This window comes from Phragmites australis, chromosome 6, assembly GCF_958298935.1.
Source record: "Phragmites australis chromosome 6, lpPhrAust1.1, whole genome shotgun sequence".
NCBI lineage: Eukaryota > Viridiplantae > Streptophyta > Magnoliopsida > Poales > Poaceae > Phragmites > Phragmites australis.
The window spans coordinates 39,898,377-39,969,011 of record NC_084926.1 but is presented as its reverse complement, the minus strand read 5'-3'; the positions used below and the strand labels follow the sequence as shown (position 1 = coordinate 39,969,011).

Here is a 70,635-nt window from a genome sequence, read left to right as displayed (position 1 = left end):
TGGGTGGGGATGGGAGGACACTAGTCATTGTCTAGCATGGCACATGTGCTGCTCAGCATACTAGCTACAACAATAACAAGACCAATATGTGAAGTCATGTAGCTATGACTTGAACATATGATGTGGCCTCAAAGAAAAAAAGAGGAAGAATTGAACAGATTACAAAGACCCTGTTTGTTCAGCTGGGGATTCTGAAAAGCAGCTTGTAGCTTGTGGATTCTGAAAAGCTGGATTGTAAAAAGTTGAAGGTCCAAAAGCTGATAGTTGTTTGGCAAGCTGATGGGTTGGGTTGCTGCTTTTGGATGTGAAAAGTTTGTAATGTCCTCATTGTTTTGTGTGCTTTGTTTATCCTTTTGTGACACGTTTTGCATTGGATTGGACTTGTAATATAGGGGAGAGAATATGGAAGATGAAGTTGGCTTCTTTGGATCAGCATCCAATGGATGACAATGCCAACCAAGTCATAATAAAAATCTGTGTCAACTGAAAAATGTTACAGAGCGACTATTGCTTCACAGTTCAACGATGACAAGAGGCAAGCACAAGAGATAAATCTCCCATGGAAGTACTAATGGTAAAATTATTCAAACATAGTACTGCATTCAGAATTTCCACAAGCATCTGAAATTGCATCTCCCTTACCTGCGCACTCAATCTTCACATTTGGGCAATATTTATCTATAATTCTATGAACAGCTCAATGCTTCTTCAGATTAGCACTCTTGCCACAATCTCCAAGCTCCAACCTTGAACAGGAAAGGTCACCGCCTCTGGTGACACCGTAGCAAATATCTCTGGGACGTGACGGCAGCCAGTTCACCAGCAGTGCCGTATCGGATTCTTGGTCCCGTTCCTCCACCCGCACTGCCTACAATATCTGGACGGGTCGGTGGAGCAGAACGTCCCAAAGCTACGTCATGTACCACCACTCCATCGTCCAATCTATGTCGTATAGATGGTCCCCATCTGCCCTGGCTCCCGTGTGCCGCCCCGTTGGGCCCGTTGACGACGACCACATCCCACCGCACGTCGAGCACCTCTCGTGGACACCCGGTGGGCACCCGGACTTGCGCACCATCTCCGTCAGTAGCTGACACGTGGGGCTCGCCCGGTGGAGGGCCACCGCGCTGGCTCCCGCACTCCGCCCGGACAGGAGCATGCGTTGCGCGCTGTCCGCATCCTCGGCGCTGTCGGTGACTGCCGCCTGGGCGCTGCACCTGCGAGGGTAGCAACGCCGAATCCACGCCGGGGAGGAAGGGGATGGCCGTCGGAGGCTGGTCTTAGGCAATGGTGGTGGCTAGGGTTAGCACACATGAGAGATGGGAGAGAGCGCAGGGCCGAATGAGGGGTGTCGGGGGTAAGGCAGGGGCAGGGGCGGGTAATTTCCTATGAAAGTCGATGGGTAATTTGGTCTTTTCGCACTTCACAATTTGTAGTAAGCTGGTGGAAGATGGATTGTTGGATTGCTACAATCTGGAGGACAGATTGATACAATTAGATTACAAAAGCTGCCAGTTTGTTTGAGCTAGAGATTGTAAAAGCTACAATCCACAATTTCTAGCTGAAACAAACAGGGTCAAAGTCATGTTAGATTTTGTAATATGACTTGAACAAACAATAACGTCCTGTTAAAACAGACCCGATAGAACTATCTGGTACAGTAATATTGGGCACACATGTAGCAGTTGCCAAATAAACTCTGCTTTCTAATTTACAATCTTAGAAACCTAACATGTTAATGTATGTATCATCTAATCTGATACATCGCGGTATCATCTGGCAGCAAACATCTGATGAGCAACATGTCAGCTAGTCTAGAGTGCATAACCGATATCAAGTTTTCAGAAGCATCACAATAACATATTTTTACCATGCCACTCACCAAGGATCTAAAACTTCATCAACTTAAATGGCATCTAAACCGTATATGTAAAAGATGTGTCAAAACATCGAAACAACAGAAGAATTGGCGAAGCTATTTTCTTGCATTTTCCATGCTCCTATAATAACAATAGAACCTTACTTAAAAAATAATAACAATAGAAACTTATTTTTTTAAAAATAACAATAGAACAAGCAAATAGAACATGGCAGCAATGTAACTTGTATGGCATAGCAAAGAAGTCAGTGCGAATTAAATAGCCAGAAGAAAAAGTTACCCACATCGCCTTACAAGCTCCGGGAACATGATACTTGAAATGCATCTTGCCCAACCAATACCTCGCATGAGTATTATTGTTGTCGATCTCCAGAGCCAGCTCAAAGTTCTCCTTAGCACCCTTTTTATATGAAGAAAGTTTTGAACCATAAAACTTTAAACCATTGGATGCAAAACTTGGCGATGGAATGTGCAGTTTGTAAAGATAAACAAGCAAAAGAAGCTCATGATGATTTAATCCAATATCTTCTGAAGTCAGAACTCCATTGACGGTGGTCAGAACCAGTTGGTCCATTCCAGTACCCCAGGTGCTTCGCCAATGCCACAGGCGATACCACAAGTTTCACCTACCAGGGCAACTATCTAATGAATCTACTGCCGATTAGGCGCTCCCTCATCTTATTGTGGAGAAATGGGGGCAGAGAAGAAAGGAAGATAAACCCTTGAGCCGTACGCACCCTGAGAAGCGGGATGAGGCGCTTGTCGTTGCGGTCGGCGTAGTCGATGACGCGATCCACCTCCTGGAGCGCGCTCCACCCCTTGGCCACCAGCTCCATCGCCTTCTTGTTCCGGTCGTGAATCCACCTCTGCAAGCAACCACGCGCCCCAAAAAACAAAAAAATGCAGCATTTTTCTCACCACGAGCGCCTCAAGCACGAAACGAAAAGACTGCGAGGTGAGATCCACCCATGCGTGCCTCACCTGCGGGTTCAGCGCGGCGGCGAGCTGGCTGGCGCGCATGGAAGAAGAGAAGGAGGACGAGGCTGCGGCGGACAGCCGCCGCGCCGACGCGACGAGCATAGCCGCGCGTTTCCCACCCAGCCCCGATAGGGAGGAGAGCGGCGCGACGGACGAGCAGCTGCTAGGGTTTCTGCTTCGACGGCGACGCCACCTCGCGCCCTTGTCGTCCTCGTCTCTTCCTGCGGTTGCGGGCGAGGGGAGAGAGTGGAGGTGCCAGGTGTGGAGGCCGCTCGGGCCGTGGACAGTTGGAGACACTGGCGCGTGGGACCCGCGTGCCGGCGGGAGAGGCTGCCAAGCACAGACGAGCGCGCCGGATTTATGGTCTTGGGCTGGGCGTGCTCGAGGCCCAATTTTACTGTGGCACTTGGACAATTTTACGGGCCAATATGGCAAATTCGTCTCTTAAGATCATCACCATCTAGACATTAGATTTTCTTCGGGTAATGAACCTATGATTTCTAGAGATCCAAATAACATATAGTAGCTACTTGTGTACATAAACAGTGTCCTAAATGAAGTGACGAGCACCTTCAAATCTATAGAACCGTGAAACTGTACTGGGTATGAACACAATAACCAGATTCCTCTATCCTGGTTGCTAGGAGTATTCCATAAGCTAAAGCATAATAACCGATTGTGTATGTACACAGAATAGATCACGATGCAATAAGAAGGCCAGGATAACATCAGCATCTCTGTCAATAGCCAGTACTACTTCATCGTTGCCAAATGCCAGCAGTGTCAAGAAGCAGCAGGGTTAGCGGATCATGATGCTCTTTCCACTGCCCACAATCTCAACAGCTCAAAAGATACTTGTTCCTTATAAATTACGTTTCTTGAACAATCACCAAAAATTAGTGGTTGAAACACAGATGGTGATCACCGAATAAACAGCTTTGTAAATCTCCCTGGGTAGTTTGATGCAGCAGATGGCACAGTCAGAATTATGCCATTTGCTAAAACATCTTAACTGAATGATCCCTGAATCAAGAGAGAGAAAAAAGATAAACAATCGACAACTTAAACAACTTAAGTGCTGAATCGAGAGAGAGAGAGAGAGAGAGAGAGAGAGAGAGAGAGAGAGAGAAAGAGAGAGAGAGAGAGAGATAAACATCTACGACTTAAACAGCTTAAGTGCTTACTTACTGCATTCTATCAATTTAACAATTAGTAGCTGCGAGGGGCCAAAATGATTTTGTCTGCCAGTTATCAAGTGGAGTACTACCTCCAACACTAGAAAATCTGGCATACTACTACATTGATAGAAATAAGTTGATTACTTGATTGTGAGTACCTTTTTCCTGCAGTGCATCAGTTTTTCTCCTCCCCAAGAATGTTTTTTCATTATTTTGCATATCAGGGCCCTTCCCTGTACAGTAAATTTTCCATTGTCGTTGCACTATTGGCTATTGCAAAACTCAAGCGATTGACAAGTACCATTCCCATTCGAGTTTGTCTGACTTCGAAAATTTTCTATTTCCCAAGCTAACTTATCTACACCAACCTCCAAAAGCTGAAGCGCCTTTTCTGACATTGAACATCTTAGTGCAATTGAATGTATCTTTCGAGAGATATGTGCACAGCGTGACATTAAACTCTCATTGTCACTCTGCACATTTCTGCAGCAAAATAACTGAGATTTCGCATATTTTGTCCATCTTTTCAATATATAGTGAGATGGCAATGTAAATATATTTTTGTAGTTAAGGACTCGCAGTGCATGCTTGCATAGCATACCTGTGCACTCAAACATTTTGCAAGAACATGAGACTGTATTATCTACAGAATTGAAAACGACATATGCTGCTTCTTCTGAATCCAGAGGTATCAACTTATAAGTGCTGACTGTCCTGTCTTGTGACAGCAATGAACAAGAAAGTGTGAACAACTTTTTGAACTCTTCTTCAAAATCAACATATACATTTCTCGTATAGGATTCAGCAGCTATCTTCAACATAGGTAAATCAGGAACATAAGGAACTGGGTTGGTATGGCGTGACTTATAATCCGCTGCTAGTTCATTTTGGCGAAGACTAATTATGCACTGATCATAGACTTCTAAAAATTCTGGAAGACAAAGCTTCATCCGAAATTTCTTGAAAGCATTATTCATGATTCATTATTTTGAATTGATATCATGTCAGCGTAAAATGAATCATGACAATACACAGCAGCCCACTTTTCACGCAATGCAGATAAATTCTTCATCCATGTATTACCTTGAAGATTGTATGCACTTACCAATTCCTTCCACTTCAAATCAAAGCACACTATAGACCTTTTTTCATACACACACTTCTTAAAATCAGACAGAAATTGTGGATGGTTGCAAATTCCATTACTCAAATGCTTAACCACATTGTGACAGATATGCCGCAAACATAGACAATGACTTGAGTTAGAAAAGACCAACCCAATAGCCTTAGATATTTCAGATGATTGATCTGTAAAAATTGTAGCTGGTTGCTTCCCAGACATTGCGGTAAGAAAGGTCTGAAAGAGCCAAGGGAAAGACTCTGAAAATTCATCATATATCAATGCAGCTCCGAAAATGATGGTTTGCTTATGATGGTTGGTTCCCACAAATGGAGAAAATGGCATTTCAGACCTGTTTCTCTTAAATGTTGTGTCAAAAGAGACAACATCACCAAAACAAGCGTAATCTACAATAGCCTGACCATCTGTCCAGAAGAAGTTGGCTATTCGACCATCATCGTCTAGCTGAACCGCATAAAAGAATGACGGATTTTCAGATTGCTTGTTCTTCAAATACTCGAGCAATGCTTGAGCATAGCTTGGTTGGAGGTACTTTTTCTCAGAATCCTTCTTCAGAAGATGTACATTTTCAGCTCCCGCAGAACCTTGCTGCAAAACTCTCCGTATATCCGCAGTGGTAATCCCCTTTTTTCGCATTTGACTCATTATCTGTTGATCAGACTCTAATAAACGGCGCTGTGACCTCAACATATGGGCCTTGTCTGGACTTACCAGGAAGTGGTTGTGATCAAGTTCAACCTTTTGCACTGTCCATATACCTTCTCGACTAATGTTGAACTGAACACGGGCCTTGCAGTCGGACCTTGTCGAAGCGCGTTGCTTCGCCGCAGGCTGCCCTTCATTGCTGCAGACGAAATATTTGCAACAAAGAGTCCCATCGGCTCTCATTTTCGTGTGGCACTTCCGGATACTAAACCCAACACTTCTAGCATAGGAATTATGGAAGTCATAGGCTTCCTTTTCTGTGTCAAAGGTCATTCCCACCTTTGGTACATGACTAGGGGAAACACCTTGATCATTTACCTACAATAAAGAAATAGATAATATACGCAAAGATTGTGTCGTTAACGATGCTGATCTACTTAGTTGAGATAAACTTCTATGGATAACAGAAAAGAGAGAGAGAAAAGTGCAGAATCAAACTGTAATTACCGAAAGCAACAAGACTGCAATGGGGTGGGCAACTCATCTAGCCAGGTTACTCATACGAAAAACAACATTTCCATCGTCCTTCTGTTTATATCTCACCACCCCACTATCCCAGCGAAGAATATGCAACAGAAACAAACAACGGGTGACCGAAAGATAACAAGCCAAGAACACTACCCCACGTTGAGGAGTTGCGGCAGGCAGCAGTTCGCAGGCGGAGGAGGGCTAACGGACGGTGCCAGGCGCCGCCGCGGCTGTGGGCGGTGGCACGCTAACGGCGCCTAACACGGGAACAGGAAAGGCCGGCGGCTGGCGACCGGAGGGCTCACGCTCGGTGCCCGGCGCCGCGGGGCGGTGAGGCGGCGCAAGGGCGGGGCGGGGGCGGGCGGCAAGGTGAGACGGGATGGGCCGTGCCCGTGCCGGTCCGTCTAAACTGGGCCGTGTCGTGTCGGTCCACCGTGCTGATGTTGAAAATGCCGGCTCAAGAACACAAACATATGTGAGCATGAAACACAAGAATTATTTGTGCTGCCCTTGACTTGTCACAGCTTTTCTCCTATTATTTATAAGCCAAACAATAGGTCTTACAATACAAACGGCACACTACTATGTAGAAACGTTACTCAGGACACTAATACTACTAATGCCCACTAATTGACTATTAATGCAGACTTGAATGCTCGCTGAATGGAGCCCATGCAGAAATTAAGCACCTACTTAACTCATCCTAATGCAGAAAATGAAATGGCCATACAATACTAAATTCTATGCACATGCAGAAAGAAACGGAAATGCAACTAAGTCTGCTCAGGATTAAACGTGCAACAAACTCCCCCTAAACCTGATGTAGTTCTTTGATGTTGATGATGCCAATCTTCGTGCGGAGTTTTTAAACTTGACGCGACCAAGGGACTTAGTGAGAATATCACCAAGCTGTTCAGCTGTTCCAATGAACTCAACGTCGATCTGGCATTTTTCTGCACACTCCCGAATGAAATAAAACTTTGTGTCGATGTGCTTGCTCTGGTCGTGATGCACTGGGTTCTTGATTAACGAGATTGTGGACTTGTGAAAGTGCCTAGAGGGGGGGGGGGGTGAATAGGCTTTTCTGAAAATTAAAACTAAAAACAGCGGATTAAACTGCCGGATATTCCGGTGAAGTCCGGATACTCCGGTATGATCCGGAGTATCCGGTCTAGTCCGGAGTATCCGGTCTAGTCCGGAGTCTCCGGCCTGACAGGAATTTTCAGAATAAATTTGAACTAAAGGCCACAGCTAGATTCTAAGAGTTGCACTAGGTCAAGTAGATATTACTAAGCTAGAATAACAATTAAAACTAGCAAGATTGATACTATAGCAATTTAAATGACAAATTACCAAATGCACACGATAAAGTAAGTTTCGCAAGTAGGAACACGAGAATATATCCCGGAGTTCGTCCACCTCACAAAGAAGTGCCTACGTCTCCGTTGAGGAGCTCACAAAGAGCCGGGTCTTCTCCAACCCTATCCTCTTCTAGCGATCACAAAGATCAAGCTAGAAATTCTTACTCAATATGAAGATGCTTACAAACTTCCCGAGGCACACCACAAGTTTTGGGTGCTCTACGGGCGACTCCTTTCCTTCTAGAAACCCAAAGCTTCAAAGGAGATGATCGCAGAAAATGCTCGATGAAGAAATCAATGCTCAAGTGGCTTGAACCCTCTCCAAACACACACTCTCAAATTTGTGCAAATTTGGCTCTAGAGATGATTGGAGGGGCTTTGAATGCTCTTAAAGTGCTCAAGAGGTCTCAAGGAAACCAGCCACAGCAAGCACTAAATGCTATGGAGAGAGGGGACATTTATAGCCCTCTCTCACAGACTAGCCGTTACTGTTTTTGTCAGAGCTTACCGGAGTATCCGGTGTACACCGGAGTCTCCGGTCCTAATTCCAAAAACGGGGTCAGAACGGTCACGAACGTGTCAGAACTAGCCGTTACAGTTCTGTTTAATTACCGGAGTCTCCGGTGAACACCGGAGTCTCCGGTCCTGACAGATTTTCCAAAACAGACTAAGTCCGGAGACTAGCCGGATCCTCCGGCATCTCCAGGTACCGGAGTATCCGGTGAACACCGGAGACTCCGGTCTTTACTTCTTTTTATCAAAAAGATTAGAAGCTAACCGAGAGCCTCTGCCGGAGTCTACCTCGGAGACTCCGACTGCACACTAAACATTTTTCTTGAAAAGATTAAACCGTAACCGAGACTCTCTGCCGGAGGCTAACTCGGAGACTCCGGCTGAACGCTGAGTACCGGAGTATCCGGTGAACACCGGAGACTCCGGACTCTGAAGATTTTCAGAAAGAGTTTCGTGTCCGTGAGTGAATGTGTCTCTCAATTGGGTGATTCTAAAGGATCTCTTGAGCATTGAGACACTAATCAAGCAAATGAATCCATCCATCTAGGAGAAAATCTATCCTAGACTCAATTTCAAAAGGTAAAAAGAATTTAAGCCCTATCTTGTATCCTTCGTTGATTCTTCAATTGTTTCGACGGGCGTCAAACGTCATTTACCTTCACAACTAATGCTCATACCTGTTCAATACTCACAAAGCATGTTAGTTCTTTAATCGTTTTGTCATCAATAAGCCAAAACCCACTTAGGGGGCCTAGATGCACTTTCAACTTGTTGTCCACCTTCAGGACTAGCACGCTGGGCTCTGAGCTGAGCATGTCACTCAGAAGCCGTGCCAGCCAAACGCCCTGGCACGCCGCAGAGGCCGCGACGATACACAAGGATATATGAGAAAGGTTTTGAATTCTAGAAGATATGGTGAGCTCCCGCTAAATATGTGCATTGTTTTAAACGAAGTTAAACAACAATGCATTTATTTAGGAATTTGAATTCACAAGAACTCCCCCTATATCCTAGAATCCGTGGGATGCAAAAATTTATGATAAGACATAGAGCACACAAAACTAATGAAAGTACAACAATCATCATACTAACATAAAAGGTCTTATAAATTAAATAACATAAGGTTCATCACAAACAAGAATCCAATTGTCCAACGGCGAAAGAAATTAAAGGAGACCAAAGCTAAGGAAGAGACCAAAGCTAAGGAAACTAAGAGAAATGATAACTATCTCTCCCCCTTTGGCATCAAGCACAAAAAAGAGAGAGCCTACTCGCTGCTACCATCTTCCTCATCATCTTCTTCCTCGTCTTCACTTCCTTCGTTGCTGTCAGAGGAATTGTCTTGAGCTTGTTGTTGAGAACTCTCGGCAGCTGCTTGGGCTTCATCATACCATGCCCAAGGGTTTTCAACCTCAAAAGGTGCACTCTCCGCTTCATCTGACTCAATAGGAGAGCAAGGAGGTTGGAGATTCATGGATGTGTACATTTGTTTCTGACGATTCTCTATTTTCCTTAAGCGAGCACCTTGATCCTTGATTTGAGTGGCATTGTGAGTGCAAATCTTGAAAATTGCTTTGAGAGCACTCTTGATGAATGATGACCCTCTTGGAGGAGCGCGTCTCGAGGCAAACGATCTCGAGCTAGGAGGAGCACGAGGAGGAGATGGAGATGGGGAGGGAGCTCGAATGTTCAAAGGCCTCATTCTGTATGGTTCATGCTTAATCTCCTTTACAAAAGTCTTCTTGGATATCCTTTCAATGATAAACATGAGATAAGGGGCATATCCACAACTTTTTATGGGCGACTTGGATGTAAACACAATTTCCTCCCAAAGAAAGTGAGCCACACTGAAAGGAGCATGATCATTAGACATGGCTGCAAGGAGATTTCTGGAGATACTTTGAACTGTTGTTGCATCTCCGCTCTTGGGCGCCAAGGTGAGTCGGAATAGGGAGTTCAAACAACGATAGAAAGGCCTCATCCCTGTGAGCTTTCCGAACTCAACTCGTCCATGATTTAGATACATGAACCCAATTTCTTCCAATGTCAACTGATTCTCATTGTGAATTTGATCCTTGGAAGTATCTCTGGCATCTAGATGGAAGTAGTGAGCGAAGCCTCTGAAACTGATCCTGTATTTGACTCCCTCTGTCATCCAGTGCATAATGGGATTTTCACATCCCTCAAACCACACTGTGGCATAGAATTGTGCAATAACCTCCTCGCACCAATCATACCTGAAGGCCATAATATTTTTTTACCCTTTTGCTCTCACAGGCTGCAATCACTTCAGTGAACACCGGGTCGTTCTTCCTGGCCATATAATCCCAATCAATCCATTGCATGGGAGTAATAGGCTTCTTCTTGGCAAAAATTACTGTCTCATAGAAGTCTGCCTGAAAATCATTCCAGAAACGATAATCGGCAACATTCTTCTCAAAATCATATGGGTTGTTCAACCTTTCACTAACAACCCTTGATACATTCTTCATGTAGTTTACTGTCCTTTTTGGAGCATCAACAACAGAAGCAGTTCTCCGGGGTCTGTGAAGCTTTAAGGGTCCAATGACTTCATCAGCTTGTTCTTCTTCATTATCCTCGGATTCAGATGAGTTATCTTGTGCAACACCTTTGCCTCTTTCTTCAGTAGAGGGCATTCTTCCTCGACCTCTTCCTGCAGTCACTTTGGCTGGCCCCTTTCCCCTTGCAGACTCTCGGCCTCGCATAGCTTGAGATTTGGTTTGGCAGATGGTCACAAGGTCCCTGTCATAACTTCCAGCAACTCCGCCTTCCTCAATGTGAATACCACCACTTGCGGCTATTTTGCGGACTCTTTCACCGCTAGCATGGCCGCTTCCACTATCTTCCGATTGGGCAGGAGCACTTGATTCTTGAGCACGGGGGTCACTTCTTTGTTTCTTTTTTCTCTCGAAAGTGCGACCCTTCTCAAAACGGTCTCCAGCTATTGCAAGAACACCTAGAAGATATGGAATGAACAAAGAATTTGAGGAATAAAAGATTGGACAGGAAAAGCTGAAACTTTAGGTTGATACCGGAGTATCCGGTGTACACCGGATACTCCGGTCGGCCCCGACAGAAAACCTAACCAGCTAGGGTTTGGAAGATATGGCCGACTAGAGATGAAACAAGTTTGGGAATGGGTTCTAGAGGGTACTAGGAACTATTCTACCAAAGGAAAACAACTCTAGACAAGAGCATTGAGAGATCGGAGAGATTGTTGAAAACGGTACCTTTGAGCTCAAATCCTCCGGGGACTTTTTGAGAATAGGGATCTCTGGAGATTCCGGCCTTTAATCCAAGTGAGAAACGTAGCAAGACTTGAATATTCTTGGGTTCTTCTCAAAATCGCCGGAGAGAAGGTTGTTTGGAGAGAGGACAAGTGAATAGATGGGAAAAGATAACTGTTCGGGCTGGGGGAATATATAGAATTCTGGAGACACCAGAAACTCCGGTGTAGACCGGAGAGTCCGGTCCTGACACTTTTACCGGAGACTCCGGTGGAGACCGGAGACTCCGGTCCTGACACTTGTACCGGAGACTCCGGTGAATACCGGACTATCCGGTAATTGGAAACAGAACGGAATACAGCAGAGACTGTGAACAGTGTCAGGTCCGGATACTCCGGTGAACACCGGACATTCCGGGAACTGGAACTGTCACAGCAAGATTTAGAGCTGAAGAATTGGGAAAAGGATTTTCTGGAAGGAATATGTTGGACAAGAGGATTAATTTGTCAAATGTGATCAGCCAATCAAGCATCATTACATAACTATGATCACAAGTTACAAATTATGATCGAGAGACCAAAAAGCCAAATAATTTTGAGAAAAACACTCAAAATGCAGTTTTCGCAAACTCTTAACTAAGAAAGCTATAAATCTACAACAAGCAAGTGTATGCAACAGTTCAAGCCACGTTCCGAGAATCTAGGATATTTAATTCACTTCTCAACTCGCAAAACCTTTGCTCGTCTAGTGGTTTAGTGAGGATATCGGCTAATTGTTTTTCGGTTCTCACATGGCGAATATCAATATCCCCTTTTGTTGCATGATCTCTCAAGAAATGGTGTCTAATATCTATGTGCTTGGTTCTTGAGTGTTGTACGGGATTGTTGGCTATTTTGATGGCACTCTCATTATCACATAAAAGTGAAATTTTGAGAGTTTTGTGGCCATAGTCTCTTAGAGTTTGCTTTATCCATAGGAGTTGAGCACAACATGCTCCCTCGGCAACATATTCAGCTTCGGCAGTGGATAGAGCTACGGAGTTTTGTTTCTTGGATGACCATGCCACTAAGGACCTACCCAAAAATTGGCAAGTTCCCGAAGTGCTTTTTCTATCCACCTTACAACCGGCATAATCGGAGTCCGAATAGCCGATAAGGTCGAAGGATGACCCTTTTGGATACCAAAGCCCAAGGTATAGAGTATGAACTAAATATCGAAGAATCCTCTTAACGGCCATTAAATGGCACTCTTTGGGAGCGGCTTGAAATCTTGCACACATGCACACACTAAGCATGATATCGGGCCTAGATGCACATAAGTAAAGCAAAGATCCTATCATGGAACGATATACCTTTTGATCCACGCTTTTGCCTTCTCCATTGAGATCAAGATGTCCATTAGCTTGCATGGGCGTTTTGATTGGTTTGGCATTCTCCATGTCAAATTTCTTGAGCATATCTTTGATGTACTTGGTTTGACAAATGAAGGTTCCTTCCTTGAGTTGCTTGATTTGAAATCCGAGAAAAAACTTCAATTCTCCCATCATGGACATCTCAAACCTCCTTGTCATGATCCTACTAAAATCTTCACAAAATTGTTGATTAGTAGAGCCAAATATAATGTCATCGACATATATTTGGCAAACAAATAAATCATTATCAACATTCTTAGTAAAGAGAGTAGAGTCGGCTTTGCCTATTTCAAAGCCCTTTTTGACAAGAAAATCCCTAAGGCATTCATACCATGCTCTAGGAGCTTGTTTTAGCCCATAGAGCGCCTTATGGAGTTTAAAAACATGCTCGGGATGTTTGGGATCTTCAAAGCCGGACGGTTGCTCCACATACACCAATTCGGAGATTGGTCCATTTAGAAATGCGCTCTTCACGTCCATTTGATATAACTTGAAATCATGGTGAGTAGCATAGGCTAATAAAATACGAATTGACTCTAGCCTAGCTACGGGAGCGTATGTCTCACCAAAATCCAAACCTTCGATTTGAGTGAATCCTTGAGCAACCAAACGAGCTTTGTTCCTTGTTACTATCCCATTTTCATCTTGTTTGTTGCGGAAGACCCATTTTATCCCAATCACATTTTGTTTTGGCCTTTCCACCAAAGACCAAACTTCATTTCTTTTAAAGTTGTTCAATTCTTCTTGCATAGCCATTATCCAATCCGGATCATCAAGCGCTTCTTCTACCTTCAAAGGTTTCAAAGAGGAAACAAAAGAGTAAAATTCACAAAAATTTGCAATTCTTGAACGAGTAGTTACCCCCTTTTGTATATCACCAAGGATGTTGTCTACGGGGTGATCTCTTTGGATACTTTGATGAACACGTGGATGTAGCACTTGTGATTGATGTTGGATGTCTTCCACTTCATCATTCAAAAAATTGTTCGGATCTTCATGGTCTTGATGATGATCTTGTGATCTCTTGTCGTCTTGATCTTGGGTTGACATTGATGGTTCAACTTGCATTGATGAAGATGGTTGATCCCTATCGATTTGAGCTTTTTGGGTCTTTTGTTGTTCTAAGGGCTTGATTTCACCAATTGCCATCTTCTTGATTGCTTCGTTTGGTATTTCTTCATCACCTAAAACATTTGTATCCACTTGCTCTACTTGGGAGCCATTAGATTCATCAAATGTTACGTCTCTCGCAATTTCAACACATCCGGTGGTTTTGTTGAAAATGCGGTAGGCGTAGGCATTTGAACCATAACCAAGCATAAACCCTTCATCTACCTTTGGAGCAAATTTAGAACTTCTAGCTTTCTTGTTTAAAATAAAGCATTTGCTACCAAAGACTTTAAAATAGGAAACATTTGGCTTGTTACCGGTTAGAAGCTCATATGAAGTTTTGTTCACAACTTGTGTAAATATAACCGGTTGATGGCATGGCATGCGGTGTTGACTGCTTCCGCCCAAAATTGATCCGATACTTTGTATTCATCAAGCATTGTTCTTGCGGATTCAATTAGAGTCCTATTCTTTCTTTCGACCACTCCATTTTGTTGAGGGGAGTACGGAGCCGAGAACTCATGCTTGATTCCTTCTTCATCAAGAAACTCTTCAACTTGTATGTTCTTGAACTCGCTTCCATTGTCGCTTCTAACTCTCTTGATCTTTACTTCGAATTCATTTTGTGCTCTTCTCACAAACTTCTTGAGAATGGCTTGAGTTTCGCTTTTATCATGCAAGAAGAATACCCAAGTGAAACGTGAAAAATCATCAACAATAACTAAACCATATTTGTTACCTCCGATACTTATGTAAGTGATTGGCCCAAATAAGTCCATGTGAAGGAGTTCCAATGGTCTTGAAGTGGTCATCACATTCTTCAAGGGATGAGATGCTCCAACTTGCTTTTCCGCTTGGCATGCACTACAAACTCTATTTTTCTCAAAAGTCACATTCGTTAGTCCTAGAATGTGTTCGTCCTTTTGAAGTTTGGACAAATTCCTCATGCCAACATGAGCAAGTCGGCGATGCCAAAGCCAACCCATGCTAGACTTAGCCATCAAGCAAGTTTTAGGCATCACTCCATCCGTTGAAAAATCAACAAGATAGAGTTTACCCTTCAATTTGCCGGTGAAGACTATAGAGGCGTCCTCCCTTCTAGATACAACCACACCCTCATTTGTAAAAAGATAATTATAACCAATTTCACATAATTGAGATACGGATAATAAGTTGTAATTAAGTGATTTTACTAACAAGACATTTGAAATGGAAGTATCATTTGAGATGGCAATTTTACCTAGTCCCATTACCTCTCCTTTTCTATTATCGTCAAAGATGATGTTTTCATGAGGTCCTCCATTTTCTTCAAAGGAGGAGAACATACTCTTTTCTCCGGTCATATGATTGGTACATCCGCTATCAATGACCCAACTTGATCCGCCGGAGGAGTATGCCTACAAAACAAAGTTATGCCTTTATTTTAGGTACCCAAATTTGTTTGGGTCCTTTAGCGTTAGTCACAAGCACTTTTGGCACCCACACATTCCTTTTTACAATTCTATCTCTTGTGCGGGGACCAACATATAGAGCAACCACTTTACTATGGTGGTATCTCTTTAGCATGTACGAGGCATAAAAGGAACATTGGGGGGCATGAGCCTTCGGTTGCCTTGTTTGAGTGGGGTGATCAACTTGTTTGCCTCCTTTGACAAACTTGAGGCATTCCACTCCATTCAATAGCACACGATCATTTGGCTTGCTTGTGTATTGGTCAAAACCAAGACCTCTCTTTTGCTTATTGTCTTTGGCTTGAATAGTCTTGGAAAGTGCATCCTTTGACTTATAAGTTTTGATGCACCCATATTTGACCAAAGCATTTAGTCTCTCATTTTCCTTCTGTAATGCTTGCAAGGATTCAATATTAGTTGTATAAGCATTCATATCAAGGTTAGAACAACGAGAACATCCATTGCTAGTAGATGCATTAGATAGTAAATTTGCTTCACTAGAGTTAGAAGAGCCTTTCTTAAGAATATCAATTTGTGTTTCAAGAGTTCTATAATTTTCATCTAAACAAGATAATTTCTCTTGAAGTAAGAAATTGTTACTCTTAAGATCGGCAATTGAGGAATTGGCTAAATCACAATCTTTAGACAATTTCTCAACTTTTTCTTTCTCTTTAGCAAAGAGCTCCTCGAGTTCAAGGTTTCTCTCCTTTTCAAGGATGAGCAAGTCTTCTTGTCTCTCAAGGGTCTCTTCATGACTATCTATTGTATCCATTAACTCCTTTATTTTAGCCATGACATTTTTATTCAAACCTTTGAACAAATTATCACAATCACTATCATACTCACTATCACTATCTAGGAGCTTGGATTGAGATTTTACCTTGCGGTTCTTAGCCATGAAGCATTTTGGGGAGTCTCCATCATCATCATCATCATCACTCATTAAGAGTGATTTTCTTGGTGTAAGCTCATGAATAGCAATGGTGGCGACTCCTTCATCATCGGAGTCCGAGTCGGAGTTGGAATCCCACTCTTCTCCAATATGTGCTTGACCCGAATATTTCTTCTTGTATATCTTGCTCTTGTCTTTCTTGTATGACTTGACTTTATTGTCTTCTTTGTCCTTTCCCTTCTTCTTGTTTGGACAATCGGCTATAAAGTGACCAATTTCACCACATTCATAGCATGCCCTTCTTGATGTTCTCTTCTTGAGCATGTCTCTCTTGTACTTTGAATAGCCTCCTTTTCTCATGAATTTCTTGAACCCTTTCACAAAGAACGCCATTTCTTCATCTTCGGAGCTTTCATCATCACTTGTGCTTGATTCTTGGACTTGCTTGCTTTTGCTTGCCTTGAGTGCAATTTCTTTATGCCTTGAGGTTGAGCTTTGTTTAGCATGAATCTTCACTTCATTAGCTTCTTCTTCCATGAGCTCATGAGCAAGAATCCTTCCAAGCACATCACTAGGTGTGAGCCTCTTGTAATCTCTTCTCTCACGGAGGAGCGTCACCAAAGTGGGATTTCTAGGAGCAAATGCTCTAAGTAGTCTCTTCACCACTTTGTGATCATCAATGTCCTCGCTTCCAAGTCCTCTTAGCTTGTTCACAAGCACCATCATCCGATCATACATTGCTTGAGGAGTTTCATGATCCTCCATCACAAATCTTCCTAGCTTTCCCTCAAGCAATTCTATTTTGGATTCTCTCACACTTGTAGTCCCTTCATGAGCAACTTGAAGTGTGTCCCAAATTTGCTTAGCTTCCTCAAGTCCATCCACTTTGTTGAATTCCTCCGGACTCAAGGCACTAAGCAACACACTTGTAGCTTGAGCATTGCGATGCTTATTTTGTTCTTCACTTGAGGTGAGCTCTTGGTCTTCCTCCGGCAGCTCAAAACCTGTGCAAACAATCTTCCAAATACTTGGATGAAGAGAAATTAAGTGCATTTTCATTTTGTGCCTCCAAGCGGCATAATGTGTACCATCGAAGAATGGTGCACGTTCGGAAGGCACGAAAATGTAATTGCTAGAAGAATTCAAACGATCATAATTGAAAGGAATCTCACTTCCCTTTCCTTTACCATTACCATCATCACTTCTTGATGGATCATCTTTGAGACCCCTCGGACTTCCGGATGTCGACATAATGATTCCCTCCAAGCGGTGAAGCCTTGTAGGAGGTCAGGCTCTGATACCAATTGAAAGTGTCTAGAGAGGGGGGGGGGTGAATAGGCTTTTTTGAAAATTAAAACTAAAAACAGCGGATTAAACTGCCGGATATTCCGGTGAAGTCCGGATACTCTGGTATGGTCCGGAGTATCCGGTCTAGTCCAGAGTCTCCGGCCTGACAGGAATTTTCAGAATAAATTTGAACTAAAGGCCACAGCTAGATTCTAAGAGTTGCACTAGGTCAAGTAGATATTACTAAGCTAGAATAACAATTAAAACTAGCAAGATTGATACTATAGCAATTTAAATGACAAATTACCAAATGCACACGATAAAGTAAGTTTCACAAGTAGGAACACGAGAATATATCCTGGAGTTCGGCCACCTCACAAAGAAGTGCCTACGTCTCCGTTGAGGAGCTCACAAAGAGCCGGGTCTTCTCCAACCCTATCCTCTTCTAGCGATCACAAAGATCAAGCTAGAAATTCTTACTCAATATGAAGATGCTTACAAATTTCCCGAGGCACACCACAAGTTTTGGGTGCTCTACGGGCGACTCCTTTCCTTCTAGAAACCCAAAGCTTCAAAGGAGATGATCGTAGAAAATGCTCGATGAAGAAATCAATGCTCAAGTGGCTTGAACCCTCTCCAAACACACACTCTCAAATTTGTGCAAATTTGGCTCTAGAGATGATTGGAGGGGCTTTGAATGCTCTTAAAGTGCTCAAGAGGTCTCAAGGAAACCAGCCACAGCAAGCACTAAATGCTATGGAGAGAGAGGGCATTTATAGCCCTCTCTCACAGACTAGCCGTTACTGTTTTTGTCAGAGCTTACCAGAGTATCTGGTGTACACCGGAGTCTCCGGTCCTAATTCCAAAAACGGCGTCAGAACGGTCACGAACGTGTCAGAACTAGCCGTTACAGTTCTGTTTAATTACCGGAGTCTCCGGTGAACACCGGAGTCTCCGGTCCTGACAGATTTTCCAAAACAGACTAAGTCCGGAGACTAGCCGGATCCTCCGGCATCTCCAGGTACCGGAGTATCCGGTGAACACCGGAGACTCCGGTCTTTACTTCTTTTTATCAAAAAGATTAGAAGCTAACCGAGAGCCTCTGCCGGAGTCTACCTCGGAGACTCCGACTGCACACTAAATATTTTTCTTGAAAAGATTAAACCGTAACCGAGACTCTCTGCCGGAGGCTAACTCGGAGACTCCGGCTGAACGCTGAGTACCGGAGTATCCGGTGAACACCGGAGACTCCGGACTCTGAAGATTTTCAGAAAGAGTTTCGTGTCCGTGAGTGAATGTGTCTCTCAATTGGGTGATTCTAAAGGATCTCTTGAGCATTGAGACACTAATCAAGCAAATGAATCCATCCATCTAGGAGAAAATCTATCCTAGACTCAATTTCAAAAGGTAAAAAGAATTTAAGCCCTATCTTGTATCCTTCGTTGATTCTTCAATTGTTTCGACGGGCGTCAAACGTCATTTACCTTCACAACTAATGCTCATACCTGTTCAATACTCACAAAGCATGTTAGTTCTTTAATCGTTTTGTCATCAATAAGCCAAAACCCACTTAGGGGGCCTAGATGCACTTTCAACTTGTTGTCCACCTTCAGGACTAGCATGCTGGGCTCTGAGCTGAGCATGTCACTCAGAAGCCGTGCCAGCCAAACGCCCTGGCACGCCGCAGAGGCCGCGGCGATATATTCTGCCTCGCAGGACGACAGTGCCACCACCTTCTGCTTGGACGACTGCCAGGTGATGGGGTTGCCGTCGAGGAAGAAGATCATCCCGGATGTGCTCTTCCTATCATCGATGTCGCCGGCCATGTCACTGTAGCCCAACAGACATGGCCACACACTCTTCTTCTTCCCGGCCATGTAGAGAACACCCAATGTTCTTGTCCCAGCAACATAGCGCAGTATGTGCTTGACGGCGACGAGGTGCTCTTCACATGGCGCCTCCATGAAGTGGCTGACGTAGCCTACTGAGTAGGCCAGGTCTGGCCGAGTGTGAACGAGGTACCGGAGGCTTCCGACTAGACTCCGGTACCTCGTAACATCGACCGGAGGGGATGAGCTCGACTTGCTGAGCTTGAGGCGTACCTCCATTGGAGTCTGACAAGGGTTGCAGTCCACCAGCCCAGCCTTCTCCAGAATCTTTAGCGCATAGGCAGATTGCCCGAGTTTGATGCCGTCTGGGCTTTGCTGCACCTCGATGCCGAGGTAGTACTTGAGCGCTTCCAAATCGCTCATCCGGAATAAGTTCTTCATCTCCCCCTTGAACTCGAGGATGCCGCTGGTGTTGTCACCGGTGATGATTAAGTTGTCGACGTAGACGCCCACAATCAGCCGACTCCCACTTTCACCTCGCGTGTACATTCCATGCTCGGAGCTGCTACGATGAAACCCGAGTGTGAGCAAAGTGGCGTCCAGCTTCTCGTTCCAGGCACGCGGTGCTTGGCGGAGACCGTAGAGCGTCTTGTGGAGACGTAGCACCTTGTTCTTGTGCTTGTTGTCGATGAAGCCAGGCGGCTGCGCGACGTACACCTCCTCCCGGAGATCACCATTCAAGAATGTCGACTTGACATCCATATGGTGAACCTCCCAGGATTGATGCGCAGCGATGGCCAGTAGGAGCCGCACTGTCTCCAAACGGGTAACAGGAGCGAAAACCTCATCGAAGTCCACCCCCTGTCGTTGGACGTAGCCCTTGGTGACGAGACGCGCCTTGTGCTTCACAATGTCTCCATGCTCGTCACGCTTTACTTTGTACACCCACTTTAGGCCGATCGCGCGGTGACTTGCAGGGAGATCAACAAGGCTCTAGGTCTTGTTATCAGTAATGGAGTCCATCTCCTCCTGCATTGCCTTTCGCCAGCTGTCGCTTTGTTCTGCTTCAGTGAAGCTGCTTGGTTCCTCAGCGCTCACCATGTGAAGCTCGTCAAGGTTGAGTTGGCGCGGTGCGTACCCTCGTAGCGTTGTTGGACCGAGGATGTTGTCGATGGTGCGGTAGCGCTGAGGAGCATCATCATCAGCATCCGCATCAAGCTCGGAGTCGTGCGTGGGTGGCGTGATATGTTCGATTGCCACCAGAGTTCTATCCGCTGCACCCACAGGTGTTGCCGGCGGAGGTGTTCGGCCATGGTTCTGGGAGCTCATACGCGTGTCACGCGTTGGCTCCCTGCTGATCACATACTCCACAGTGAAGGAGTCGTCACCATTTGCCTCGTGCTCCTCTAAGCTCCATTTCCACTGCGCCAATTCGTCGAACACAACGTTGCGCGTCACGTGCACGCGCTTGTTGACGGGGTCGTACACCCGGTACATCTTGGACCCACTTTTGTAGCCGACGAGGATCATTGGAGTGCTACGGTCGTCAAGCTTCTTTAGGTGAGACTTCATGTTCTTGACATGCGCGACACAACCGAAGGTGCGAAGAAAGTGCACCGCCGGCCGCTCGCCATGCCAGGCCTCGTATGGCGTCTTCCTGTTGACACTTCGAGTCGGCGCACGGTTGAGGATGAAGATGGCGGTGGAGACGGCCTCACCCCAGAAAGTTCCGGGGAGGCCCTTTGCCTTCAGCATGCATCGGGCCATGGCGACCACTGTCTGATTGCGGCGCTCAACAACCCCATTCTGTTGCGGAGAATAGGGGGCCGTGAGCTGCCGCTGAATACCACGCTCGGCGCAGTAGTCTCCAAACTCTACCAAAGTGAACTCGCCGCCGCGATCGGTGCGAAGTACTTTGAGCTTCCTTCCCGACTCCACCTCCGCCATGACCTGGAACCGCCTGATTGCCACTGGAGTTTGGTCCTTGCTTGCGAGGAGACTAAGCCACATGTAGCGGCTCAAGTTATCCACCAGCAGCAGGAAGTAGCGACTGCCGCTTGGCGTCGTTGGCGTGATCAGCCCGCAGAGGTCGCCGTGCACAAGGTCGAGGACGTGCTCTGCGCGATACTTTGCCAGCTTGGGGAAGGATGCTCACCTCTGCTTCCCGGCGAGGCAGCCATCGCAGACTTGATCAATATGATCAATCTGCGGCAGCCCTCGTACCATGGACTGCTTAGAGAGCTTGCGCAGGGACTGGAAGCTGAGGTGTCCGTACCTCACGTGCCAGCGCCATGCCTCCTCTGAGCCTCTTGCCGACAGACACACTGGTCGCACAATGTCGAGGCTGAGCATGTACAACCTGTTGGGGGAGCGCCGCACCCTCGCCAGCAGTCGTCGATCCGTGTCCCAGATCTGTAGGATGCTGCCGTCGACCAGCACCTTGCAGCTGTTCTCGTCAAGCTGGCCAATGCTGATGATGTTGGTGGTGAGCTAGGGAATGAAGTACACCCCCGTGAGCGCACGGTGCTCGTCGGTCTTGCAGGCAAACAAGATCGTGCCGCGCCCCTCGATGTCGACGATGGAGCCGTCACCGAACTTGACGGTGCCTTAGATTCCGGAGTCGATCTCGGAGAAGGCAGCGCGTGACCTGGTCATGTGGTTCGTGGCACTGGTGTCAAGGTACCACATCCGATCGTCGCGGTCCTCCTCTTGATCTAGTTGTACGAATACCTTTGCCTCGACCAGCTGCGGAGTGGACGTACCGGGCGATGCGACACAAGCCTTGGCCATCAAAAGTGTGGGCTCATCGTCGTCGCCCTGTGTCAGGTGGGCCTCGGCCCGCTTCGGCTTGCTGTGGCAATCCTTGGCCCAATGGCCATATTTGCCGCAGTTCCGACATTGGTCCCGGCCACCTCCTTGGACGGACGTGTTGGCGTTGCCATTGCGTGGCCTGTTGCCGCGCCCGCGGTTCTTGCCATGATGATGATGGAAACCGCCATTGCCGCCGCTACTGGATCCTCCTTCGCCATCGTGCTTCTTCATGAGAGCTAGCCACTCCTCCTCAGTGAGGAGTAGCTTCTGCCCGCCATTGCCGCTCGTAGAGCTGAGCTTGTACCTCTGCTCCACAGCGCGCAAGCGACCGGTCACCTACTCGATCGAGATCATGCTCAGATCAAGGAGGGTCTCGATGGAGATGGCGACCTGCTGGAGATGTTCTGGAACGACCTGCATAAATTTTCTCACCACCTCAACATCAGTGACTTCGTCCCCCAGTACTCGGAGGTTGTTGGCGAGGCTTGTGATCCTCATGGCAAAGTCGTCGACAGACTCGCCATCCTTGAACTCGATCTCGCCGAGCTCGCGTCGCAGCTTCTGTGCATTCGCCTCTCTAACACGCTCGACGCCGACGCGCATCGTCTTGATCGCGTCCCAGGCGTCCTTGGCGGTGTCCTTGATGGCGAGAGTGGACAACATCTCCGATGGCATGGCGCGGAGAATGGCGGACAACGCCAACCTATCGTCGCGGTAGTCACCGCCACCGGGTTCGATTGCTTCCCAAAGGCCTTGTGCCTGCAGGTTCACCCGCATCACGAGCGCCCACTCGATGTAGTTCGTCCGTGTGAGCGTGGGGTAGACCACCGAGCCAGATGCCTCCTTGACGACGCGCTGCACGACCATCTCGCGGCCACCGTCGTCACGGTGCCGTGGTCGGCGCGGATGAGGTGACGGTGAGCGGCGTCCTCGGCGCGGAGGAGTCCTCGACTGCGCGCTCCTAGGAGCCCACGACGACATAGCAGCCCCTGGATTGACAACACAGGCTTTGATACCAAATGTTGAAAATGCCAGCTCAAGAACACAAACACATGTGAGCAGGAAACACAAGAATTATTTGTGCTGCCTTAGACTTGTCACAGCTTTTCTCCTTTTATTTATAAGCCAAACAGTATGTCTCACAATACAAACGGCACACTACTATGCAGAAACGTTACCCAAGACACTAATGCTACTAATGCCTACTAATTGACTATTAATGCAGACTTGAATGCTCGCTGAATGGAGCCCATACAGAAATTAAGCACCTACTTAACTCATCCTAATGCAGAAAATGAAATGGCCATGCAATACTAAATTCCATGCAGATGCAGAAAGAAACAGAAATGCAACTAAGTCTGCTCAGGATTAAACGTGCAACAACTGAGATATCGGCCCAACCCATCTACCTTCGTGTCTGAGCCGTGCCTATAATGCCGTGCCTCGGGTTGGTACAGTAAACATGGTCCAGTTAATCATCTTTAGTACCGGCTACTAAAAAAAAATGTTAGGACCGGCTCTGCCTGGAACGACTTGTCAGGTCATCAACACAGACTCAACCGGCAAGTATAGTCTTCTCCTGAAGATACAACATTATGCGAAAACGACGGAAGGGAAGAAAAGGCAATTAATCAAACTCTGCAAAATAGCATCAGACCGCTATCTCTAATCAAATTCTGTGTAATATGATCATATCATATGACTGTACATTGATCACATCCTTCAGATGATTCAGGTGCTTGTGCCACAAGTAAAACTCTTGAGCAAACATGGATTTTTTTCACCCTTTCAGAGTATAGGTCTGAACAGAAGACATTGAGCAGCAAGTCATCTAGGCCTCAAAAACTTGGCAATGGAGGATGCGGTTCTTGGTGCCGCCGCGACCGGCCATGTTGGACAAGAGACCCGTGACGAAGCTCTTGGCATGCGCTTTGCCAGCAAGGGTCTCCCACCGCTGGTTCCCCGCCCCGGCAGCGACGTCGACGGCCGAGACGCTCATGTCGTTCCGGACGACGAAGAGCTTGCCGTGGAGAGCGACAATGGCGGCCGCCTCCGCCGCCTGGGAGCTCCTCCGGTGCTGCTTGCTATCAATGCAGATGGTCCACGCGTCCACGGCATCGTCGTAGGCCCTCAGCCGGCAGCCGTCCTTGCAGTCGGCAGCGTAGAGCCGGCCGTCGAGGCACGCGCTGGGGCTCCTCCAGCCGGTGACCATGCCGTCGAGCACGACCGACCACGAGTCGGACTCCGGCGAGTACACCTGGCTCAGCACCTGCTGCTGCGCGCCGAGCCCCTTCACGTACCACCTCCCTCCGTGCAACGCGCTGACGAACGGCACCATCGCCACGGCCATGTCGGACACGAACGACCAACGGTTCTTGGCGGGGTCGAACACCTCGGCGGACCTTAGGCCACCGCCGCCCCCGCTCTCGCCACCCGCAACGTACAGGCGGTTCCCCATCACGCACGTGCCGAAGCAGTGCCGCCGGCGCAGCATGTCCGGCGCGCGGTGCCACCGGTTGCTCCGTGCGCTGTAGAACACCACCCGCCGCAGGGGGCCCCTGCGCGGGTCCGTGCCGCCGAGCAGGTAGAGGTGGCAGCCGCCGAGCACGGCACAGCCAAACCCGTCGGCGTCCGCGTACTCGCGCGGTACGGGCGGGAGCGCGCGCCACGCCCCGCGCGCCGGGTCGAGCACGTCCCACGACACGTGCCCGTCCCTGACGTCGCGCTTCACGGCGTACACCCACTGCTCGGCGAGCCCGAGCCGCCGGCGGAGGCCGTAGAAGTAATTGCCAGCGAGCAGGCGAAACCATCTCTGGCACACCAGCCTCAGCTTCCAGTGATCAGCTCTGGGCACCCGGATGAGGCAGGCAATGGCGAGATCATCGGGAAGTCCCGGGAGCAGCGGACATTGCCCGCCGCGGCTCCGGTCGCCCTTTTGCGGCGATGCCTTCGGCTTCAACGGGTGGATGGAGGCCCTGAGGCTCGGTTGCACGCACGCCTTTGACACCGAGATGCGCCTCGCCGCGGCGGCGACCGATGATTTGTCCACCCGGCACAAGCATGCCGAGGTATCAACCTATGCAAATCAGCACAAGAAATGAAAAAGATAAAAAAGAGAGAAAAGGATCAGGTAGTTGAACAAATCGCCAGAAGTAGACCAAATCATAAAAGAAGACAATGAAATAGATGCATCATAATTAGGTGCTGTTTGGGATTAAAGTGAGTGTTTTTTCATAAAAGTGATTGCTTGATGATACCCTAGAGTGATGAGACAAGAACATAAGACACTCAATGGTGTCATGAAACAGCAGCTGCCAGCAAAAGTTGTTCAACTACTTTGTGGGGGACCAAATTTGCTGGCATGGCCATGCAAGTGTCACCATGAAGGAAAATAACATGATGCTAATTTTTATGTTAATCTTTCATTTTTAGGGAAAGAGAGCATTATGCCATTCTCTGCAAGTTGAGGTTTTTTTTTTTTTATTTTGAGGACTGCAACTTTAGGGATTGAGAATTGCAATTTTGCACCCAAGGAAATTTGCTTTGGAAATAAATCTCTGAACTCACTTCAAATTGAGCCGAATGAGGACACCTAATGTAGCATATTTACCACAGTCCAAACGATTTGCACACACAATTTACATGTTTCAAGTCTTCTCAGAGTTCTCGTGAAATGATATGAGCAAAAAGCATAATTAATTCTCAAATTGAAAACTTGATTCTAAAACAATATCTAATTCCTCAAACACACTCGCAGATCTCCATCTGGTGTCCAAACATAGCATATGTTCAGTTTCTTTGGCCATTTCCCCCTCATATTTACTAAAATTCTGTGAACTAACCAAATTCTGGTCATGCCTGCAAATATGTACTACATCCCTTCATTAAACATATTGAAACAATTTTTTTTTAAAATAATCTGAAAAACAACCTGTCCAACGATTGTATGTTTGCAGATATGCAACGAATTAAGGAAGCAGAGGCCAAAATAAGGGGGAAACAAAGAGAGAGAGAGAGACTCACCAAAGGAGCCTGGTTCCTTCTTTCCATGCCTGTTCCTGAAGCAAAGAATCAAGAAACCGCAAGAACCACTCACCAATCACATATCACACCATTTCTTGCCATGCTTCTATTTCTAATATTCTACTCTCCCTTCACCTAAGAATCATGAAACAAGCAGGAAATGGCAGGGCCAGCTAAACCCTCCTAACTAGAAGCTTCAGCTTGCCCGCATCTGCAAGGAAGAAGAAGGGGAGGAGAGGTTGGGGGTGGCGAAAGTGAGTGGTGGCACTAATTGGAGACCACCCCTCGCATTAAAAGCCAGTCTGTGTGTCTCTGCTTCGTGGGCCCAGTCCACTGCTGCAGTACACAGCATTAGGCCCGCAAGGAGATTTCGGCATCGAGCCCCCTTTTGGACCTTTCTGATGCTGTCTTTCCCTCCGCTTATCTCAGTCAACCATCCCTGTTCGTTTGCATGGCTGATTAGTCTGATGAAGATTATCCTCTAGATTATCCAAATGCTTTGCAGCTGTTCTCCGTTTGTTGTTCGAAGATAATTTTCATTTTCCCACTGTAACAACCTTTTGTTCCTGCTGTTGTTTGTTTGCCTGCTGCTACGAAGATCAGCAGATAACATCCTTGCAGCTTGATGATGTATGTTTAACTATTCTAATATTATTGTAAACAGCTGCTTATGGTTCCACTGACTCTTTTCCGTATATATCATCGCGTTTAAATTGTGCGATAGCAAAGTGAGAACGAAAGGTCGCCCAAGATAACAGAACCTCGAAAAGTAGCAAAACAGACAAGAGAGAACGGCGAGCGATCCTGTCGAAATCAAACGAATATATAAACAAACACACGCAATTAATTCGACTAAAATACGCAACTAATTGTCTTGGAGTCCCTTGGAAATTGGAATCAGAACAAGAGGAAAGATATGGGAGGAGGTGAGGTGCTATCGATCCCCTGACATCATGTCGCTGAGAGTTGAGAAGTCTATTTGCAAGAGCCATCAGACGACAGGGCTGCACGGACAGCATAAGATGACGCTATGCCCCATTTTTTTTTAACCATGAGAGGATGCACAACATGCCTGGCATCTGATCATAGTGGCGAAGCTTAGCTTGGGTGGTGTACTGGTATCATGGTGAAGAAATTTTTTACTAGTACCTTACTTATATTGACTATAAAAACTTGTGCAAATTGTCAGATGTATAGTGAAGTGACACCAAACTCATTTCGGCTTAAACTTCGCCCCTAAGGACAGTGATACAACTAATTCTGCCTGTAGCCCAACCTTCAAGGCTAGACGGGAAGGCGATCTATCGCATATGGATTTGCTAAGGCCCGGTTAACTGTACTTACATGAGAGTCCTAAAAGAAAACTATGTGTGCATGACATTGATGTCTGATTGAATTAATTTTGACTATAGAAAAAAGAACTACTACTAAGGAGGTGTGTGTCTTGCGACCCATCCTGCGACCCAAGTGTGCCGTCGGGCGCCACACCTGCCTGGGCTAAAACTGGGTGCCCACCTCCTAGCATTTTTTTAATGAGGTGTATGCGTCTTCATCGCAGTCTAAAATGACATTGAACTGCGTGTAAAGACCGGCGAGCTTAGCATATCATCTTGAAAAGTACCATCGAAACGTCGTCATGAACCAGTAGTCAGAGGAGGAACTGTCACTACATGAGTTCTTCAAAAAATAAAAAAGGACGTTCCAAAATAAAAAAGAAAAAGCGCTCAAGGTTGCACAGTTAATTAAAGAGCACATCAACGATCTTTCTCAGCGCTGCCTTCAGTTTCTAAGACCTTCTGTTGTTGTTTGGGAATGTTTTTTCCCCTGAGTATTGTTTTCCTTTTATCGTCCATGCGTTTCTGGCTTAGGAGAGCTCCAATTGTGTGTGTTTTGCCGCCATGTTGGTAGTTTCTTCGCGGCCTTTCCTTTTGGCCGCTGTTGCCGTTCTCTTTTTATTTTGTACCTCTTTTACTCTTAGTCTAATAAAACGGTAGATTTCCCACCACCTTTCTAAAATAAAAAAAAAAGTTCTTCAAAAAAACTATCACTGCATGCTGGAGGGGGCAGCACGGAGCGAGTGCTGACTGGTGAGAAATTATCATGAGGTATTTCAGTATGGAGAAGATGCGGTGCCTCGATAGAGAAAGGTGGATGTGGAATAGAGACTTTGTTTGAGAGCGGAACTTTCTTACTGAAAAGCCATGCGACTGTGCAAGTCATGAAGACTTGCAGCCATGCATGTTTCAGACTAAGGCGATCAGTGAGTGCAGCCATCACAAAAACTCCAGGGGGGGGGGGGGGGGTGGGGGAGGCAAGGAAATAGTTTGATTTGTGTTTTTTTTCATGGATTTTTTTTTGGAAAACTGTTTTTTCATGGAATTTTTTCTGGTTTATAATGTGCAGGGATACAGTCTGGGGAGACTGAATTGGAGAAACTGAGCAAATAATGATCAGATTTGTCAGATATATAGCACAAAATCGGCAACACATTGTTGTCTTTATGCAACAAAAATCTCATTTTAGGCATCTTCCTAATAAAAGATCTAATAGCAGATAGTAGCCCTGTTTCTCAGAGCTAAAATTTATGAATTTTTGTTAAAAGCTACTTATAACTTTTGACTATTGGTTTTTAGAGAAATTTTTAAGTTCTCAGCAAAAAAAATAGAAAAGTTATTATCAGCTAGCTTATCAGTTTTTAATTTATTTCATCAAAAGATAGCTTTTCAGCTTTTTAAAAAACAATATGTTGGTTTCAGCTTTTAACTTCTGACAAACCAAAGCTAACAATAAAATGAAACAAACAGGGACAATATGTAAAACATGCTAAATACCCCAAATTTATATGTGCTACATTTTAAATTTTAAACCATTACACAAATTTTTTTTCTGAACCGTCTGCACATCAGATAGTACTAATACAGTGAGATACTATAACCGTCTGCACATATTCTTCACCCCAGTTTTTGGGGTTCTTCTTTGGCCAGAAAACACCCTGAACAAATCGATTTAACATAAGCATATTTTTTAGCATAAAGCATTACTATTTTCCTGTCATCTTCTGTGCTATTGGCCCTCTCCACTGGCAGTGCTACCTGGACCTCTTCTGCTTACAGTTGTATTCTTCAGTATCTGCACAAGGGAGAAAGACTCCAATCAGAACATGTTTTATGCCTTCATCAGACCACTAGTGGCCACCATATTCTGTCACAAACAAAAACCTTGCATCCCAATATAATTCCAAATTCCATGATCATATAGAATACAGTCCATTAACCAACAAATCTTGCTGGTGCACCAGCAGACACTAAAGGAGTAACAGAATGAAAAATATATAGTCCTAAAAGATGAATATAAGACGGTGATTTCAGTTTTGATTGACCAAATAAGATATGAATTATATGTGCACTAAATATAGGAAAATAACATTATGTTCATGACCGAAGAAACTTAACAAGTACCAAACAGTATCGACAGAATGCCAAATAATTGAACAATACATAAATTTGTACAAACCAAATACTTAGCAACCAATGGACGCGAGGCAAACGAAATGTACCTGTCGGAGCATCTGGTTCTCATTCTGGAGGGTGGTGAACCTCTCTTCCATCTCGGAGTTCTTCTTCTCCAGGTCGTTCACCTTCACCTCCAGATCAGTCAAATAAGCCTTCTTCCTCTCTCTCGCCTGCTGGGCTGAAACCCGGTTCCTCAGTAATCTTCACAAGTCACAAACATAGCAAATCAACTCATCTTCCCGACCTAAGATCGGATTAACTATAGTATGTACATTGCATACGGTAAATGCAAAAAGAGAGATCCTAGGATTGAGAACTTCATAAATTGTAAAATAGCAAATATTTTGTAATAGGACAAATTTGATATTCTCCCACGATTCATACTAATCTAACACCAATTCATCCAATAGTTCAAATTGAACACACAAAAAATGTTTTCCATAATGTGGGGTTGATATAAAGTAGCCTGTGGGAATGTTCTTACGCTGATTGGAATAAAATGTTAAACTAGCATGCCAGCTAATATCTTAGTTGGAACATTATGTTTATCCATTCCAATGATACTAATATTACTCATTTACTCCTTTAAGGACGACACTAGTGTTAATGTGCTAATCATCTTCAGTGACATAGCAGAGTTTCATATAATACCACACCATGAATACAATAGTGTCACACTATACTGTTTGGAGAACAAAATGATAGCTCAGTTGGTAGAGCCTCCCATCGAGGAGGCTACCTACTCGGGCTCGAACCCGGATGCCTCTCTGAGAAATGTGGTTACATTGTGATCGAGGCCAGCTAGAGTTTTGTACCCTCTATCTAAAAAAACAAAGCCCGGGGATCGTCTCCTCCTTGTGGTTGAGAAAAAAACATACCCCTATCTAAAAAAAATCAAAGCAAGGGGAACGTCTCCTCCATGTGGTCGAGAAAAAACACCGGTGTCAAAGGCTCTAAGTTGACTATTATCGAGAATTTGTTCCTGATAATGTGTCAAAAAATAACAGGGTTACCTTCGTGAATTAGAGATTGAACATAGGGTTACCTTTTGCACCATAGGTTTGGAGTCGGACTTAACAGCTAGTCGATGCTCGATCACTTCCCTAGGGACTCCAAGCATATCGAACGGTTGCCACACGAATACGTCTTGGCTTGCCCTGAGGAAAGTGATGAGTTCGAATTCCTATTTGGGGTCGAGGTTAGCCCCAACCTTAACCGTCTTGGTCAGTTCAGATAGGTCGAGAGGGGTATCACCTTGACGGCACCATCAATCTTTTTGTCGCTAACGCTGTCGTTGGTCCCACCCTCGGCGGCATCATTAGACTTGGAGGTGTCAGCAAGACTTACAAGCTTGGAGTCCTTGATCTCAATGGTGGCTTGATGCTTCTGACGCTTGGAATTCGCGTCTTTAGAAGTGATTGTCGCTCAACTAAAGTGTTCGACCATATCCAGACTCTGCTTGTCACACTTGACCGTCACGCGTTGGTCTCCCCTGACAGTTATGACCCCTTTGGGACCCGGGATCTTGAGCATCTGGTATGCATAATGCACCACGGCTTTGAACTTGCCTAGCATTAGGCGGCTCAGGATCACACTGTACGCCATCTCGAAGTCCGCAACATCGAAGGTAAGTTTCTCTATCCAGAAGTTGTCAAGCGTGCCAAACGTAACCGGCAACTTGATCTGACCTAGGGGTATGGTCGATAAGTTGGGGGTTATACCATGGAAAGGTTCGACTCCCGCCTTAAGCTCCGACCTCTAAACTCTCATCTTGTCTAGGGTCTTGGTAAAGATGAAGTTAAGCAAACTACCCCCGTCGACCAAAGTTCGGGCGACTTTGATGTTGAGGATAGTCGGTTGGACCACAACCGAGTATCAACTAGGATGTGGAACCACAGTTGGATGGTCAACTTGATTAAAGGTAATCGAGACCTCCGACCGCTTGAAGTATCGAATAGGCCTAGTCAGAGCCGAATTGATCTGTCGTTCGATTACCTTGTACTACCTTTTAGATTCATATGCGGAGGATCCTCTGAAGATGTGTGCTAGACTTTGATCGGTCTCATGGAATTCGAGCTCGTCACCGTTAATGTTCGGCTTGGCCTATTTGCTGTTATGCTCAGCAGCAGTGGCATTGAGCTTTTCGTCGACCTTGTTTCTGATGATATGTATTCGTCGAAGTCGTGTTGGCTGGTCCGATGGATGGGACACCACCTCCCATCACCTCGACTCAGGCCTTTGTTGTCCCTAATGTTGCGCGACTTGCTCATGTCGACCACAGCTATGGTCGTATCTGGACCCTTACACTTGTTGCCGGGTTTGATCTTCTTCCCCCGTTCTTCGAGGACTCGAACTTGTCCTTACCAGATCGAGAATTTTTGGTGCGTACCTGGGCTTCCGCTTGCTTTGCACACTTGTCGACCAACTCGAAGAGCTCTTCGACTGTGTGAATCTTTCGAGCAAATCTGTGTCCGAGACGCCTCGCTTGAAGACGATGATGACTGACTCATCGGAGATGTCTAGGATCGTATTACGCCTGTCGCTGAACTGGTGAATGAAATCTCAGAGTGATTCGTCCTCACCCTGGTTCAGCTGATGGAGATCGTTCTCCGTTCTTGGTCGCTCGAATGTGCCTTGGAAGTTGGCTATGAATCGAGCCTTCAACTCAGCCACGATCAGATCGAGTTAGGAGGTAGGTTTAACAACCAGGACCCGACAGGTCCATCGAGCGCGATCAGTAGATAATTAGCCATTACCTTGTTGTCGCCGTCCGCTGCTCAAATAACCGTGGTATAGATCTGTAACCACTCGTTGGGGTTCATCTTCCCATTATAGTTCTGGATTGGGCCCGCCTTGAACTTCTTGGGTCATCGTATCGACGTAGGCTCGTATATGAAAGCTTTGCAGCCTCCATCCAATTCTTCAAGAGAAGTTGGGAGAGGACTATTGCATCTGTTCTTTCGAGCAGGGGAGTCACGTCGACCATCTCGTCCTAGAGATCTGCGATCATAATGACACCGGTCATCCTCATGGCAGTTGTCTATCATTGTACGTAGATTATGCCGATTGTAGAGAATGCGATTCCTCAGATCTCCCTGATTCCTGCACCTATGGATAAGGTAGTTGCAGTTGGTCCCGCAAAGTGGCGCTCAGGCTCGATCACCTGAGCTTCCTATCTTGGATCCTTCGAGTTGGGGATATTCGCGTCTGTGGCTCCTCAAGCTGACATCTTGTCAGCTGGGGCACCTAGAGTTGCTAGGATTGTTCGCTCGAGCAACTTGGATCTAGGTCGTATCGAGTAGGATCCTGACCTGGTTAACCATAGGGGTTAAAGGATTCACTGGATCCAACTCCGGAAGATGATGTTGCTCCGTGGTTGCTGTTCTAAGAGAGCTCGTCCCTCGATCTTTGAGCCGCTAGCGGTGGAGGTGTGCCTATCGAAAGTCGTTATTGAAGACCAAGAGGTACCTGACCTCCTGCGGTCCGTCGATAGAGAATTGTGTCAATGACATGTAAGGTTCCAACTGCATATGCTCTGGTAGCTTATCGCCAGCAACGCTGGTACCATGAGAGACGGCTACCATTGCTGGATCCTTGGGAATCTTCGTGCCATTGTTCACCACGATATTTGGATCTACTGCCATTGGGTCAGCAAGTGGAATACCAGCTCTCTTGGCCATAAACACGAATCGATCTGTTCGGCTGCTCTGGCTGGCAGTGGAATCATCGTCACCACCTTCATCACTGTCGGTGTCCATGCACTTGAGAACATTGGGCTCCCTAGGATCCCACCCAAGATGTCTCACCTCATGGTATGCGTCCAATGGTCTGGACTCAATAATACCGGTATGGATCAATTCACCTTGATGGTCCCAGTGGAAGATCATAGTTCCGAATGTGATCTCCGATCTGGCTAGGGGCGATTTAAGGGTGATCGTTGTTGGCCTAAAGTGGTCGTAGAAACCGTCGTCGGAGAATCCAGTGCCGATGTGCACTCGAGATATAGTCGGTCCTGAAGACCCCTAACTGGCACATCAACTATTGAGGATTTATTTTTAATAATGTGTCCAAAAAATAACGACGTTACCTTCATGAATCAAAAATCGAACATAAAACTAGACACACGATGTATATATGTTCGAACTCTCAGTTAAAGTAATATCCTACATACTGTATAGATGATTATGTATATATATTCACTCGAATATAGACAACTTGACTGACCTATTACAAGATTAGATGGAAGTAGTTAAATATTGACAGCTATCTCAGTAGCACTCCAAATCCAATGTTTGCATCACAAGAGTATATTTTTTTAGTTCGTTGCATCACAAGAGTTGTGGGACCCATACAGATGCTATTAGTATATATGATGTGTCCACAACTGTTTTCTGCTTTTCTTTCCGCACTCCACTTGTATTGTAACCCACCTAACTATTTAGATGAGCAGTTAGCACATCACGCAACGTTCAAAGTCATGAAAGTTAGAGGCAAAGCTGCACAGAGATACATAGTCCAACACATTGCTTCATTTCAGCAGGCTTCAACTTTATTTCAATCACCTTTCCTATCGTTGCCCCTAAAAAAGAAACAATTCCAACAAATTGAGCATCATTTTCTAACAATCTTACTTAACAAGCTCGATCCGCATTTCGGTTCATGTTTGTGAAGCATGGCCCTCCAACCATCTAGCTCGACAAGCATTCTTTTCTTATCTAAACAGGACCTAGCACTGATGTGGATTCAATATGGTCCACCACTGAATCCAAAATATGCATGGCTCATCAAATGGGCCAATCGAATTTTAGACCCGTGACTCATACCTTCTTCCATACCAAACTAAATTCCGTACCACCTATAGACCTAGTATTGTGGAGCAGTAGATTATATCCTGATTAATTATACTTGCACACAGGTGATGATTAATTATACTTGCTCATAGGCGATTAATTATACAACTAGTGGTGTAGTACTACTACAAATATCACACCTTTTGAGGCGCTTGTGCTCCTTGTCCGCGGGGCTACGTACGCGGCGGCGCGCGCTGGCCTGCGCCGTGGACGACTGGCCGCGCTCGGGGCCTCCGGGGCCGGCCTCCCTGCCAGACGTGGAAGTACCGCCCGGCAGCTCCAGGCCCAGCTCCGGCACCCTCCTTATCTCCTCATCACTCTCCATCCCTGCGGTTCAAGCTAAAAAATTCAGCAAACCAAGAATCGAGATCTCGGTGGTGCCCGCACGGACAATATGGTTATCTGACATGGACACGAAAATCCTCAGTCATCGAAAAGAACAGAATCCTCCGCGCGTGCTTTTCAAGAACAGGCTCCGTGCTTTTCAAGAACCTGTCATGCGTACGTGAATCCAAAGAACACCAAATGGAACGTATAACACAGAGGAAATCCAAGAACTGGGGCGCTGAACCAAAAAAAAAGCAACGGGAAACAGTTTAACAAGAGCTGGAGCCTGCCTTCCTTGACCTCCATCTCCATGTCCATGTGATGCGCGGAGCTGGACGACCTCTCGCTGCTGGAAGGCAGCGAGCTCGCCGCCTGCTCCTGCATTCTCTCTCACTCTATCTCCGCCTCCCTCTCGCTTGCGCGTGCTCTGCTTCTCCCTCCCTATCCCCTGCCCTGTGATCCTTTCTCTCCTCGTTGCTTGGCTGCTTGCTTGTATGGACCAAGAGAGCTTTCTGCCTTTCACCGATCAACACCTCGAGAGTTCTAAAAATTACACACGAACATCTGGTCATTAACGTTCAAGTCCCTGCGCAGCGCAGGTGCACGGCGATAGGGGTTAGCACGTGATTTCGTAGCACGGAAGGGGCCTCGGCGGTAAAACCAGCTCCCAGCGACCGCATTTATGGCCCCGACACGTCTCTGGGGTTTGGGGTTTTAGCCGCCGCGTACCAGCCGTCCAACCGCTGCAGATCCCACGGCCGGGAGCCCGCCGGCGTGGCCGCCACGGTGACCACGCGTTCGCCGGCGCCATCCAAAGGCGCCGAGCCCCGTTACGTGGACGCGCTCCGGCCCTCCCGCTTCCACCCGGTGCACCGACGTGTGGGCCCGCATATCCCGGGCCCTCTCGTCGGTGACAGTGCCCCGGCAGCTTCAGCGCACGTACTTGTGGACCGGCCGCGCGGCGCTTTCGTGTGAGGCGGAGCGCGCTGGCTCCACGTCGGCCATGAAAAAAAAATAACCACGGGCGCGTGAAGTGGACGGCGCGTGCGTCGGCGTCGGGGAGACAATGCTCGATCGAGGCCGGCCGAGTAGCGCAGGGACGGAAGGAGTTTTGGCTTGGCGATCAATTCGCGCGCGGTGGAAGGAGCAGCTGGCATGCTATAGTCGTTTGTTATTTGGACACCTGTATCTATTTTTTTTATCGATCCGAATATTTTGAATTTAAGTTGGATTTCAACACTCATATTAGATTCCAACACTTTATCAAATTCTAAGTTATATTTCACACATATTCAAATTTCTTCGTCGATGGGATCTTCAACTAAGTAGGCATAGTCATCGAGCAAACAAAAGTCATAACATGACCCACTCGTAGCTCTGCGGAGGCGGTACATGGACTCTGGCAATTTTATGATGACACATAATGAATTCATGATTTGATTTCAAAAGAGGGAAGTTAAAAGGAAATCTTCTGATATATATAACTGTATTGTGACGTGACCGCTCCCATATGGGCTAACTGATTGACTTAAAAGGAAAAAAAACCATTTCCTACGTCTACACAATCACCAAGGAAAAATAGGAATAGCCTACAAAATCTAAAAAGAGAACATCTAGCCTTTTTATTTGATGGCCTTTGATTAAGATTGGTTCACAATCAATAAATCGTAATATAGCTCAGTATAGATTAATCAACTTAAAAAGTTGACCAAAAGATGTAGATAGCTAACTGTGACCTATTTATCAACAGACAAGTGAAGAACACACATACTTTAATGCAAATGTAAAAAAAATAAAGGACATTTAGAGAGTAATATACATTTAAAGAAAACATTTTTCAATCAAAATTATAAATAAATGAAAAAACAAAGATAATGTAGGTTCTATTGTATAGAAGGTTAGCTCTGCAAATATGTCGGCCATTAGTTAGAGAAATCCTTAAATCCAAACATCACCTCAAATATCCTTAAACTGGTATCTTTACCCACAAAACAAATTTAAAAGACACACAATCCAAAGAGCAATTTAATATCTGGTCAAGACACCCCGCCAAGTTTGCTTCACTAAAGAAAAAAATCGCTCAAATTTAAAGCAGAATTCTTTCATAGGCTCACTACATACTACTACAAACAACAAAAGCGCAGTTGGTTCAAAATCGGCTATTGCAGTCGGTTTCAAAAAATCACTGTTGAAATTAATTATTCTAGTCAATTTTTCGCTCCACGGGACGCCAGTTTATCATAGTCGGCAGTATCAAGAAACCAATTGGGAAAATATGGAGCATTATCCCAATCGATTTGTATCATGAACCGATTGTAATAATACCTTTTCTCTAATCAGTTTCAGTTACAAATCGACTGGGATCATGTGGAGGCATTATCACAGTTGGACTTTCTTCTTAATCAACTGTGATAATGCCATTCCTATTTAGTAGCCTTCTTCTTCTAGCATCACTATTTAGACAGAGCAGCAGCGGTTTAAACAATGATTGCTTAGGTGCTCCTTCATTATGCTACTTTTTCGTGCTATAGGGGCAGATTTTGGAGGAGGGTATGGAGGAGGATTAAGGTAAGTGGTCTACCTAGCTTATTGATTACTTACTTTAGATCTAGATTCATGATTAGTTTATCCTAGATTCATGGTTAGTTTGGTCTAGGGCTTGAATTTTAGATATAATTCTTGATACATGGAAAAGATCCATTTGAATTTAGCAACATCTTCATGTAGAGATCCCAAATCTTAATTCAATTTGAGGTTTAATTTATTAGATTTAGATGGGATCTAAGAAGCTTCATGAATGAGAAATTTAATTATTTAGGTCAATATGCCAAGGTAGCTTCATGATTCTAAGCTCAATAAAATCCACAAAAATATGTGTTACTTCATCTTAAAAAATATTGTCACCTCAATAGGCGTGTTTCATGACAACGTCAATTAAAAAATGTGACTATGGAACAATTGTACTGTACATATCTTGCATTCTATAATCTGATCTGTGAATTCTAACATAATGAGAATGTGTATAAATTATTGACCACGATACATGTGAATGTGCATGAATTATGTGTATCTGATATATAAGGTTGTATTTGGTTGGACGTACGAGCGTGAGCCTACATGGAATCATCCCGGATGAGATCTCGTCCTCGCGTTTGGATGCCTGAATGGAACGAACTTATCTAGGACCAGGTTGTATAGATTCCAAACATATTCTTCTAAGATCCTAAACCAGCCGGTACACCAAAATCGGCCGCACCACACCCTGTACAAGACTGAGTAATCTTATGTGAACAGTACTCACTAGCTCCAAAACTTTAGAACTTATATTGCTCCAAAACAGTAGTCTTCTGTTGTTCTAAAAATTCTAGAATTTTTTACACGTGTTTCATAATCCATGTGCAACTTATTTTAATTAGATTCATCCAAAAACATGCTTAGAATTTAAACTAAAATTCTAAAAAAACTACTTTTATAACTTCTAATAATTGTTATGGCATCGAATAAATTACCAAAAATCTAGAAAAATTAACTAATATTTTTCTTATATAATGGACTAATTTCTAAAATTATTTTCAGTCCTATGTTATATGGTGAAAAGTGTGTTCCTTTGTAATGCTCCATTTATATATTTTTTTATCATTTCATATGATATTCTTTTTTTAATTCAATTTGATGTGATCACTCTACAAATTCAGGCAACTAAACAAAACCTTCTACTAAGTCATTTCATTCCATACAACCAACCAAACAGAAATATGTATTATCCTATACAACCAACCAAACACCAGATATGTACCAGGCCATCCAGCTGAACCATCCCATACAAAATCATCTCCCATACGAGTAACCAAACACTACCTACAGGGGCGGATCCAGGGCTCGTGTTGGGGGGCTGCAGCACGGGTCCAGTCCAGGAAGCCCAGAGGAAGATAGAGAAAAATTCAGAAAAAATGTAGTCTACCTAAGTGATCTTTGTTGAGAAACCATCTAAATAATATTCGAATTAATCATTAGGATGATCATTTAATAAGATGAGAGGTAGCATGCGTCATCTTTCAACATGCCACGTGCTATCCCACATCTCATCACAATGATCACGACCAACAAGGATTAACCTGAATCCCATTCCTGTAATCCCAGCATATATTTTATATCGAGATCGGAACACACGTCTTTACAATAAGTTTCATCACATCAAGACATAATAAACAACATCTAGGAGGCCAACCCAGCTAAAGGCAATCTATGACGATATTTGATCATTTAATGACAAAACAAATTCCGTCAGAAATGTTTGAAATTAATGATGATGTGGTTTGTCACAAAAGTTTTATAGTTGTGACAAACAGAAAATGTCATGTATAAATCTCAGTGCATTCACCCCATCCAACAAAATTTTCTTGTTGGTTTTTCAGTAATGGTCGCTTTGAAAGTAATTCGCATGCGTGTTCAACAACATAAGTGAAACAATCTTTCTTGGTTTTCATGAGAGTGGAACGACTTTCTTTTCTCTTAGTTAGGAACCACATTAATCCTCTTCACTTAAAAAACCACATTAATCCAACTCTAAACATTGCACAGTGTTGATGTAGGAAACAAGCTCGCACTTCTGCGCTCTTAGCCGACCAGACATCCGTGACATGTGCACTGACAACGTCCCCAGCAGCTGTTTGCCGGTTGCTTAAAGCGTCCATGGATGTGAATCTGTGACTTGGAAGCAAATCCAGCAAAAAGGAAAAACAGAACCAATCTAATGTATCTTAAGCACGAAGAACAGTGTTGCCTGCATGCGTCCCTCGGCCGGGGCCTGTTCGAATAGATTCACATGGAAATCGAACTATATATTTTTCGTGAAATATCTAATTTTAGAATTTTTTTTACTAACATATGGGATCCACGAAGCAGTCAAATAACCAAATTTCAGTCTTTTCACCGGTGAATGAAAAAATTATAAACGAAATTGAAATCCCTGCGAAGATCATCAGAGTCTGAAGATGAGGTGCTGCGTAGTTGTGTACCTACACTTTGAGGTCCCCTCCTTCGAAGTTCACGAAAAATTTCAGCAAAATTTTAATCCCTAATGGTACACATGACAAGTTTGCAGTAACACATATATCAGATGGTTCAGAACGTGCACTTCACTTGATTGATGCATGGTGTCTCCTACCGCTTGCTGGGCTTGGCTCACCGCGCCGACGAGCGTTGCCGGTGCCGGAGCCCTAGAAGATGGTGCAGGGCGGGCAGCAGCCGGACACCCTCGGCGACGGCGGGTCGACGGCCGGGGCCACGTCCCTCGTACGGAACGCCTTCTCCTCCTGCTTCTGGTGTCCCTTCTGCTTCTGCTTGACCAGCGCCAGCTTCCTCTTCTTGTCCTCGATGCCTCCCCCTTCGTCGCGGCCGCGGCGCCTTAGCGCGCCGATGCTCCCAACGCTCCGCGAATTCCGCAGCTCCGGCCTAGGCCCCACGGCGCCGCCACCCTCTGTGAGGAAGAGCTCGTCCCAGATCAGCCCCGACGAGCCTGACCTCCTGAAGGTTTGCACCGACCTCTGCAGCCCAGCCATCTCTTTCTTTCCTCTGAACAAGGGAATGAACTGAGATTATAAGCAGGAAGGGATGGTCGAATTGAGAAAGGTGACAGACAATAGGAGTAGTCAAATGATGGTGTCTGTGGAAAGCAAGGAGCAATGCTTGCCTGGAACTCACTAACCGGGACAGTTAGCTTAATGGAAATGGCTAATTATCAGATGGCTGTGCCGTGCTTGCTTCCATCTGTTCACTGATGCTAACACTGAACAACAAAGGAACCCATCGTCCGGCTGCCAAGATTGAGATGTGGCTGAAAGAAACAAAATCTAGTAACTAGTAATTCCTTGATTTGCCACTAAATAGATTATTATGTTCCTTATATGTTATCGTTGTGTAAATAACATATAGATCTAGGTCTTACATATCATCTCACAATAAATAATATATTAGAAATTAAACAATTATTCGATGACATACCGTGAATTTATCCTAACACTAATGTTATGTGACGGGAGGGATTATTTCATGGGAGGCTCAATCCGGTGAACTAGTGAACACCCCATCAGCATTACTGTAACCTAGTCCAACAATTCTTGAAAACTTGACAACAAACTATGAACGTAGCTCAACATTTTCTGGGATCTATCAACGATTTTTATAACCTGGTTCAACAACTTCTGAAACCTAATTCAACAATTTTTTAAAGCCTCACAACTTTTTAAGTGAGCATCTAGTGAACGTTTTTACACAGCACGTGAATTTATACAACGAAAAGTACACCACAGTGCACAAAGAATGCGGACGAAGATCTACGAAACCACTCGTTTATGTTGCACCAGGTGAGTTCTTGCCAGTTGCCAGTGGTGAGAGTAGCATACTTCATCCGACATCACCAACTGCACGGCGAAGGGTGCAAGTTTCATTTCCCATTTGCCTATGCATCTCGTCACCCTCCAATTGCGGAAAATGTTGCCCAGTGGATATGAGGTTTGTATGGTGATGTCGTGAACGAGAAAGTAGTATCGGAGCTTGCGAGAAGTCATCAAAAGTGTATATGCCACCTTTTCGAGTTGTGTGTAGCATGTTTTAGCCTTGGCTAGGGCCTCTGAAATGTAGTAAACTGCCCTCTGAATAAAGTGACATTCCTTCTCCTCCTCCCATACGAGTATGACGCTTACAGCGGAGGCGGAGGTGGATATGTACAGGAGGAGCCCCTCGCCAGGAAGGGATATTTTGAGCATCTTTAGGTTGTAATGGTGGGCCTTGAGGGTCTCGAAGGCGTCTTGACACTCTGTCATCCATGTGAATGGCCTGGAGCCCCTCAACATTTTGAAGAACGGAAGATTGTGCTCAACGGACTTAGCAAGAAAATAGCCGAGGGCTGCAAGGCAACCGGCCAAGTGCTGGACCCCCTTCAAGGTGGTGGGGGGTGCCATCTTTGTGATGGCATGAATTTTGCCAGGATTAGCCTTGATATCTCGCCTAGAGACGAGGTACCCTAGTAATTTTCCAACTTTGGTGAAAAAAAAACACACTTCTTTGGGTTAAGCCGCACGCCAGCGACCCAGAGGTTATTGAAGGTCTTCTGTAGGTCTGCAAAGTGGTCGGCTTCAAGCTTGCTTTTAACGACTATGTCATCGACATAAGCCTATATGTTGCGGCCTAATTGTTGTTCCAGGATTTTCTATACTAGGCAAGAGAAGGTAGCTCCGGCATTTCAGAGGCCAAAAGGCATCCGAATGTAGTAGTACACTCTAAAGGGGGTAATGAAGTTTGTTTTGCCTCGTCCTCAGCAACCATCCGCACCTAGTGGTATCTAGAACGCGTTCAGGAAGTTGAGCAACTCGCAACCAGCGGTGGAGTCCACCAGTTGGTTTATGCGAGGGAGCGAGTATGAGTCTCGCGGGTAGGCTTTGTTGAGCGACATGAAGTCGATGCACATGCAGGCTTCTTGATCAGGATGAGATTTGACAGCCACTCCAAATGGATTACTTCTCGGATGATGCCATCCTCCAACAACTTCCATACCTCCTCCTTTGAGGCCTTCTTCCGGACCAACATTGTAAGACCCCGATTCTGGGATCTCATGTGCCTCCTGTATCAGTCCTTGGATTAAGTAGTTGATATGTATAGTATAGCAATTGTAGTATCACAATCAAACTTTGTACATAAGTATTAAGGTTACATAGTACAAAAGGCTACAACCCAACGGTAATAATACAAATCTGGCTGAACGGCCAACAAAAGCACAGTGAAAATCAAAGACCCAAGCCACACGCAGCTAGGGTGCGATAGCGACTTCTACGACAACTCTTCATCCTCTCCTTTGCTTCCGGCATTGGCAGCGTCTACTTTTTCATCTGAATGACAGCAAGAGTGAGTACGGAAGGTACTCAACAAGCCCTATACTACTTCAAGGTGTTGATAGATGCATAAATGGGTAATTCAAGGATAAGGCTTTACGGTTTCATTTGAAGCGCAAAGCGGTTTATGCAGGACTCAATTGTATCATTTATTATTGATTTTAAAGCCGCTTCAAATGGTTTAGAACTAGGTAACAAGCTTTATCTAGGGTTTTTGGTCCTGGGAGGGGCTACACCTCACTCTGCAGTCCCTATTATCACATCTGGTGTACCTCTAGTACCACACGGCTTCTAGAGGATTGAGCCAGGAACCTCATCACACGAATATCTAGTCTACATACTCACTCATCAAGACACACACACCCGGAGTCTACTCAAGCGTGACCATACCTTCGCATGTCCATGACCGTTGACACGGCTATTCGAATAGATTTACACTCTACAGAGGTTGTACAACTTTACCCATGCGATATGCTCAGCCTCCAACCGTTGCAAGCAGAGGAGCGAATCATACCAAGACCCTCCAAACACCTTTCCTGCCGAGCTTTTCTACGAGACACCCCAAGTACCAAATACCATGTTCAGAATACCAGATTGGCTATGACATCTCTCGAAATATTCAACAGAGGGCCAGATGGAAACTTGGCTTCTCGCTGCTCCCCAGCCTCCTAGTATGATGCCCAACTCAGTCCGGTGAAGGAAAGTCAAGTCCTGCCCATACAGGACGTATGGTTTCATAGGGGTGGCTAAGAATGACGGTGCAAGACTCGGTCCGTAAGAAGTCGGGCTAGGCATCTTCATTGACAATGAATACCATTAGGTAACTTAAGCCCCCAAGAGCATCCTCCCCGGAGGACCACTCTACCTGCCCGCGCCAAAACAGTTTTCACCTATTTTTACACATCGCCCTCCATATCCCACACGACATCAAGGATTTCACAACCATCACGGAATTCACAACCATCAAGGATTCATGGTATATGAGTTATCATTGATAACATTAAATCTTATCTCCGAGGAGAGGTGTTTTAAAAGCAACGTCTCCGAGGAGACGTATTCAATCCTAAGCATGCTAGATATCATGGCGTTGTCCGACGTTAATATAGTTAACGACAGGTAATCCTAGGGTGATATGTATTCTGGATGATAGTATTCAATACATGGCATGTGTTTGATGAGATTAACTATTACCGGTATTTGTAAAAGCGTAATACATAGCACATGCGATAATAAGTCCAATTTTAATTGATCATGTAGATTAGTTGAAAACATAGGTTCAATATGATCAAGGAAATAGGACTTGCCTTCTCCGAAGTTCTCTTCTGAGTCTTGGTTGTAGTCAGGATCCTCCTCATCCCTGATGCTTCCTACGCAGCACTCGCAGAACTCTGGTTGCTCTGTAATTACGACTACGATCAATAATGACTATACTAGAGAAGAATCAATTAATACTAAATGGAAAATAAGATAAGTCATAATGGCTATCACAATTTTACGGATGAGTAGATCTCGATTTTAGATGAATTTTGGCGAAAAAATCACCAAAATCAGAGCCAGAACAGAAAAGTTATGGCTCTTGGAAGATTTAATCTAAATTAAATTGAAAAAAAATACAAAAATGCACTATTCATGAGTGGGACCCACATGAACAGTACCCCCAGTTCACATGAACAGTACCCATTTGGCCGAGATGGGCCCAGATTGGGACAGGTAAAGGCCTGGATGGGCCGGGCCAGGCTTGGGCTGCATAGTGTTGGGCTGCACAGTGTCTGCTTGCTTGGGTTTAGGCTGGGTGGTTTAGCGAGCTACAGGAGCTGGGTCGACCCACGAACTCAAGGACTTTTGCAGCCGGGCCGCCCTGGCAGGCCAGCCAGCCACTAGGCTGAGCCACGGCCAGCTTGGCTCGGTTGCCTAGCGCACGGACAGCGGCCTGGTTATGCGCGCGCGTGGGCGTACGGATGTGCAGGCCGGCCTATGGGGAAAAGCAGCTTGACGGCGAGGAATAGCGGTGGAGCTGCGCCGGAGTGCTCGCCGGGGACGCGTTGCGTCCAAAGACCCACGACGACGAGCGGACGCCGGAATACTACATGGCACGACGGATTCAGAGGGGAGCTCATCGACGGCGGCCAGTGACGGAATCACTATCGGACGACGGCCGGAGGAGAGTGCAGCGGTGCGAGACGATTGGGCAGCACCTCCCCTACACTGGGAGGTGCCAACCTGCAAGGGAAAGAGGCCTAGCACCTCTAGGCATCACGGCACGACGGCCGGGCCACATTACAGAGCAGAAGCACGCCAGAGGCGAGCGCAAGCACGACGGTGGACACAGCCACACGGCGGCGCGCGACGATAAGCTAAGAGGGAGCCCTGGGGATGCCTACACGCTATCTACGCGGACACGAGGGGGAACTGGGAGGCTCACTGAGCATAGGAACAACGACGAGGGGGGGGGGGGAGGGGGCGACCGGCGATTTGTCGAAGAGGTGGTGGTGGCGCTGCTTGGCTACTGGCTTGGGCGGGCTCCCGTCGGGCTTCTGGTGATTGGACGGTGGCACTGGGACGGTGGCTAGGTCCTGAAGCTCTTCGGCAGCACGTGATCGGTGGATCGGCGGTGGCGAGCTGCGGTAGCATGCAATGGTGGCAACGGCAGTGAAATGGGGGGAAAAGGGGAGAAGAGAGGACAGAGCTGTGCTATTTATAGCGGGAGAGGGAGCACAGAGGGGCGGTGCGTGCGTGACGTCGGGCGGATATCAGTGGGCAGTGCGATGGTGAGGTGGCGGAGCGGCGCCCACGCTCGGGCGGGGCGCGAATGTCGCCCAATGCCAGTCCCTCGGACTGCGAGACGACGCATTGGTATGGAAGTGGTCGTGGCGATATTTTTCGGAGATGGACGATGCTGTCGCGGTGGTGGATAGCGCGGCTAGGGATGAAAACGGTCGGAAACGATCGAAAGAAGCTTTCACCATTTCCACTTTCACATTTTTTTCTCGAAAGCGAAATAAAAAACGATAGTGCCGGAAACGAATACGACGTCGATATTACGGGAACATCGATAACGATATTGTCAGAACAGAAACAAGCCGGTATCGATCGGGAATCAAAATTATAGAACGATAAACACCGGCGTAATGCTACTCGCAATCACGCCCATGCACCATGTATAGGATCAAGTCAATTGATCGATGATTACACACAAACACACTACGAGGATAATATCAAATGTTTAACTTAAGTAATAATACCATACATATTCGACTTATGATAGACCAAACAAACACACAAGTACTGAAGTATACAACCAGATACCAGAATATTGCAACATGCTAACATCCAACGAGATAGACATATTACATATAGTTTTTAGTTCAGACTTAACATAGACACATAATAGTTTAGACTTGACATAGATTTATATGGGTTGGGCTGCTTGTGGATGTGGGCCTTCAGATATGAGGGTGGAAAACGGTAATTACTGGGTTTAAAATACGATAATTATCGGCTAAATACGGAAAAATCTGGAAACGATCGGAAGAGCCCAAAATCATTTCCACTTCCATTTCCGGGACGTAATACCATTTCCATTTCCATTTCTTCGGTATATCATTTCCGGCTGCTATGGTCAGAATTCTTCGAAAACGAGCCCCGGAAAACCGATATATATTGTTCCCATTTTCATCCCTAAGCGCGGCGTCACGCTGGAGGAAGAAGGAGGGGGGCGCGGGCAGCTGACTAATGTGCGACGCGTGGATGGCCACGCTCACATAGGCATGCGCGCGGGCGGGCTGTCCTGCGCGAGGGTGCGCAGGCCGAATGGGCTGATTACGCGATCGTGGCCCAGCGCGGGGAAGGAAGAGGGGCGCAAAGGAGGGCTGGGCCAGATGCCGTGGGCCACGCGAAAGAGAAAGGAAAAATCTCGGCCCGGGAAGAGAAAAAAAAAAGAAAAAGGGGATAAGAATTTTGGTTTAGATTCAAATCAAAATATTTGAATTTGGATTTGACCTTGGATTCATATCAATTTAAATAAACATATTTGAATTGTGGTTTGGACTAGGATCTTGATTCCTGAGGAAGAATTTGAATTCAATTTGGATTTAGGCTGAATAGAAACTCAGAAAAGATTTGAAGCGAGAGATGTACAACTCAAATCTCCATTCAAGGAAGAATAAAATCCATAAACCAATTGTGCATGAATCAACTTAAGGCAGGGATTACTTTAAAATATATTTGGTGCATTTTGGAATACTTAACCAATTAATAAATATGAATTTATATACTAGTGTATATATATATATATATATATATATATATATATATATATATATATATATAAAATTAAACTTGCACTGAATTTTGCTATTAATTAATATGCTAAAACTCAGGATGTTACAAACATGCTCAATGCCGTGGTGATTGAGTCCAGGGAGGTCCTGTGAAGACCATGCAAATACACCGGAGTTGTCCCTTAGGATGGCTATGAGATGGGCTTCCTGCTTCAAAGTGAGGTCTGTCCTGATTTGGATCGTTCGATCGGGGTTCCCTACTCCCAATGGGACGTGCTTGACATCCCTCTCTGACCTAGCTTCATAGGGACCCCGCATTCAAGGCAGGCCAGAGTTGGATCTTTAAGGGGGCCTTCCGCCACGTTATGCATGTGACGGCTATCAAGAGGGGCGGGGTGCCCATACTCGATGCGTCTAGCCGAGTATTGATCGCCGTGTATGGAGAACAGCCCCTGGGGCCCAGGTATCATCATGCAGAGGTAATTGTGATGGGATTCGACTCCAAACTTATTCAGAGTTCCCTGTCCTAGGATGAAGTTGTATGCATAGGGCATGTCAACGACGTCGAAGGTGATAATCTCGACCCACATAGCAAAGCCTTCGCTGAAGGCGACCGATAGCTCTATCCGGCTCAGGGCATCGAGGGGAGCCCCATCAAACCCTTGAAGGGGCCTCCTAGCTAGAGAGAGTCAGCTCTGTGGAATGCGGAGCTGGACGAAGGCATGTACGAAGAGGATATCTACAAAGCTTCCTCCATCGATCAACACCATTCAAACTTCAATTTTGACGATGTTGGCTGTGATGACCAGTGCGTCGGTATGGGGGAAGCTTACTCCTATAGCATCATCATGGGAGAAGATTACAAGGGCTCCGACCCATCTAGGGACTTGGTGGTGGATGCTGGTGGCCTCAACGTGGTTGACCCCACGTGCATAGTCCCACTGATGCCGCTTTGAGGAGCCATCGAAGGGTCCTCCTCCTGTTATAGCCAGGACCACCCACCTAGAATGGTACCCTTCGTTGACGTGTTGCACGGTGGGTAGTGGTGACGGTAGAGGTAGAGCAAGTGGGGGAGGGTTCTGTAAGGTCAAGTGATCAATCTGGCGGCATGCTACTAGCCTACGGCTTCCGCGCTGCTCGTCGCTAGCCCTATCTCCTGCTGTGTGTGCTGCCTGCCTCTCAAGGTACACCTCTCGAAAGGTGATGAGGGTCTAGCAATCTTTGGTGATGTGGGCTCATCTTGTCTCGTGCAGAATGCACCAGTATCCTTCTTCTGGCTGTCGGCCCTAGGCACGTTGCCGCTCGGGGAAGGCTCCGGAGCATCCTTGGCCGCGACCCCTGGAATGGGGCGAGCTCAGAGCCCTCGGGCTTGAGCGATGCTCTGCACGCCGTGCTGTTATTTTTGCCAGGTCCTGCACGCCTCCAAGCCCTCTGCTTCCTCGGAGCCCCTTTTCACCGATGGAGGTGGCAAGGCATGCGAGGACCCCGCTTGAGAGGTGAGCCTCTCGGGCTCGACGTAGGGGGTCATTCTGATACGCACTGTCTCTCAACGGAGCTCCTCCTTTGCACATGTGTCTTCCTTGAATTTGCACATGAGGGTGCTTACTGAGCGCATCGGGCATCGATGCAATCAATCTAGGAGAGGCCTGGTGGCCAGACCTTGGGTAGCGGCGTCAATGACCAATGACTCTAAAATTCCCTTTACCTGGACCTTGGTTTAGGAGAACCTTTGGAAGTATTGTCGAAGGGTCTTACCAGGCTGTTGCTTAATGGCATATAGGCTCCTAAAGGTCATCAGCTCGGCGAAAGTACCCTGGAAGTTGCTACAGAAGGTGTCCCTAAGTTGGACCCAAGCGTAAATAGATCCGGGTTCTAGCACCCAGAACCATCGGAGGGCTACTCCTTCCAGAGCGAGAGAAAAACACTTGGCCATGGTGACCTATCCGCCTCTGTTGGCTTCGATGGCGAGGGAGTATACCCGAGTGAACTTCTCCAAGTCCGAATAACCTTTGAATTTAGGCAGCTTAGGGGTCTGGAACCCGTCTGGGAAGGGTACGGCCTGTAGGTTCGACTGAAGGGGAGAGTCAGAGTTGATGAGAGGGTCTCGCGCTGATGGGCCCAAGGCTCCACTGTCTGTTGGTCGACCACGGATGGCACGTGACGGCGATGCGTCATGACAGCGAAGCCCTCGCTAGCCCCCGAAGCCTGGGCTAGTGCAGTGTTGGCCGTTACAGGCACTACAACGGTCATGTCAGTAGGAGGTTGTGTGGCCTGCAAGGCTACCTGCAGCTCCTCCAGCTGAGCCCAGAGGGCTACCACGTGCGCCTGCTGACTGGCCACAGCGGCTTGTGTGGGTGTGGCTTCAAGCGTAGCCCCCAGGGCATAGCGAGGTCCGCACCCTGTTGTTGCTGAAGGGCAATCACAATGGTGAGGCCCCTAGCATCAGTCATAGCCAGGGTCGTGGCCGGATCGCCGGTGGCCATGGGCTCTCATTTCGGCTAGTTGAGGGGCTAGCATCGGCGTAACGTGAGCTTGGTCATAGCGGCAGTGTGGACTTTCACATCGGCATAGCCGAGGAGTCGGGCACCTTGGTTGTCTTCATCTTTGGTGGCATCCTACCTCTCCTGATGCTTCTACGCGTATTCTCTCCCCATGGCCAGCGCCAACTATTGGTGAAAGAAAATATCTTCCACGAACAAAGTGTGGCAAGAACCAATTCACAGGAATGACTCAAGCTTGGAGGATAAGTGGAGATGGATAGAACACCAGGAGTTTTTAGGGAAATCTACCCCCGCTTGGCTTGGTGGCTAAGGGTATGTATTTATATTGATATTCAGAGTGTAAACATACAAACATGCCCATATAAGACCGATAGAGATATAAGCTCTTTACTGTGTCACATAGCATAGGGCTAGCCCTGTAAATTATTGCTATGATCGTTGAGGCGATTGTTCTAGTGGTTGGTTGTCTATTCTGGCACCATACTGAAACAGCGTGTCAAACGATCACCACTTGCACCAGCATGTCAGATGGCCACCACTTGCACCAGCGTGTCAGGCGGTCACCACTTGACTGGTATTAAATGCTAGTCACTTCACTGCAAGTGGGGGGCGACCTAGAGGCCCATTCCTGGTTGATCTTTCAAAAGGGCCGATGGCTCCGGGAGTCTTCAGGGCTTTGAAGGCATGGCCTCTGGGACCCCTCTAGAGCCATGGGGTCCTGAAGGAGTCCTAAGCCTGATGGTCCTTGGGCCTAGACTGGCAGAGCCAAGGGGACGTTGGGGGTTCTTGATGGCGACCCCAATAGTGACCATAACAGTCCAGCAAGACTTCTGCAATAGGCTGTGAAGTATAGAGAAGTTAGGAATCCAAAAGCCATTAAGAAAAGAGTTCATGAATATATTTGTCAAATTAAACATGTTGTTACTTTAAAAAAATGTTGTTAATAGAATAAGGTTAACCTTGAAATGCAAACATATGTTACAACTAGAGATTTTTCTAGCAGGGATGCCATCGTGGAAGTAGAAGATGAACATATGCGAATTAGTGTCAACAAAGAAAGCTGAGATATGTGATATTGCAGGTGAAACTAATGAAGTGCCAACAAGGCAAATGGTAAAGCATACCGGAAGCTCTCTGACGCTAAGAAGGTTGTGATAGAGAAGAATTTACTTGCTGATCTCCTTAATGTCATCTTTGGATATCTCTATCTTTTCAGCTTCAACTATCTCATAATTTGCTTCATCCCTTGTTGTCACGAGATATCGGCAATCATTATCATATAGTTTTGTGAAGCGCTCAACAATGTCTTGCTCGCAGACATTATCAAGTAGGATCAACATGCCCTACCAACCAATGCTGTGTGGAGCAAGCAACAGACATCATCAAGATCTTTTCCCATCTCCTCGTGGACAGTCATGGATGTTAGGTTTATTATTGCATATAATCTCAAACTGAAACTAAGGATCGATAGCCTAAAGTCATGAACACCTCATTCACATTATGAAGTCATGACTAACCCGATTAAAGGTGCCTCTAAGGCCGCGAAGACCCCCACCTGCATGAGGTAGGCGCATTGTTGGTGTTGATGCTGATGTCATTGTTGCTAGATGATCACCAGAATGGATGGCTGATGATGGACAATAGCCTTCAAGCTGCTCCGAGCCTCCCTTGATCGGTTAGGTTTTAGGTTCTAGCCTCCCTTCCATTAGATGCACTCATGTCCATGAGACAACACGTCAAGAAAACACTTTTCTTATAGGCGTGGGCAGGTTGGAACCTAGTCCAAAAGTCAGTTTTGGCTGACCAATCACAACCATGATCTCAGTCAACTATGGCCCTATTCTCAAGGGCGGCGGTTAGACGAGATCAACAGTAACAATGGAACCAATCTTCGTGATAAGACACTTATGGTATTCACTTCTGCTCCCGTTACATGCTGCTTTACTGAACCACCACCCAAAACTAACCTCAATTGCTCCATCTACAAAGTTATGCTCTGATGATGTAGCTCATTTGTAGTGCTATCTTACACATGTATAGATTATACTCTGATGTTGTGAACATGTCAGTTTACCAGTTTCTACTCATGAGTTATTTATGGATTAAATTAAAACTAAACCACCTTATTTTCCAACAATCTAAAAACCTTATTGTAAGCACTTAGATTCATCAATGGCTGGATTTGTCGATGCACTGAGGCCAGACAAATTTTTTGGTGTGCACTTTAAGAAATGGCAAGTCGAGGTCACTTTGTGGCTGACGACTATGAATGTCTACTGGGTGGTTAATAGCAAGCCGGAAGAAACCCTTACTACTGAGCAGGAAAAGGCGTTCATGCCAATACACTCTTTATAGGATGCATTCTTAGCATTCTTGGTGACCATCTTTATGATGTGTATATGCACATACAAAGCGCGAAGGAGCTGTGGGATAGACTAAATGCTAAATTTGGTGCATCAGATGTAGGAAGTGAACTATATATCATGGAGCGGTATCATGACAACAAGATGATTGAAAATCTCTTTGTAGTCGAGCAGGCTCATGAGGTTCGGTGCATCGTGAAGGAACTCGAACTCCTCAAGATCAATGTACCCAACAAGTTTATGGCTGGAGGCATCATTACCAAGTTACCTCCTTCGTGGAGAAACTTTGCCACTGCTTTAAATGACAAGAGACAAGAGATTACTGTTGAGAGTTTGATCGTGTCTCTTGATGTTGAGGAGAAATCTCGAGCTAAGGATGCAAAAGGAGACGAGGGACACACTGGAGCCAACATGGTGCAAAAACCCTTCACAACAAGAACAAAGGGAAAAATAATAAGCCAAACAAAACAACCACCTTCAAGAAGAAGAATATGAACACAAAAAAACTACCTTGCTTTGTGTGTGGTAAGATTGGACACTTCGCCAAGGATTATCGAGACCACAAGGGAAGAAAGGCTCCACAAAAGTAGAACTCAAAGACTGCTAATGTGGTGACCATTGGAAAAGCTGGAAATGGAGCTGCAAGGTTGCTCATGATTCTTTCGTCCTAATAGGGAATGGATCACATGCTTCTGTGCATGGTATTGGTATGCTAGATCTGAAATTTACTTCGGGAAAGATCGTATAGTTAAGGAACGTGCAACATGTCCCTACAATGAACAATAATCTAGTTAGCGGTTTCCTTCTCTATAGAGACGGGTTTAAGGTGGTGTTCCAGTCTAATAAAGTAGTAGTGTCAAATCATGGACAATTTATTGGTTAAGGTTATAAGTGCGGAAGTTTGTTCCATTTTTTCCTTTCTGATTTCAGCAATAAGTCTGTGAACCATATTTGTGGCAATATTAATGATGATGCTAGTATTTGTTATTCATGATTATGGCATTTAAATTTTGGTTCTATGTCATGACTTTCCAGCATGAGTTTAATTCTGAATTTTTCCATAGTCAAAGGTTCTAAGTATCATAGTTGTGTGCAATCAAAACAACCTCGTAAGCCTCACAAGACAGCTGAGGAGAGAAATTTAGCATCACTAGAACTCATACATTCAGATCTGTGTGAAATGAATGGTGTATTGACGAAGGGTGGAGAAAGATATTTTATGACTTTGATTGATGATGCGACTACGTATTGCTATGTTTATCTGTTAAAAAAAATGAAAGATGATGCTCTAGGTCACTTTAAAATATATAAGATAGAAGTTTAGAATCAACTAGAGACAAAGATCAAAAGAATTAGGTCGGATCATGATGGAGAATATTTTCTAGTGACTTCGACTTATTCTATAAGGAACATGAGATTATTCATGAGAGGATGTCTCCCTATCCACCCCATTCAAAAAGGGTTGTCGAAAGGAAGAACCGCACACTGATTGACTTGGTTAATGCCATGTTAGGCATTATGAGATTATCTCGCGCATGGTGGGGATGCCCTGTTGACTTCGTGTCATATCCTGAATAGAGTTCCTATCAAGGATAAGGAGAAAACCCCATATTAAGAATGGGAAAGGAGAATGCCATCACTTTCTTATTTGCGCACTTGGGGATGCTTGGCGGAAGTGAATGTACCAATATCTAAAAAGTATAAGCTCGGACCTAAAATAGTGGATTGTGTCTTTCTAGGATATGTTCATCGAAGCATTGCTTATAGTTTTTTAGTGGTTAAATCTGAGGTACCTGACGTGCATGTTAATACAATAATGGAGTCTCGTGATACAATATTTTTTGAGCGCATATTTCCTATGAAAGATTTACATAGCATGTCTAGACTATCTTCTGAGATAATTCCTGAATCCACTCCACCTCTTGAGATTATTGAACAAACACATGAGCAAGATTTCGAGGAGGATGATAGTGATGCTCCTAGGAGGAGTAAGAGATAAAGGACTGCAAAGTCTTTTGGTGATGATTTCACTATGTACCTTATGGATGACTGTCGGTGTATCAGGAACCAGGGGTCCCTGAGTCCCGAGACCAGGCCGGCCGTCCGCCACGTGTCACCATCCCGCGAGGTCCCCCCTGCAGGACGAGAAGAACCTAAGTTCCGGGAGAAGGTGCTCGGGGCCGCAGCCTCTGGTTCCCGAGCACCCCAGTTCCCCGATGACCCGCAGAGTCCAAGTACCGGGAAGAAAGTGCTCGGAAGGGTCCCTACTCACCCCCAAGTACCATAGTCCCCCGATGATCCGAACAGCCAAGTACTCGGGAGAGAGTGCTCGGGGCTGCACGTGGCAGCCCCCGAGGACTCGGTTCCCCGAAGGTCCTACCGAAGCGCTCGGGAGAGAGTGCTCGGGGCTACACGTGGCAGCCCCCGAGGACTCGGTTCCCCGAAGGTCCTACCGAAGTACTCGAGAGAGAGTGCTCGGGGCTGCACGTGGCAGCCCCCGAGGACTCGGTTCCCCGAAGGTCCTACCGAAGTACTCGGGAGAGAGTGCTCGGGGCTGCACGTGGCAGCCCCCGGGGACTCGGTTCCCCGAAGGTCCTACCGAAGTACTCGGGAGAGAGTGCTCGGGGCTGCACGTGGCAGCCCCCGAGGACTCGGTTCCCCGAAGGGTCCTACAGGAGTGCTCGGGAGAGAGTGCTCGGGGCTGCATGTGGCAGCCCCTGAGGACTCGGTCCCCTGAAGGTTCACGCAAGATCGCCCGACGACCCGAAGGGTCCCGTTGGCGGGGTGTCAGCCAGTCAAAGGTCCAATGCCGCATTTAATAGGCACGCGCGGCCTGACATCCTGACATCCCGACATTCTCAGCTGCCCACGCCCTAGTGTCAGACCCTGCCATGCTTTGGCAGGGGGGCGTGGGTCCATTAAATGCACGGGTCCCGTCCCGTATCATCCGGGTGCCTCGGGATAACGTTGCCAGGATCGAAGCGCTCCGCCTGCCACCCTGCCCTGACAGAAGAACAAGACAGGGTGGGCGCACCGGGCGCCTCTGTGGCTGCCCGGTGGGCCCTCTCAATGGCACCGGAGGACGCCCACAGTGGCGGGTGGTCGGATGCGCGCCGCATTTTTCCACCGCCCCTGTCACTTCGCCAAGACGGAATGATGACGCCTTTCTCCATGGCGCCTTGGCACTCGCGCCCCCTCTTTCCCATTCAGGATAAGTCGAGGTCGGCGTGTGTATAAAAGAAAAGGATGGAGAACACATGAAGACACGAGCAATAGAGAAAAGAAAGACAGGCGAATGCAAAGTCTGATAAAAGGAAGACAGTGAACAAGAACATCGCAAACAAGCTCGAGCAGAGCTAGAACACGGGAGCCTCAAGCTCTCTGTAGACAACACACCCTTGTAACCAGATACATCTTTGAAGAATTCCCTTCAAGGAAAGATATTGCACTCACACAGGATTAGGGTGTTACGCCCCCGTGCGGCCCGAACCTGTCTAAACCCCGGTGCATCTATCTCTTTTTTGCACTAGGTCGATCATCCCCCACCACCAGCCGTTGCATTTATTTCCGTTTCCATTTATTTTCCCGACGAGCTCGTTCAGGATCATCCCCCCGGCCGAATCTTTAAAAAGGGGTCTCTCGGGATCCCTGCGACAGGAGTTCATCCTCCGACAATGACACTCCCAAAACTATTTCAGAAGCGTTTGCATCTCTTGATGCAGACTACTGGAAGGAGGTAGTCCGCGGTGAAATGAACTTCATCCTCGCAAAGGAGACTATTGGAACAACCCTATGGTTGCAAACCTGTGGGTTGTAAGTGGGTGTTTAAGAAGAAGTTTAGGTCCGATGGTACTATTGAAAAGTACAAAGCTTGACTTGTGGCTAAGGGTTATACCCAGAAGGAAAGTGAAGACTTCTTTGACACTTATTCACCTATTGCTAGATTGACTACTATCCGAGTGCTACTTTCCTTAGCTGCCTCACATGATCTTATCATTCATCAGATAGATGTTAAGATAGCTTTTCTTAATGGAGAGTTGGACGAGAAAATTTATATAGAATAACCTGATGGGTTTGTAATAAAAGGTTAAGAAGGCATGTTGTGTAAGTTGTTGAAGCCCTTGTATAGTCTTAAACAAGCTCATAAGCAATGACATGAGAAGTTTGACGGAACTTTAACATCTGCAAGCTTTTTGTTCAATGAGTCAGATAAATGTTTGTACTATCACCATGGTAGGGTGATGGAGTTATATTGTGCTTGTATGTTGATGACATACTGATATTTCGGACAAACCTTGATGTGGTTAATGAGGTCAAGTCTTTCTTATCTCAAAGCTTTGGTATGAAAGATCTATGTGAGGCTAATGTAATCTTAAACGTCAAGTTAATCAAATGAGAGAATGAGATTACTCTTACACAATCTCATTATGTTGAGAAGGTCTTGAGCCGCTTTGGCTACCAGGACAACAAGCCTTCTCCAACACCTTATGATCCCAGTGTGACTTTAAAAGAATAAGAAAAGTGCCAGAGACCAACTGAGACACTCTTAGATTATTGGATCATTCATGTACTTAGCTGGTGCTATAAGGCCTGACATCTCATTTGCTATAAGCAAATTGAGTCGATTTACTTCTAATCCGGACGATGAACATTGATGTGCGCTTGAGCGAGTCATGCTCTATTTGCTTGGTACTATAAGTTATGGTCTTCACTATTCTGGGTACCAGTCGGTACTAAGAGTTATAGTGATTCAAACTAGATATCTGATGCTGATGAGATTTACGCCACGTGAATATATATTCACTCTAGGTGGTGGTGCTGTCTCATGTAGGTCTTACAAACAGATCATCTTGACGATGTCAACTATGGAAGCAGAACTCACTGCATTAGACACAACCACTGTTGAGGTAGAATGACCGTGTGAGTTGTTGATGGACTTACCTGGGTTTAGAAACTGGTACCGCCTATCCTTATAAACTGTGATAATCAGACAGTTATTATCAAAGTAAACAGTTTTAAGGATCATGACAAGTCCACAAGGCACGTAAATAGATGATTAAAGTCTATCAAGAAATTGAGAAGCTCCGGAGTGATAATCTTGGATAATATCCAAACAGCTAAGAACCTAACAGATTCTTTTACAAAAAGACTATCATGGAATGTGATAGATAATGTATCAACGGAGATGGGTTTGAGATCCATGTGAGTTATACCATAGTAGTAACACAACCTATGTGATCGGAGATCTCGTGAATTAGGACCTGAGAAGAATAAGCTATTGGTCTAAGTGGAGGAGAGTACATTTTTTTTATCCACTCGAGTGAAGATGCAATACTCTCAGAGATCTATAAGGTAGGTTGGCTATTGCCTTAATGTGGTATGTTGGCTTTAAGTAGCGAAGATGCTAACCTACATGATATTTTTGATGCTCTACCCGCGGGGTAGCCTACTGGCAGCCAAGTATCAGTTATGACTTTAAGTGAAACTTGTTTGCACAAAATTGACAATTCAAGATGTAGTCCATTGTTCAAGTTGCGAATGAGTGTAGCTTGATATTCTAGGTGGATGTTCAACTTAACAGTCTCCACTAAAATATTGTTATATCAAACAACAGTGAAAAATTAGCGATTCTCTATGAGACTTTGAGATCTGGTGAAGGATTATTAGAATTATAGAGGCCGAGCCCGTATAATAATTCTCAATGAATCTCAAATACTCATATTGTGGAGAGGTTGCCTATGATGAGATCCACCCTCTATTAGTATCATATTGCTAATGGAGGTGGAGGTGAAAGGTTTTCTCTTTATATATATGCAAGGATCCCTACCTTATTAGATGAAAAATAAATAGACTGCTAATTGAGAGTAGCGTTTAAATTAGAAACGCTCTCAAAACTGAGTCTATATAAGAGTTAGGTTTTTTTTTACCTCTTTCTCTCTCTGTTGTATTACCGTTGTAGTCTACTCTATCCCGGCGTTGGTGTGCACCAGTAAACGGGAGAGTAGGTCTCTGAAAACCTCCCTCTTGAGATCCTATATTGGGAGAGGGTGAATAAGACTTTTGGGAAGCGCTATGCGCGATTATTCAAGTTCTTTACCATGGCTCGTCTTTCTGGTTGTTTGGGCGCTGCCTGCTATCATCATCAACAAATCTGACGTGTCGTCAGCAAGATCGATTGCGCCATCAACATGGTGCAACCTGCATCCTAGCAGTTTTCACAGCGCAGGATCAGTACGTAAAAATCATATTACACGTACTTTATTTTCTATGATTTCTAATTTCGAGTATAGTAGATCTAGTCATTTATAATGCTATCTTACATATATATCTAGATTATATTACGATGATATAAACATGTCAGTTTATCAGTTTTTATTTATAAATTATTTATGAATTAAAAGTGACCTATTTTCCAATATTATCCACCCAGCACATGATTGACGTCTCGTACAACAAAGGAAGCCGAGGCCTGAAACAAAGGAAGCCGAGGCCTGAAACATGGCACTAACCTGCGCGCTGATATGCAATGGTGCTTCAATCCCGGGTTTATCCGGCGACACACGTTCCAACCATGGCCACAGCAACCTCGGTGCGAAGTTTAAAAACTGGAAGCTGTGGATACTCATTCCCAAGCAAGTGGGCACCGTTTCGCAGCCCGTCCATAAGAAAGCTCTGCAGATTTTGTCCGCGACGCAGGGCGCCGGCTCGGCGAGGAGTCTCCGAGAAGCCGCGTTATCCGGGCTCGCGGCCGGTGGACATCCCCAGACCGCGCGCTCGACCAATCGGAGCCATGACGAGGACGACGAGGGAGGCTGCGGTACTGGTACGATGGTGAAGAAATGTGCCGCCTCAGCGAAGCGAAACAATCTTCCACGGATTTTTTTTTTTTAAAGCTCCAGAGGCTTGAAAAAAAGATTCAGTTTTGCCCGTGCTGTCTTCCAGTCCGAGGTTTGTTTTTGTTGCACAAACGAACGTGTCTTTGCCCTTTAGTTGTCGCGCAAAACTATACTACTTTCTCCGTTTCACAATGTTTATCCATACCCACTATTACATACAAATCAAGAAATACTGAAATCGAGTGAAAAATACATAGAGATGACTATACTACCCTAATCAATACAACGATAAGAGCAAGTAACTCATCAGCGTTGGAGTAAATACATGCATGCACTCGAAAGTATAGCAGAAAAATAGATCATAAAACATCCTTGTTAACGCAATAGATAAACAATTTGAGACAGATACTCTCGAGATAATGAATAAATATTACGAAACAGAGAGAGTAGTGAACAAGAGCAGACAACCAGGGATATTAAGAAACAACAGTACTAGTTAACTGATACTTGTGAAGCAAGCGTTTTGGGGTTACATGATCACATGACTCGAAGCGCAAACAAGCATGCCGAAAGGAACGGAAATAAAACAGCAAACATAGATCGGAGGCACTGTCCCAAATGGGAATGAGGACCAAATGTAAAAACGGGAAAGGAACAAAAGTAGTAATAGCATCGCGGATGTCTTTCGCATTCTACTGCTTAATCTCTTATGTGGGGGCTCTTCTTGCTGCTTCTGCTCGCCGTCGTCGCGAACTTCATGATCTCTGAGATGCAGCAGCTCCTACACCTCAGTGCCTGCAACAAGCATACACCAACCTCATTCAGATCATTAACATCACACAAGAAAAGAAGGAAAGATTTGATAATTTACAAGTAATTTTCGTAGGTCATGGCGGTTGCGCTACCGGAGTCCCGTGGTGCGTTGCATCTGAAACATTCCATCCTGCTAGCGAAGTTGTGCTCGTTGCATCCAGACCTGTCAACATTCGGGGACACAGAAAGCAAAATTCATAAGACATGAAACTGTAAATCATATGCCTATTGTGATGAATTACGAGTCAGCTATGGCACTTTAACATTTGAAATGCATGGGGCAGGCTGCTACAGTCGAACATGACGCTAAAAGTGACCAAGCTACATATACATATCTTGTGCTGTATGCATCAAATGAGTCATAGAATAACCTTTTGGGTTCAACATCTACAGTGAGTTACTCATCTATAAAATCACGGACACATCATCAGCAAAAATATACAAAGTACTACTAGATTTATCATGCATGGAGACAGGCAGCATGGTTGATTGTTTTGTCTCGTGCCCCGGCAATCCCCAACCTTCTTTTCTAAAGGAAACCCCAAAACATGGAAGAATGGCACATACAGAAGGTGCGAGCATACAAAAGGACAAGACAACCACTAAACCATGTATGGTACCCATACCATGAATGGTTTCTTCAAAAACAAGGACTGACCAAATCCTATCGGTTGACTACACGAACCCAAAAATGAGAAAGCACAGAGTTAAAAAAATTTATCAGGGTGAAAGGATAGTGTTAAGTAACACGCACCTGGTGCAAATCCAATCTCCAGACTTCCAACCAGGGCGGTTAGTACGGGCAGCGCCGCCGAAGCCGTAGCCCCGTGAGCGCGACATGTCACCATCAAAACCGCCAGCGCCACTGTTGACAGCAACTTCATCCTTGAAGGCAGAGCACTTGAAGCAGTTGGAGCGGCTGGCGAAGTTGTGTGCGCCGCAGGAGCAGTACCAGTCCCCTGGGCGGACATCAGAACCAGCAGCAAAGCCACCGCCAAAGGAGGAACCGCCACGGCCACCGAAGTTAGCATAGTCACCTCCAGCACTGCCACGATCAACAGCACCACGCGGCTCACCGCAGCGCTGGCATAGGTCACGCCGGCTGAAGTTGAGGTGCTGGCACGCTCTGCAGTCCCAGTCTCCTGGCTTCCTGTTCATCTTGCCTGCGGAACATACACAATCAAAACAAAACCAAATGGGCACATCGAGCCAGACAAATCTCATCAAACTATGAGCAAGAACAAAAACATGCTTGAACAACCCAACTGTTATCTCTCTACTGTATGCCGTGCTTCTTGTCTAAGTCAAGAAACAGAAACAACCAAGGTATTTATGAAGTTACACACTAACAGAAAGCTAAATTACCTAAGGAAAGCTCGGCTGTCGTGTTGCTTGGCACCAAGATGAGAAGTTAAGGGAAATGGTGATGCAGCAAGGTGCGTATGTGCAGGGGTATTTATAGTGAAGTTTGGAGGGGATGCTGAAACCGAGGGTGAGCTATCTTTGTGCCTTTGATTCTTGGTGCACTTTGGCCCGCGAATAACAAGGGAATCACGTAAAACTAGAAAGAAGAGGGGAGTTAAAGAAAAGAAAAGAAGAGAAAGCCATTAAAGGGAAAAGAATTATGGGAGTTTGAATGCTTCCTTTACCCTGCATCTCTGCCTCCCTTGGCATCATCTTTTGAGACATGGGATGGAGAGATGTGCACTTCTGCGCATTCTTGTGCTTAGGAAATTTAACATCTTTTGCTGTGTTTATTTAACATTCAAAGGTTGCAACACTAGTATGGAATCTTAGTGGAAGATTAGCATAGCATTCAACCCAAAAAAACCGTCATGGTTGGTCAGGTATTCTCCTCTATTTACAGGGCGCACTTCGAGTTCATAATCAGACATTTTAGATTAATGTCAGATAAATAACCACGTTGACAGCTCCCAATACTTGTACAGGGGTATTTAGGTAAGGAATCTAAATTTCTAATAAAATCAAATAATATGGGCTCAATTATGATCCAGCTCTTTTTATTCTTAAGTACAACTTGAGTCGGAAGGAAGCTATTAGTCACAACAACAGTTCCACGAAAATTCCCCTAAAAAACTAGTTCCATGAAAATGCTGTAACTAACATTTCGCAAACTTCCACATGAAAATAATTCCATGCTTCAGTTCAAAAAACAGGCACCCTGACTTCGGTGCTAATTTGGCCACATACAGATCCTACTTCTTGGATATCTATCATGATGTGAGTTGTGAACTGATAATATATTTGACATCTCACAATTTCTGGACGAAGAAAAGAAGACCAGCAAATTAGGTTCTGTGTCATTGTACTTAGGACAAAATACAAAATCCAGAACTACCTGCCATGCTCGAGTTTTTTATTCGAATATATATGGTTCAAATGTTTCACTCTTTAGGATAACTGAGACAAGAATCACGGCACATCATAATCAATCTTTTCTAAACACGCAAGACGGAAGCAGAACCCCACTATTTTGTAGTTTCACATAAGGACCAAATATTGATTTTAGTTATTCATGGGGTTGAGAGTTCAGCTAATGTTAACTGCTGAACGACAGAGTTCTCTGCCATCCCTACATTTGAAGGGCAAACAAATCACCCATTTCTTTATCTGATTCCAAAACCACAAACATATCTGTGCTAAAAGGGCATAAAATCTAATCAGCTATGCCTAACAATGCAGCTATCACACTAAGTTCAGCAATTGTGTCGGCCACGCTCCAGTGCTATCCACACACGTCTGATGGAATATTGCATGTACAGGAGCGACTCAAGCATTATATGGCAAGTGAAACAAAACCTAAAATAAGCACTTATGAGATTCCGAGGGAAAATGAGTATATATGCAAATAAGCAAATATATGAGGTGTTGAAAAGTGAGAACGATGCTGATCATTCTGAACTTATGCTTATTTATTGCTATATAACTATTGATTCCTGCAACTAAGAAAAGTTTATTCCTGCTCCTGATATTCAACGCTAACTTTGCTTTCTTTACTATCAATAATTGGGAAAAGGACCATGGAATCCATTCCAACCAACCATCACATCAACTCAAGGCTATATCCATTTCTGCCGAGCAATCTACACCAGGACGATAATTCAACCATTTCATTTCTTCAGTATAACTTTAAACAGGCAAGTCTTCTTAAACTGGAACTCCTTTTTCTTCAGATCGTGATGATAATGCAGTTCTGTTCCATGTATGCATAACTAACTGGCTAACCCTAATTTATTTTCTGAACTATTTTTATCACTAAGATGGTAGAAACAAGTCCCATTACCAACAACAAGAAAAGTAGATATCAGCCAAGCTCCAGTGAGGTGCCCTTTATTTTGCATGGATCAGAAATGGACTAGCTGAAATTCCGGATAAGAAGGAACAAGCATGAATACGGTGACATTATAGCACCATGTGGATATTCTAAATGCAACTAGAGAAAGGAGCATAAAGTATTCATCAGCTTACCAACAAGGTAAAAATCTACATGGCAACGGCATGATGTGCAAGTGACAAAGCAAAACCTACACTAGTAAGGGCCTGTTTGTTTCAGCTAGAGATTTTGAAAAACAACTTGTAGATTGTGGATTGTAAAAAACTAAATTGTGGATCCTAAAAAACTTTGATAGCCAGTTCAGTAAAATAGACTTTCATAATCTGTGAAAAGTTAAGAGAAACCAGCCTTTTGGATTCCCACAATACAACAAACGGATTATAAAAAACTGTGATAAGTAGTTGTCTGTTTGTTTCAGCTTTGGATTGTAAAAGCTGAAAGCCACAATCCGAAGCTGAAACAAACAGGCCCTAAAGCCATCGACACAGTATCTTCTCAACTAAGTTGAATCTAATAAATGAGAAACTTTTTTCCTCGCAAAAAAAAAGAGAAGATCCCAAGGTGGACAAGATTTATGCTATGAATAAAGTCATTAATACAGTTCATATAATGAAAGTGCAATGTGCTTAAACAAATAAGAGGTTGAGAACAAATAGTTGTTACCTAAATTTTGCTCAGTCAATAACCTGAGCTATCTTTCTTTTTTTGGGAACATCCCAAAATCTTTCAGAAATTCATGCACCTCTTTGGGCCCCTTGTGTTTCCTCAATTATCAACAAGGGGGCTACTGATACACACCCTTTGTCTACGTATACTAAAAAAAGCATATAGGTAGATAGTTACTCTTCCTGTTCAAAAATAGTATGGGTATTTCTTTTAGGTTCGGTCTTCGAAGTTGGATTTTGACTAACATTTTCTCACAAAATATATCAATTATAGCTACAAAACCTATATAGTGTGAAATTATTTTGAATTATGAAACTAGTTGTATAATTTTTATGTACTAAACATTCTTATAATTTGATTAAATGTTAGTCAAAGTACATAAAATTTGTCTTTTCTAAAAAGAAATATGTCTACTATTTCTGAACAGAGGGAGTATATTGCTACACAATATAAAACTAAATGGATGAAGGTGACAGGAGATAAGAGAAAGAAAAGGGAACACTTCAAATCAAGACAGACTAAGTATTGAGCACTAGGCTTTATCTTTTTCGTTATAAGAGGCAGTTTTCGAATACAGAGAAAGATGGCATCATCTCATAATGAACTCTCCATGCACAAAACAAGATGAAAATGATTCCTGGGAGAAAGCAAAGTGTAAGGGGCTGATGCATAACCGATGAGGATGCATGAATTTCATTAAAGATGGGATGAAATCAAGAGGGTAGTAGTCCTCGAGGGTGGCGTTGACCGCTATCTTTAGAACTCTTTTAACCTCCCTTCAACTTTCAGTTGTGTTTTGCATCTCCTGTGATGTTTCCCTTGCCCCTTTACTTGTGCTCATTCATGAGGATTTACATCACTGGATTTACTTTTGCTTTTTACCTGTTCAACCTATTTCCTTTCTCTTATGTTACTGTGCTACAACTTACTAGTACTTGCCGTGGAGGTAGTAGATGGTAGGAGGGAAGGTATAGGTTTCAAAATCATAGGATGATATGCCTTCTCTTCCATTCCATTCTCTTGGGTGAAGTGAAAGGAGAAGCAGATACAAATCATGGAGTCGTGTAAAAAACTGAGGGGCCAAAAGCTAATTTGGATTCTCTCCTAGGGAAGTGCCTCCATGCATGACCATGACCAAACCCCAAAGGAAATGATCACTTGATAGCCCCTAACGTGCTTTGATTCTCTGCTTTTGCACAAACAAGAACCAGCTCAGGCTTTCAGCTTTTGTATTACTAACAAGCGTACTCAAACAAGAATGAAGACTTGCAGAAGAAGACAAATAATCTTCAGCAACAACCCTAGGCACTACCTAGTGTTTATTGACTAGTGTTACCAACAAAGGACCGAGCTTCTAAATACCTGGATTTCGGTAGAATGGTTTGGGAATGAACTGATAAACTATAAGGTGAAAGCTGAAAATTGACATCTGTATTTGTAGAAGGATTGGATCTTTGGTAAATATGCTGAAGCAGATGTTGAAGCTATATGATCTTGGGGAAAATGTATTCCAACAGTTTGATTATACTACATTAATCAGTCATGTTTACGATGGTAGCACGCGTATCTTTCAACTGTAAGTTCCATTCTTACTAAAACTCGTATATTTATATAAGCTTAATAGTTAAGTTATCGAACTACTTGTGTACATAGAAATACAGAATTTACAACTTAAATTTAATATGGTCTTTGCACAACAACACTCTGTGCCGGATACAGATTTTGTTGATATATGTATCAGTTGAACATGATATATATTACTCATAAACATTTCATTCCATACAGCTTCTACCTAGATCGGAGCCCGCATACCAGTCAAACGGTCATAAATAACCCTCAGCTGTCCCAAGGCATGAAATTTCCCAACTTAAACCCACTTTTGCAAACATTTGTTTAAGTACGCTCTTGTTCCTAGAAAACGAATCATTAATTGCACTTGCATGTTAGGAGTAGTATATCTTTGTCTCTAGGATTCCAAAGACGATGATACAGTTTCACAGAGCACCTCTTTCTGGTTACACAAGTACTCCCTCACTGACACGCGAGTCCAAACAATGCAAGATACTGGTATGGTTCCCTTTTGAGCTACCTGACCCGCACAGAAATGAGTTAGCACACGGATGGGCCACAATGGGGGATAAACCTAAGACAAAGAGCAATATAATAGGGGTGCATGAACTTTAATTATGTTGTTATAGATTGTATGCGCACGTCATGAGTACTATAGATTCCATGGCATGTGTGGTGTCTTGATGCAGCACACTGGCCCTCCTGTAGTTCCTTGATGACGTAATCGGTCCTCGACAAGGATAAAGTCAGTCAGCCAGTTTGGCTGACCAGCTTTCTTGTATACGCTCGATGCGGATGCAGTGATGCGGTACATTGCATTGCAGACGCAGTACATGGTTTGCATTGAGTAGACAAGACCAGGATGGTGCGCAGCATGATTGCACAACACAACTGACCCTATGGGGCCTGTCAAACATGGTTTCATTTGGTGTAGATTTCATATCTTAGGGACCAAACATGCAAGCAAGCAAACAGACAGACAACAATCCGAGTCAAAGATCAAACCAGCCAAACTACCAGAGCTCAAAGCCTAAAAGACTTCAGAAGGCCAATCAAGCGCACAACTGCACAACTCTGTCACTCAAACTCAAGAAAGCCAATCAGCCTATAAATCAAGAACGCCGTACAAAATTCCTCAGATCGATTCCCCCCAAATTCCAAAACCATATACTTATATCACCCGCAATCCGAGCGGCGACAGAGATTGCGGCAAACCAAGCAGTCAAGCACCACCCTGCCCCCACGGCTCGCGGCGGCAAAACCCCCAGATCCCCCACCTCGCATCAGGTGCCATGAATAGCTGTCGACTTATCAGCGGCCGCACGAATCTCGAGGACGCGCGCCCTCGACCCCGGGGCCCCAAGACGCCAAAACCCTACCGCGCGCGAGCGAGGCGGCCAGCCAGCCGAGAGCGCGAACACGATACAGAGAGGAACAACCAAGGCGAATCCGCAATCGCGGCGCGCTGCATCCAGTCTCGACGGATCGATCCGTCTCTAACAACGAAAAATTAACAAGCAACCAGACGATAACAGCCGATCGATAGATGCCACAACAATAAGCGAAACCGAAAACACGAAACAGACCGGCCCAACCATGATCGATCTCACGACGAGACCGAGGAAGGAGGAGCAGGGCGCGTACCTGATCTCGGATCCTCCCCGATTCCTCGCGACTGGGAGACGACGGCGCGACAGGGGGCAGACCAATCTCGTCAGGGTCGGAGGAAGAAATCAACCAAACGAGACGAGACGAGACGAGAGAGGATTGGAGAAACCTACCTGATCCTCTTCCTCGTCGCCGCAAGAACAAAGGGAGAAGTTTTTTTTTTTTTTTTTTTTTGGCGTGCGTACGTGCGTATTTGCTCGCCTGATCTGTGGGGGAGAGAGGGTCACGCGCGGCACCGACGTCGAGGCGGGTCAAAGGGCAGCGCCCGCCGGGCCCGCACGTCGGCGGCAGCGGCAGCGGCAGCGGCAGCGGCAGCGGGAGCCCGCGCCGCGTGCCGTGGCTTTCGTGGAGGCCAAGTGTCAGCCGGCGATGTGATCGGTCTTTCACTGACAGGTGGGCCGGTGTCTGGGTCCACCAAGATACATCGTACACGTGGTTCGTTACGGGCATCTGGATGATATCAGCCGTCCAATGGGTTATCCACCGTCTTAAAAGTTCGTCTTGATTCATACAGTCGCAGATATTCAGTTAAAAATAATTTGTACAGAGCATCAATTTTTTTTTCGTAGTAGTAGAAAACCACATGTTCCCGGGCTAGTTCGAATTAACCTATAAATTTTTAATTCATAGGATCTTGGCAAAACTCCGCCCTAACCAAATCATGGCTCACCAGCCCTTCCATCCACTCTACGAGTTTTTTTTTCAAGGCAGAAATCATAAAATCTGGTGTTAAAAATCATTAACTAAGGCAAATAGGTTTCCTGTAAAACATTACGGTCATAACTTACGAGTTTAAGTGATATTGACCAAAGAAAGGGTTTCTACAACTATGACTACAAAATTTATGGCTTTTGTGAAATACACTCTTTTAAATTAAAGGAAATTATATGTGTCTATGTAATAGGTAAAGGGTGTCACACCTGTTGGATCCCACGTTGTCACATATCAACCGGTGGGCAAATACCCTTAAGATCACGACCTCACCTTGCGACCAAGACAGGGCTCCTGCGACTAGTCCCATAATCGAGAACAAAACCCTGCGACTAGCCCCTATTCAAGGTAGATACTCACATAACCAGTCAAATCATATTTAATACTATGAACTCAAGTGTTTTCTTTTCCCGTCACTCCCTTTCGGTGAGTAAGGTCGTGGGCAGATGTGTGGCGTAGTGAACCATCTCGTAGCATTTAATGCTACGGGGTAGTCTCACAAACGAGCGTGACGATGTTTGTTGATAGGACGGGGCACACAGGGTGATCAGAGTAGGGTGTGCGTGCCTATACTTCATCATGATGAGCTAGCAATAGTTGGCTTCGTCAGGCGTAGATCTACCACGGAGTTTGGCACAGTCTATTTATATATGCATATTTTTCCTATTATATAAAGGGGGAGGACTCGGCTTGTAGGACAATAAAAAAATATTTTGTTACAAGTTTATCTAATCTATAAGAAAATACATAGGACGTAGGTCTTATGTTCCTTCGATCCAACCATAAGAAACGTAGATCAATACACCCATCAGCATGTATACCCTGGATTCATTGTCAGCGATTATCCCTTGACGGTTAACGCACCGGGTAGGGAACACGTTTTTCATGTTTCCTTTAGATTTGGAGACTATGGTTGGACTATCCATGTTCGGATCTATGACGGCCGCGAAGTCCCGTTTCGAGGACCCTAGCCGTCGCGAGTTTTCACCATAGGGTACGACTCAGACGAGCCCAGTGTACTCCAAGCATGGGGCACCGAGATTGTCGAGGGTTAATTCCTGACAATATGTATGGGGTATACCAGACGACATGAGCATGATCAACGTTTCCTATGAGTGAGAGTGTGTGTGTTGATGAACTCAAGAACACAAGGGGTTATCCAAATTCAGGCCTATAATGGAATAACAATCCTACATCTTGTGTATTTTTTATGATAGGGATCCTGAATACAGAAAAAGTCTCTTTTTTTACGAGCCCGGTCCTCCCTCCTTTATATAGTAGGAGGAGAGATGTATATACAAACAGTATATACCAGAACTATGATAGCCTCAATCCTGCCAAAAACCTCTACTACAAGGCCATTGTTACAGAGAGTAGGCATGCTCAGTCTACCGGGTCATCTTGCTTGTCCTGTCCCATCAGCCGTACGTTGCCACACCCACTTGTGAGACTGTCGCCCCCGCCTGCATGGTCGTCCCGCAGCATTAATTGCTATGGAGCCACTGCACCACTACGCTGGTCATGACTTCGCTCGCCGAAAGGAGGTGCCTAGGGAAGGAAAACACTTGAGTAGGTAGCATTAAATTAGATTAGACTGGTTAGATGAATACCTGCTCCACGACCAGTCAGGGCTATTCATGGGGTTTCCTTTCGTGATCAGGGAACTGATCGTGCAAGTCCTACCAAACATGTGCACTAGAGTTAGCTTTTGGTAATATCTACTACCAACGGGCCATTACTGGTGTGGGCCCATAGAACAGGGAATTCTCTATTCTTTATATGGACAGTAGTCCCTGGGAATGCAGGAGACTGAATGGTTTTGCCATGTGGTCGTGGCCGTAGTCTGGTCGTACCACTTGGGCCCTAAGTGAACATAAGTTTCAGCCCAGGGGGTGGCCATTGACGTTGCCTCCTCACATGGTTGGATCAAGAAACCGCTTCCTGAGAGGAGGTTAAACGTCTAGAGAGACAGAGAAAAGATGTAAGTGGGAGAGAATCATGGGAGAGAGAAACATTAACTGCCACTGGACCTGAGAGAATTTTGGTTCCCCATGCATGACCCTTTGAATATCGAAACGGATGGACTCCGGGACAGTTGGGATATCGTGTTGGCCCTACAAAATGGATAGTCAAAGGTTCCCCATGAATTTTCTCCAATCTCTCCCAGCCTCCACGCCTTCACACCCAGAGCCCCTTGTTTCCGTTGCCGTTCGTGCTTCTACTACCCCCTCTATCGTATTCTAATGGCACCACGCACGGGCAAAGAGCCAGACTTTCTCATGTCCAAGAGTAGCACAGTGAGGTTGAAGCAGATGCGTGACAACCATCAACTCCCTCATCGCCTGTCTTCGAGGTACCACCCTGGGAAGGACGTCCCTGCTCCCTATGAGGGGGAAATAGTGATGTTTGTCTCCTTCTTCTTGGCCGGCCTCATTACTTCCTTTTTCGAGTTCTTCACCATCGTCATTTCCTTCTACGATATCTGTCACCTCCATCTCAACCCTAATTTCATCATCATATTGAGCGTATTTGCTCATATATGCAAAAAAATTATTGGGCTCAAGTCGTGCCTAAACCTCTTCAAGTTCTTCAACATGGCTAGGTTAGTGACTAGACCGACCACCGGGTGCTGTGGATTTCACCTCCGCAATGGCATCGCAGGCTCCTACCTCGAGATGGGCCTTAAGTTGTCGTGGTCGGGCTAGAGAGAGGAATGGTTCTATCTTGCGACAACAGATTCCTTGGACAACATTCACATTTCAAGCTGACCAACGTAGACCACCGAGCACTTAGGGAGTGCTCCCAAGGCAACTTCAAAGTTGCTGGTTCTCGTGGCACGGGTTAAGCGACTTGCTGATGTCGTGCTATCGGGGTTGGATTTTGTCCGTGACTACATCAAACGCCGGTTGTGCCTCTTGCGGAGGAGATCATATCTAGCATACAAGTACTTCGGGAGCGATGACGTCACCCGAGAGAGCTCCGCAGGTAACCCCACAGCCGCATCCTAAGC

At 45.4% G+C, this 70,635-nt stretch overlaps 6 protein-coding genes across 11 annotated transcripts in view; all 6 read right to left on the bottom strand.

Moving 5' to 3' along the window:
- Window positions 1-3,137, bottom strand: part of LOC133922436 (uncharacterized) — a 5,115-nt gene extending 1,978 nt beyond the window's left edge. The window contains exons 1-3 of the mRNA XM_062367780.1: window positions 2,861-3,137; window positions 2,617-2,745; window positions 2,164-2,279 (exon numbers count right to left, since the gene is read on the bottom strand). Coding sequence (XP_062223764.1) covers window positions 2,164-2,279; window positions 2,617-2,745; window positions 2,861-2,959 — 344 coding nt within the window. The 5' untranslated portion in view covers window positions 2,960-3,137. The remainder of the gene's footprint in view (window positions 1-2,163; window positions 2,280-2,616; window positions 2,746-2,860) is intronic.
- Window positions 3,138-3,461: 324 nt separating this feature from the next.
- LOC133920661 (protein FAR1-RELATED SEQUENCE 5-like) lies at window positions 3,462-6,593 on the bottom strand. Its single transcript, XM_062365258.1, has 3 exons — window positions 6,329-6,593; window positions 4,194-6,199; window positions 3,462-3,880 (listed from the first exon to the last, which is right to left on the bottom strand). The coding sequence occupies exon 2, from the start codon at window positions 6,152-6,154 to the stop codon at window positions 5,009-5,011; it is 1,146 nt and encodes a 381-aa protein (XP_062221242.1). The 5' UTR covers window positions 6,155-6,199; window positions 6,329-6,593; the 3' UTR covers window positions 3,462-3,880; window positions 4,194-5,008.
- A 17,306-nt stretch (window positions 6,594-23,899) lies between these two features.
- Window positions 23,900-26,566, bottom strand: LOC133922434 (F-box/kelch-repeat protein At1g55270-like). The gene is made up of 2 exons (XM_062367778.1): window positions 26,286-26,566; window positions 23,900-25,338 (listed from the first exon to the last, which is right to left on the bottom strand). Exons 1-2 carry the CDS (start codon window positions 26,310-26,312, stop codon window positions 24,094-24,096), a joined length of 1,272 nt encoding a protein of 423 aa, XP_062223762.1. The 5' UTR covers window positions 26,313-26,566; the 3' UTR covers window positions 23,900-24,093.
- Window positions 26,567-29,097: 2,531 nt separating this feature from the next.
- Window positions 29,098-35,471, bottom strand: LOC133922435 (transcription factor HY5-like). Its single transcript, XM_062367779.1, has 4 exons — window positions 35,265-35,471; window positions 34,788-34,974; window positions 29,842-29,998; window positions 29,098-29,414 (listed from the first exon to the last, which is right to left on the bottom strand). The coding sequence occupies exons 1-4, from the start codon at window positions 35,356-35,358 to the stop codon at window positions 29,349-29,351; spliced, it is 504 nt and encodes a 167-aa protein (XP_062223763.1). The 5' UTR covers window positions 35,359-35,471; the 3' UTR covers window positions 29,098-29,348.
- A 4,546-nt stretch (window positions 35,472-40,017) lies between these two features.
- LOC133920660 (uncharacterized protein At1g15400-like) lies at window positions 40,018-40,679 on the bottom strand. The gene has a single exon (XM_062365257.1). It carries the CDS (start codon window positions 40,533-40,535, stop codon window positions 40,194-40,196), a length of 342 nt encoding a protein of 113 aa, XP_062221241.1. The 5' UTR covers window positions 40,536-40,679; the 3' UTR covers window positions 40,018-40,193.
- An 18,638-nt stretch (window positions 40,680-59,317) lies between these two features.
- On the bottom strand, window positions 59,318-67,155 carry LOC133922432 (uncharacterized). 6 transcript variants are annotated; one of them, XM_062367772.1, is made up of 6 exons: window positions 67,028-67,153; window positions 66,891-66,921; window positions 63,675-63,825; window positions 60,411-60,819; window positions 59,715-59,819; window positions 59,318-59,638 (listed from the first exon to the last, which is right to left on the bottom strand). In XM_062367772.1, the coding sequence occupies exons 4-6, from the start codon at window positions 60,812-60,814 to the stop codon at window positions 59,632-59,634; spliced, it is 516 nt and encodes a 171-aa protein (XP_062223756.1). In that variant the 5' UTR covers window positions 60,815-60,819; window positions 63,675-63,825; window positions 66,891-66,921; window positions 67,028-67,153; the 3' UTR covers window positions 59,318-59,631. The 6 variants fall into 6 exon arrangements, with proteins under 6 accessions (XP_062223756.1, XP_062223759.1, XP_062223754.1 ...); XM_062367775.1 differs by lacking the exon at window positions 63,675-63,825 and having other exon boundaries at window positions 59,749-59,819; window positions 67,028-67,155; XM_062367770.1 differs by lacking the exon at window positions 63,675-63,825 and having other exon boundaries at window positions 67,028-67,152.
- Window positions 67,156-70,635: the final 3,480 nt, after the last annotated feature.

What these genes read in the sequence shown, in the direction of transcription:
- LOC133920661 (XM_062365258.1), bottom strand. Translation starts at nt 6,154, where the DNA reads ATGACCTTTGACACAGAAAAGGAAGCCTATGACTTCCATAATTCCTAT.
- LOC133922434 (XM_062367778.1), bottom strand. Translation starts at nt 26,312, where the DNA reads ATGGAAAGAAGGAACCAGGCTCCTTTG. An exon ending in GAAGGAACCAGGCTCCTTTG is followed by an intron (nt 25,339 to 26,285) that starts GTGAGTCTCTCT and finishes TGATTTGCATAG; the next exon opens with GTTGATACCTCGGCATGCTT.
- LOC133922435 (XM_062367779.1), bottom strand. Translation starts at nt 35,358, where the DNA reads ATGCAGGAGCAGGCGGCGAGCTCGCTGCCTTCCAGCAGCGAGAGGTCG. An exon ending in GGAGATGGAGGTCAAGGAAG is followed by an intron (nt 34,975 to 35,264) that starts GCAGGCTCCAGC and finishes CTTGAACCGCAG; the next exon opens with GGATGGAGAGTGATGAGGAG. An exon ending in GAGCACAAGCGCCTCAAAAG is followed by an intron (nt 29,999 to 34,787) that starts GTGTGATATTTG and finishes TGACTTGTGAAG; the next exon opens with ATTACTGAGGAACCGGGTTT.
- LOC133920660 (XM_062365257.1), bottom strand. Translation starts at nt 40,535, where the DNA reads ATGGCTGGGCTGCAGAGGTCGGTGCAAACCTTCAGGAGGTCAGGCTCG.
- LOC133922432 (XM_062367772.1), bottom strand. Translation starts at nt 60,814, where the DNA reads ATGAACAGGAAGCCAGGAGACTGGGACTGCAGAGCGTGCCAGCACCTC. An exon ending in GGAGATTGGATTTGCACCAG is followed by an intron (nt 59,820 to 60,410) that starts GTGCGTGTTACT and finishes GAATGTTGACAG; the next exon opens with GTCTGGATGCAACGAGCACA.